This window comes from Eretmochelys imbricata, chromosome 12 (genome assembly GCF_965152235.1).
Source record: "Eretmochelys imbricata isolate rEreImb1 chromosome 12, rEreImb1.hap1, whole genome shotgun sequence".
Taxonomy (NCBI): domain Eukaryota; kingdom Metazoa; phylum Chordata; order Testudines; family Cheloniidae; genus Eretmochelys; species Eretmochelys imbricata.
Genome location: NC_135583.1, coordinates 42,963,663 through 43,035,751, shown reverse-complemented (window position 1 = coordinate 43,035,751; position 72,089 = coordinate 42,963,663). Strand labels below are relative to the sequence as shown.

The 72,089-nt window shown below is 47.2% G+C and overlaps 1 protein-coding gene across 1 annotated transcript; it reads right to left on the bottom strand.

Moving 5' to 3' along the window:
- Positions 1-15,738: 15,738 nt before the first annotated feature.
- LOC144272918 (uncharacterized) lies at positions 15,739-50,655 on the bottom strand. The gene is made up of 4 exons (XM_077831310.1): positions 50,534-50,655; positions 47,509-47,641; positions 20,869-21,015; positions 15,739-16,081 (listed from the first exon to the last, which is right to left on the bottom strand). The coding sequence occupies exons 1-4, from the start codon at positions 50,545-50,547 to the stop codon at positions 16,070-16,072; spliced, it is 306 nt and encodes a 101-aa protein (XP_077687436.1). The 5' UTR covers positions 50,548-50,655; the 3' UTR covers positions 15,739-16,069.
- Positions 50,656-72,089: the final 21,434 nt, after the last annotated feature.

Sequence of the window (72,089 nt, the reverse complement as noted above, 5' to 3'; positions counted from 1 at the left end):
GATCTAGATGAGTGGAGCACTCCCTGGAAGACCGCTGAGTATACCCAGAGGTACACGTACCCCTGGCTGAGAACCACTGATCTAGATGAGTGGAGCACTCCCTGGAAGACCGCTGAGTATACCCAGAGGTGCACGTACCCCTGGCTGAGAAACACTGATCTAGATGAGTGGAGCACTCCCTGGAAGACCGCTGAGTATACCCAGAGGTGCACGTACCCCTGGCTGAGAACCACTGATCTAGATGAGTGGAGCACTCCCTGGAAGACCGCTGAGTATACCCAGAGGTGCACGTACCCCAGGCTGAGAAACACTGATCTAGATGAGTGGAGCACTCCCTGGAAGACCGCTGAGTATACCCAGAGGTGCATGTACCCCTGGCTGAGAACCACTGATCTAGATGAGTGGAGCACTCCCTGGAAGACCGCTGAGTATACCCAGAGGTACACGTACCCCTGGCTGAGAACCACTGATCTAGATGAGTGGAGCACTCCCTGGAAGACCGCTGAGTATACCCAGAGGTGCACGTACCCCCGGCTGAGAACCACTGCCATAGAGGACACACGGGGTTAGCGGGTGCAGGCATCAGCCTCATCATGCATCCAGCATCTCAGGCATGGTCCGCCAGCCTGTGGCTTTGAACCTACTCTGTCCTTTCTTGCATGCCACAGGCCTAACGAACATCCTGCAGTTTTCTGGAGACTTGGCCAAATCACAGGGCCAAATACCAGCCATGATTAGAGGCCTAGAGAGACTTCCGTAAGGCAAGAGAATGAACAGACTGGAGGTTTTACCCAAGGTGAAGAGGAATCGGAAAGGGGATATATTCGAGGGATACATAATAAAGAAGGCTGTAGAGGAAGTAGCACATACACCTCTCTCACAAGACTAGGACAAGGGGACAGTCCACAACACTCAAAGGCATCAGACTGAACACTGTGAAAAGAATTACTTATGGACACAACACAAATGACCTGTGAAACTCACCCCCACATGATATCATTGAGGCCAAGAGCCTAGCAGGACTCTAAAAAGGAGAGGACATCTGGATGGATGATGGGACTAGCCGCAGTCACATTAAAGAGTTAAACTGCGCTGGGACTCCTGCTTCAGGGCATCTGAAGGAACATGGAGATGGAGCATCTCCCTCAGCAGGACCCACCATCTAGTGTTCACACACAGGACTGTCTTGTGCCTTGAGCTCCTGTTTTACAGTCCGAGGCTCTTTCATCCTAATGAACTGCACTGTGGAGTGAGGGGTTCAGCCGTTCTCAGACCAAGTCTCCTCTGAGGGTTAAGGGAGCCTGCATGGGAGAGGACTAGCTGCCTTTTGTGGCCTACAGGGTGGAGTTTGGTAACAGAAAGTACAGCACAGATAAACTATTCTGGGCAGGCGGGGTGCATTTCAACTAAAGCTCCAAACAAGCCTCATGGAGGTCAGGTTAGGGTGCACCAGCCAGGGGCATTGAACTTTATCTCCCAGACTTTCCCTGCTGTGCACGTCCTACTCCCTTGGCATGTGGAATAATCCACCTGTGGACTCACACGTGGATTGTGCAAGGAGAAGTGGGGTTACCATAGCAGCTCTCCCTTACCAGAGTCTGTCACAGGGGGCCACAGGGCAGGGGGCTGCAGGTACCATTTTGGTCAGAGTTAGACTAAAGAGTGCATCCTGCAGCACTGCCAGCCTGGGACAGTCTGCCCCTCTCCTGCCAGCCACAGACCTGAACAGCCACATGTTGCCCCTCTCCCCCTCGGAAACAGGAGTCCATTTGCTTGCTGCAGGAGAGTCGGCGACGTGTTTAGGGCGAACATTGCCCCCACTCCCCTTCCTCTCTCGTTTAAGTGGAATCAATTGTGCCATTTCTGCTTTGCTTTTCAAAAGCAATTACTTTCATGTCATTTCTATAGACATTCACAGAGAGCGAGCGAGCGAGGGCTTGATTATCCATCCCCACCCTCGTCCTGTGGCTTCCGCAGCGGCGAAGTATTAAATTCAATGAGGTGTCTATGGGGCTGCAATGGTTTCAGGTCAGAGATGCTATGGAAAGCTGTATGCTGCTGTATATGTAAATGGATATATTAAAACCACTGATGTCAACTTGCAACCCTCATCTCCTCTGCTCTCGGGTGATCAAAGCTGATTGCTGAGGCAATTACTGCAAAGGGAAGGAAAATCACGGCCTCCTGCTCATCCCTGAGCTGCTGGAGTTTAATTGCTTAGTGTAGCTGAAGCTGCCGCTCCATCTCCCTTGTGCGTGCGCACACACACACACACACACACACACACACACACACACACGCAAGCATTTCACACAAGGAAATACACACAGGAATGCTCAGTTTTGGTGAAGCAAGGACAATGAGAAGCACCCCAAACACACGGAGACCACAACATGAAAAATAACCATGTTTTAAAATGAATAAGCCACTACAGCAGGCAAGCAACCAGAGCAGCAATGCAGGGGGGAAACCATAGCTGCAAAACACAAGCTCACAGCAGCAGCCTCTCTCATGCTCTACCCCTTGGATCCAGAGTCACCGGAACACAGAGCCCTTTCATAAACGGTAGAAAATTAGGCCTCCCAAAACCATGTGAAGTAGGTCAGAGTCACTACCGAAGGAGAAGCGTGAGGCACGGCCAGTGTCCTACCCCCGTGAGTCCTGACTCCCAGCCCTGCTATCGAAGCACTAGATCACATTTACACTTGCTTCAGCAAAGGGTGCAGCTCAGTCAGTGCTGAGGACAGTTTAACGGCAAGCAGAGGGCACAGACCATGTTCAGCACCACTGCAGAAAGTGTGGGTAGAGCGGAGCCATGCAGCTGCAGCAGTGTGTCCACCCAGTGTCAAAAATGGGAAGCTTTCCGAAGGTCTGTCTACACTGCAGTGCGAGGTGTGACTGTGGCACGGGCAGACAGGCCTGAGCTAGCTGTGACCTAGGCAGCTTGAATGGCAGAAGCAGGGGCTGCGTAAACCTATCCAGGAACCTGGCTGTGTGCTTGTGTAACCCATGCCTGCTTGCAGGGGCGGCCGGATTGTATAGCTTTTGGTGGTGCCCATCCCCCCCACCTGCCGAAGGCTCTGGGAAGGGGTTTGGGTGCAGGAGGGATGCGGGGTGCAAGCTCGAGGAGGGAATTTGGGTGCGGGAGGGGTGAGGGGTCAGGGTCTGGGATGGCGTTTGGGTGCAGGAGGGGGTGCGAGAGGGGCTGTGGGGTGCAGGCTCTGGGAGGGAATTTGGGTGCGGGTTCTGGTCTGGGGCAGGGGGTGCTTGGGGTGCAGGAGAGGGTGAGGGGTGCGGTGCTTACCTCGGGTGGCTCCCTAAAGTGACTGGCACACCCCTCTGGTAGGGGCTCCTAGACGGGGGGAGGGGAGGGGAGTCTCTGCGGGTGGCTGCCTGTAGGCACTGCCCCTGCAGCACCCATTGGCCACAGTTCCTGGCCAATGGGAGCTGCGGAGTCGGCGCTCTGGGTGGGGGCAGCGCGCAGAGTTGCCCTCACCTCCCCTGGGGCCACTGGGATGTGCTGACCGCTTCTGGGAGCAGCATGGAGTGAGGCTGGGCAGCTCACTCCGCTGTGCTGCCGGTGGAGGCGGGGGGCCCCTGGGCCCTTTTAAATTGGCCGTGGGCGGCAGGTGGGGCCGGGGAGAGACCCGGCCCTGAACATTGGTGCAGCTGGGCACCCAGGCCCTGAATATTCCTGGAGCACAGGCACCATGGGCCCGTATAACTCGCCGCCCCTGCCTGCTTGGAGTGACCCTGTCCCCCTCTAGTGGCCCCTAGACTATCTAGAGATTGGAGAGTCTGCTACAGCCTTGGCTAAGAGACCTGTGGCTTTTAGCTCATGCAGTAGAGGCTCATATACTAAGCTTCAGCGGTCCCAGGTTCGATCCTGCCCGCCACCAACCAGGGTCTGTCGGCGTTACGCTTGAATGGCTAGGCCATGCTGCCATGGCTTCAAAGCTACTGTTATTTGAGCTCGCTAGATCAAAGTTAGCTCGAGTATGTCTGTACATGCTGCACTCACACCCCTGATTGCAGTGTAGACGTACCGAGTGCCGACCAGGCCTTCGGGCTTGTCTACAGTGTGGACTGCAGGGGTGCGAACTGCAGAAACCACAAAGTGGTGTGCTCTCACTGCCCCACGTGGACACTACTGGTGTGAAATAAAAGGCACCTAGTTTGCACTAATATAGTCCTAGCGCATGCCAGCAGCGGGTTCATGGGACACGGTGGAGCACGCTGCAGGTCACACCACGAGAGTCCACTCTCTGCCGCCATAGAGGGTTAGTCTAAGCGCTTGTCCACCCAGGGCAGGTAGCGCACAGGGGGCGAGGGGTGGACTCAAAGCAAGCAGGCTCCCCCGCAGTCACTCCCTGGGGGCACCCACACGGCGCGCAAGCGGTGCCTCCGGGGGTTTAGCTTCGTGCGTGGCCAACGTGCGCTCAGCGACTGTGCACCAAGGCCCCGTGCGCAGCAAGAGTCCACGCAGGGAACTACTGCGGAGCAGTGCGTGTGCGCCAGCTGCCGCTGGCCTCTCCCTAAGCCGCCTGGAACCCACTTCGCACGCCGAGTGCAAACTACATATAGCAGGTATCGGGCTAAAAACCGAGGACAAGAATCCAGCGCCCAGTTAAACTATGCACAGAGACGCGGTACGCAGACAGTGGCTGGTGCATGCGCATGTGCACACGCAGGCTGACACACGCACACGCACACGCACGCTGACACACACGCACGCACACGCACACGCACACGCAGGCTGACACACACGCACGCACACGCACACGCACACGCAGGCTGACCGCTGAACACACACACACACGCAGGCTGACCGCTGAACACACACGCACACACGCACACGCACACGCAGGCTGACCGCTGAACACACACACACACAGACACACACGCACACGCAGGCTGACCGCTGAACACACACACACACACGCACACGCAGGCTGACTGCTGAACACACACACACACACACACACGCACACGCAGGCTGACCGCTGAACACACACACACACAGACACACACGCACACGCAGGCTGACCGCTGAACACACACACACACACGCACACGCAGGCTGACTGCTGAACACACACACACACACACACACGCACACGCAGGCTGACCGCTGAACACACAGACACACGCACACGCACACGCAGGCTGACTGCTGAACACACAGACACACGCACACGCACACGCAGGCTGACTGCTGAACACACAGACACACGCACACGCACACGCACACGCAGGCTGACTGCTGAACACACACACACACACACACAGACACACACGCACACTGACCGCTGAACACACACACACACACACACACGCACACGCAGGCTGACTGCTGAACACACAGACACGCACACGCACACTGACCGCTGAACACACAGACACACGCACACGCACACGCACACTGACCGCTGAACACACACACACACACACACACACACATAGACACACACGCAGGCTGACCGCTGAACACACACGCACACGCAGGCTGACCGCTGAACACACGCACACACACACACAGACACACACGCAGGCTGACTGCTGAACACACACACACGCACACACACACACACACGCAGGCTGACTGCTGAACACACACACACACACACACAGACACACACGCAGGCTGACCGCTGAACACACACACACGCACACACACACACACACGCAGGCTGACTGCTGAACACACACACACGCACACACACACACACACGCAGGCTGACCGCTGAACACACACACACACACACACAGACACACACGCAGGCTGACTGCTGAACACACACACACACAGACACACACACAGACACACACGCAGGCTGACCGCTGAACACACACACACACACACACACACAGACACACACGCAGGCTGACTGCTGAACACACACACACGCACACACACACACACACGCAGGCTGACTGCTGAACACACACACACACACACACACAGACACACACGCACACTGACCGCTGAACACACACACACACAGACACACACACACACACACACGCACACGCAGGCTGACTGCTGAACACACACACACACACACACACGCACACGCAGGCTGACCGCTGAACACACACACACACAGACACACACGCACACGCAGGCTGACCGCTGAACACACACACACACACGCACACGCAGGCTGACTGCTGAACACACACACACACACACACACGCACACGCAGGCTGACCGCTGAACACACAGACACACGCACACGCACACGCAGGCTGACTGCTGAACACACAGACACACGCACACGCACACGCACACGCAGGCTGACTGCTGAACACACACACACACACACACAGACACACACGCACACTGACCGCTGAACACACACACACACACACACACGCACACGCAGGCTGACTGCTGAACACACAGACACGCACACGCACACTGACCGCTGAACACACAGACACACGCACACGCACACGCACACTGACCGCTGAACACACACACACACACACACACACACACACATAGACACACACGCAGGCTGACCGCTGAACACACACGCACACGCAGGCTGACCGCTGAACACACGCACACACACACACACACAGACACACACGCAGGCTGACTGCTGAACACACACACACGCACACACACACACACACGCAGGCTGACTGCTGAACACACACACACACACACACACACGCAGGCTGACCGCTGAACACACACACACGCACACACACACACACACGCAGGCTGACTGCTGAACACACACACACGCACACACACACACACACGCAGGCTGACCGCTGAACACACACACACACACACACAGACACACACGCAGGCTGACCGCTGAACACACACACACACACACACAGACACACACGCAGGCTGACTGCTGAACACACACACACACAGACACACACACAGACACACACGCAGGCTGACCGCTGAACACACACACACACACACACACACACAGACACACACGCAGGCTGACTGCTGAACACACACACACGCACACACACACACACATGCAGGCTGACTGCTGAACACACACACACACACACACACAGACACACACGCACACTGACCGCTGAACACACACACACACAGACACACACACAGACACACACGCAGGCTGACCGCTGAACACACAGACACACACACACACAGAGGCTGACTGCTGAACACACAGACACACACAGACACAGAGGCTGACTGCTGAACACACAGACACACACAGACACAGAGGCTGACTGCAGAGTATGAATTCCTGATTTCTAGTTCTCTGTTACACAGGAATGTATCTAATTTCTGCATGTCGATGCACGAAGCCTTGGAGAGCACTGTACCCTAAAATCCATGTGATATCCGTGTGCATTGGTTATCGAGGAGGAGTGAGCTCTGCACTGCATGTTTACACCTGGTCTGAGGAGGAGCTACCTGGTACATACTAACCAAAGGTCTATGACCAAAGTGATGTGTTAAGGTCATTAAACCAGAGAGAAAAGACACCAAAGACCCTACCTTTGTGGGTGTGGGAAGAATATGACTTTGGAAGGACGTCATTCCAAAGACAATCAACTGCCGTGTGTGGATGAAGGACTTTTGGGAGAACAGAAGATATCTGAGCTATACAAACTGGGCCAGTTCTAGTATTCCGGAGTCTGGTCTCAGACTGTGCCCTGCTGAAATGCTAATGTAAACTGGCCCTTGGGAGAGTCTGTAAGATTGTAGGTACACTCACATTTTCTTTAATATCTTCTGCTGCTGCATGGTGCGGATGCTTTACCACAGCGACATCTAACTCCGCCCAGAGAAGGTCACAATGTCAGCATGGAAAAAATGCTTGTGCCCCATCTACACCAGCACCGCTGCTGATGGAGATAATGCAAAAGTGGGGAGTTACAGAATTGAGCCCCTTTAAGGCCTTGTCCACATGAGGAAGTTGCACTAATTTAATTTGGTTTTTACTTATAGTGGAGCAAACCCTGTGTGGATCCAGTCTGAAATAAGAGTGCCCACATAGGGGTCTGTACCAGTTTAACTAAAATGATTTAAAAATCCGATTTAACTTAAAGTGGTGCAACTTTCTCATGTAGACGTGGTTAATAAAGGACTTGAGCTCAGACCTGGATGTGAGCCTCACGTGACAAACTGGGAGGAACACACAGTTGTACATGTGCGCACACACTTTCGTCTACACTGAGAAAAGGAATGGTGTCCGAGAATGTGATAGCAAATGCATTTCCAAACACTCCTTAGTGCCATCTACAGACTGTGATGGACATGGAGCTGCTGTAGAATAATTTACTAATCCTGTATGTTGGCCTGCTTATTGGGATGTTTGCTGTATGAATATATTGGGTTAAATTAACAGGACTCTTGGGAAACAAGCAGAAAGGCAACACAATGGCTCCAAATAAGATCCCAGGCAGCAAACACACAAAGGCTGTTAATGGGAAAGCCACTCCCACTGAGCCAACCAGACTGGCTTGGGCAAAGAGGGCCAACAGCTGGGAATGGAGAAGAACAAACAGCTTTGGCTGACGAAGAAGTGACACTCTCTCAAGGGCGCAGTAGCTGTTGGGGAACCGTTCAGATAGAGATTGGCACCCACTGGGTGTCTGAAGAAACTTGGCCCGCTGGGCCTGCCAGCACAGGATGGCAATAACCCTTCTGATGAGATAGACAGGTGTGCAGACTGTTTTTAAATCCTCCTCTCTAAATGCTTTGTTCCTACTGCTAAAATAATCCATGCTGTGGTTTAAGCAGGCTGGCTGGTCCCTGTCGCCCCACTGCTCCCAGACTCCCGAAGGGAAGGACTGCAGGTGTCAGACCTAAGTCAGACATGGTGGATAAGCCTGGTGGATTCACTGGATGCGTGCAAGAATGGCATGATTCCACCCCAGCAGATATAAAGGCCCGAGGCCTGACACTGGAGGAGGCATATACAGAGAGACGGTGGGAGGGTAAGCGGGGGCAGAGATGTGGCTTGCCCTGTACCATACAAACAATGGCATCAATATTTATAAGAGGCGTGACCTGGATATGTTCAGCCCTGGGGTTGGGGGGCGCCCTCATTTTCCCAAGGTAGACACATGCACAGGATCTAAAGGGTTATAGTTTCGATGGTGGGGATCAAACCAAAGGGCTTTCTGCATCGTGAGGCAATTCCTTCTGAGACGGAGCGTAGGGCCAGGGAGCCTGATGCTTCTGTCAGTTACTTGGGGGTTCATCGCAGTAACTCCTGGATGAGAATGAAGCTGCACTCGTGGGAGGCAAATCAGGCCCTACGAATTTATGTTCTGCTTCATTCTGTGATTTTCTCCAATACATTTTGCTCTATTTCAATGCCTGCACTGAGCTGAGTGACTGTCAGTGAGGACAGGCCCTGCCAGGAGCCTGGCGCAGAAGGAAAATGCACTTGGAGTAGAGATGATGGGCAGAGCAGAGGGGAAGGAGTCACAACCCCTTCCTCAAAAGCTACTCCACAGAAGCTGGTTGTGGAGAGGGGAGATGCTCCAGCTGCCCCGGTCATGTATCAGAAGCCAGCAGTCAAGCCCCAGCACTGAGTATTTGCAAAATAATAAATGGGGGACCTTTTTGTTTCCCTGCTGGCTTTGAGCCACAGCCAGGAGAGCTGGAATGGCCTTTTCCTTGCTGGTTAGGGCTGAGATTCTGCCACTGCCACGTGACTCTAGCTGGTGTGAGACTCCCTCTAAAGCCCTGGGGCTGGCACCCCTGGAGGACCATGCCCTTCTTTAGTGGCAGACATGCACAGAGCCCTCCCTGCTGCACTGGATGGGTTTGCCAGGCTCCTGCCACGCCTCCTGCTGGAGCTGGATTTGCAGTGGAATGATGTGATTCTCTTTTACAAGCTGCCTGCTCTTTTCATTTAGCTCAGAGCCCCTCCCCCACTGCTGCTGCTGGTTTTATTCAATTCAGCACTTGAGGGAACTGCAGATGAAATGGCTGAATCTAAATGGCCAGTGACAGAGCTATTCCCTCCCTGACCTGCCCAGCCAGAGTCCTTGTGCACACGGCTGCTCATGCAGCCCCGTGTCACTGGAGCAGCACTAGGATGCACACCAAGAAGATCCCAAAGGCCCCGTTATTTGCTTCTCACAGCAGCCCCCACTTGCACAGCCAGGTAAATGAGCGGCAGGTGTGTGCCTGAATGGGGGAGCGTGCCAGCGGAGAGTTTCTGCCAAGGAGGGGGCATGGACATCCCTCTGGAGCAGCACAAGGTGCGACAGCCCCTTGCCTGCCTGTGTTACACAGAGACAAGTAGGGCCCTGATTCTGCTCATAGGAGCATGCCTGACACCCCTGACAAGTGCAGAGGCGAGGTGGGGGAGGTCATCTCTGTTACTGGACCAAGTGCTGCTGGCGAGATATTCCCTCCCCCCGTTGTCTCTCTAATATCCTGGGTCCGGCACTGCATACACAGCACTGGAGTGTGCACAGAGCACAGCCCCTCCCTGACCTCCCAACCCCCAGCACACAACAATTCACAGTCAAATGTGCGGGCACAACAAGGGTCCCCCCCAGTGTTGGGCACAACTGGCAAAGCTGAAAATCCAGCCCACGTCGTGGGTGGTGGAGGGGTGGGGGAGAGCACCACTGCACTCCTCCCACCTCCTGGGCAGTGAGGGGCAGGGAAGGTTCCCACTGGCTCCATTCCCTGGCAAGGCACAAGACAAGGCTCTTCTATGTACTCAAGCCCTTCCCGAGGAGCAAATCCTGCCCCCTCATCGGTGCTTGCAGGGCTCTGCGACAGAAGCAAGGTGGGGGGGTGGCATTTCCAATCCACTTTGCACTTGTGCTGTTTTTAAACCTATCAATGCACTGAGAGCATAGGGGAAGGGCAGATTTTCAGAACCAGCAGGAAGCTGATGTGCTTCTTTGCCATGCACCTGTCACACCAAGGAGATGGCACATGCACAAACCCCATGGGCAGGGAACTAAACAGGGTACTCCAGACTGAGTGGCTGTCAGCTTTCCTTTCCCCACTCAGATCCACACTTTGTCCCCTTTGGGGTCAGAGTCTGGAAATTACACACTGGGACCTGGCTGTCACCTGAAGTGCCAGGCAACTTCTGAGAGTAGAAAACCACTGCCATAAAGAGAAAGGGGAGCTTTGCAAATTCTAATGGTCTCCTGCTACTGTCACCGAAGAGTAATGATTTGGATGCTGGGCTGCACAGACAAATAATGTTGTGTGACTGCACCCCCAGCCTGGCTTCCCCTAGATTTCATTCCCACCCTCTGCAGGAAAGAGTGACTCAGGGTGGGGAGAGGGTGCTGGAGTCAAGTTCTTTGTTAGGGAAAATGTGCAAGCCCCTCTGTTTCCATTTGAATGGCATTTCATTCTGTCCAATTCAATGTTTGCGGATCGGTTCTGCCATCTGGAAAAGCTTTGATTAAACCTCCTAATTTTCAGCTAAGCTTTTCCTTTCTGTAGGGCAAGCCCTTGACCTGAGAACATAGCAAAGTGGTCGAAAGGAATAACAAGGCAAGGAGAAGGGAGGTGCAGGGGCTGGGAGACAGAGGAATTAACTAGAGAAGACACCGTGCAGTTGTCTGGCAGCTGCCCTGCCAACTATTTGCCAACCTTAGAGCTCTGACTCCTCAAAAGATCTCCGAGCCTCCTCCAGTGCCTTCCCACCTGTCCGTCAGCAGGCTGCGGGCCAGGCCCAAAGGCCACAGCTACTCAACATTTGTTTGGAGGGCCCTGCCCTGAATCAGCTCCTTGGTACCAGAGTCCAGCTAGGGTTGGCAAAGCAGGAGCTTCTATTTCCTTACAGGAGAGATTTTAAGACCCTGAAATATAGTGTGTGTTACACCCAGCCTGTAAGGATCACAACAGATTCCACCACCGTCCTTCTAATCTCATGAATGTGCTGAACAGCAGCAATGACTTAATCCAGATTTATATCATATGACCAGGAGCAGAACCTGTCTTCTAGAGGGACAGTGACCCCCAGACCCCAGCTACTGCCCACTGATGGCATCAGTGTAGCTTCCTTAACTATATACACTCACAGCTACATCTTGCATTATGAGGGCTCTAGAGTGAAGCTCCTCTAACTGCTCTGTAGTACAGCTCAGCTCTCCACTCACTCACCTAGAAAAAAAATTATACAGATCTTCCAGGAATCAAAACACAGAACTGTTTATCAGCAGTCACTCCCGCTGTAAAGTCAATGGGTTTTTCTCCCCCCAGAAATGGGCTAAAGATGGACCACTTACAAACATGCACTCAGTTATTGAAGGCTTCACATTAGACCAAAGAAGCTGAGATCCCCTTGCATCACACAAACTGCCAATAAATCAAATTCTAGCTGGTGCTGAAGCCAGAAGGGTGCAATGCCCAGTGGCTGAAGAGGGCTGGGGCAACCCAGAGGTGTAGTGAAGTGGTATGCAGGTGATTTGGTAGCTGGGAGGTCAATGGGTACTAGAGGCAATCCGAGGTAACAATCAGATTTCTCACAGGCTTGGTAGCCGTGAGATCCAATCCAAGAGGCCACGTTGGCCTGATAGATAGGTGAGGTCGGATGAGGAGTGTAATCTGCAATGGCCTATTGCTGAGACTGCTTCTTCTTCCTGCTGGGGTCTTCATATAGGCCAAGTATCCAATGGGAATGCTGCCTGTCCAGCCAATCAGGGGCTTGGCTGTTGTGGAGCTGTAGATTCTTCGCCCGAAGGCTGCTGGTCAGGGGTCGTGGTTCAGCATTACCTCTGTGGCACGAAGGCTAGGGACCCCACAGGCCTAGGTTGGACAGTGGTGTCCTGACACAGTGGCTAGGAAGTGAGCCTGGGAACAGTCAAGGGAAGGCCTGAGCATTAGATCTGAAATGATTGCATGAATGTTGCCCTGGGAGCAGGAGAAACATCTTCTGGGGGAACTCTGTAAGGGAAATTACTCACCTTATTGTGACTGCAGTTCTTCCAGATGTGAAACACAGACAGGGACCACACATCTCAAAGAACTTCACTGCTTCTTTTACTGTGTTGTTTAGCCGTTGCACTTCTTTTGGTTCTCTATGTTTTTATGTCGGCAGCAAGGGTTTTGAGCCCTGTTGTGACAGAGTGCTAGACAACACCTGAGCCAGCACTCTGGTCACTGCGGCTCCAATTAAACACTGCAGAACAGACCTGGTTAAGCAGAGCTGGGCCTAACTGGTGGGTGGAGGAGAGCTGAAAGGCTAGTTAAGCCATTTGGCAGAGGCTACAAAGAGACATAAGAAGGACGCAGAAGGAGGAAAGCAGGCAGTGAGAAGGAGAGAGAGATTGCTCCTCCTCACCTGCTGCAGGAGCGGAGGACTGCCTAGGACCACTGGAGCAGAGCTGTGTACTGTACAAGTGTGGTGGGATCCCACGTTGTAAATCAGCTGCACAGGGTGCTTTACCAGCAATCAGGTCTGAGCGGTCTGTAGACTGAAGCAGAGGCAGGAGTGAGTGGTTTCTCCATATTTTGTCCCAAAAGTTCAGGAACTTTAGAGAAATTCAGGAAATCACATTTGGTGAGAAGGGCACGATAGCTTGAGATTCTACACGGAAGGCTGGCAGATGTAAACACCTTCTTTCCCTTAGATCTACATGCCCGGACTCCTTACCTACAGGGATGGCCCTTGGATGTTGTCTTGTTCAGGGTGGCTGAACAAGAACTCTGTTCCCTTAGCCCAGACAAAATATTGCTTTTCTGTCCTTGAGGGTAGGGGCATAGGTGGCCAGCATTTGCCATACAGCCCTTGCCAGTTCTAGTATGGCTTCATTTAATGGGAGAGGGACCCAATGGGATTCTGTAGGCTGTAGGATAGCCAGGAGCTTATGTGGAGATCTCTGGACCTGCTCTAAGGAAATCTGGAGTTCTGCTGCCACTCTGTAACATCTCTTGAAATTGGCTATGATCATCTGGGAGAGATGGTGAGGCTGGAGCAACCTCCTCATTGGATGATGAGAGTGATAATTCCTTTTGGTACTGATAGTACCAGTGGGTCCGGCTCATCTTGCTCCTCTTCCATGGGCTCACAGGGAGGTTCTGGTTGACCCCTTGAAGAAGGGGGGTGGGTAAGACTCTGTTGGATTGCATAGATTCCAAGTACTGTGCAAGTCCCCAGTAGGGCCAGTCTGAGAGTTCAAAAGCAGGTTGCAATGGTCCCCAAGGCGTGGGGTACCACCAGTCCCAAGGAGGGTCTCCATGTTTGCATGGCCTAGCCTGGTTCCAGGAGACTCCTGATCCCCTGTCTGGGCTGCTCTCTCTAGGTGGAGGTGAAGCTGGTTCCACCAGTATGTCTGACTAGCCCAGTGATGAAAAAGTCCCATATGGCTCCATCGGCAGTGCTGCTGGTTCTGCAGAGGGGACATCACGGTTAGTGGACAGGATGGGCGACAGACTTCTCTCAGGCGTTTCAATTCTCACTGGTATTAGAATCTCCCTGTGAGTATCAGTTCTGCTCTACCTCCAGAACGGGGTAAGTCACCCGCCCCTTCAGACGTCGCGTGCTGCCACAGTAGGTGTATACGGCGGCTCCTTATGGGGCTGTGACCGTACTGTCAGCGCATGTGCCTCTGATCTGGTGGTTTCGGGGGTCCCAGCAGTTCCTGGTCCTCAGGTCCCAGAGTTTCGTTTTAGTTGGTACCACAGACAGCAAAGTTGATACCGAGGCTAATACAGAAGAAGCCTCGCTCCTGTGTGCTTTCTGATCATGTCCATAAGGCTTGGGGGGCCTAAGTCCTTGTGGCTTAGGCATGAAGGCTCACCTAATCTGGACTGGGTCTGGGAGGGATCCCTCCTCTTAGAGGGTCTAGAGGGGATTGGCTTTTATGTTTGTGAGAGCGCCCTTTACTCTCATGAGAGGGCCCAAATGAAGAGTCTTTCCCTCTGCTCCTTTTCCTTCTGAAGTCCAGCATAGTATGAGGTGGCATGCACCTTGATGTAGAAGGGGGTCTGATGTAGAAGGGGGTCTCTCTGATGTAGAAGGGGGTCTCTCTGGCCTGGGTCCGACTGGGGCTTCGCTGGGCGCTCCATAGGGTGCTTCTGAAGCTGGAGTTCTTACATCTGTCAGATTTGGCTGGGAGAAGAGCAGCAGATTCCATACTTAGCAAAGATATGAGCTTCTTCAAGGCAGTAGAGGCAGTGCTGGTGGTCATCACTGACTGAGAAAGAGCGGAGTCAGGAGATGCAGTTTTTGAAGCCCTGTATCCAGGGCACAATTTAAGTCCTGTGCTGGGAGGGTTTCCAGGGGTGGGGATTCTAACACTAACTTGGGAACTATCAAAACACTAATTAACAGCAAAGAAGAATAAAATATAACTGAATATTTGTGGGAAGAGGAGAAAGGATCAGCTCCAGACACTGGAGGTTCCGACTCAGGCCATACTATGCTGAGAAGGAACTGGGGAGGTGGTCAGTCCGCCCCACCCCTTATAGCCTCAGTGAGGAGCATGAGAAGAGTACACGTGGACCAGTGGACAAGACTAACCAATTGCAAGAACTCTCCGTCTCAGGCACATGGAGCAGGTACTACCCACAATGGAATACAAAAAGGGATCAGCACTCAAAACGGCCCTGCCTAGAATTGGCAGCCTCTGCACAAGACTATATGTTACGAGCAATGCAGTGGCCATAACCTTAGAAGCGACATGTTTGCTCTAGGGCTGTCAAGAGTTTAAAAAACGTAATCGCGACTAATTGCACTGTTAAACAATAATGGAATACCATTTATTTAAATATTTTGGCTGTTTTTTACATTTTCAGATATATTGATTTCATTACAGCACACAATACAAAGTGTACAGTGCTCACTTTATATTATTTTTATTACAAATATTTGCACTGTAAAAACAAAAGAAATAGTATTTTTCAATTCACCTCATACAAGTACTGTAGTGCAATCTCTTTACCATGAAAGTGCAACTTACAAATGTAGAATTATGGCAAAAAAAATTACTGCGTTCAAAAATAAACAAATGTAAAACTTTACAGCATACAAGTCCACTCAGTCCTACTTCTTGCTTAGCCAATTGCTCAGACAAGTTTGTTTACATTTGCAGGAGATAAAGCTGTCCACTTCTTGTTTACAATGTCACCTGAAAGTGAGAACAGATGTTTGCAAGGCACTTTTGTAGCCAGCATTGCAAGGTATTTATGTGCCAGATTTCGTAAACATTCGTATGCCCCTTCATGCTTCGGCCACCATTCCAGAGGACATGCTTCCACGCTGATGGTGCTCATTAAAAAAATAGTGCGTTAACTAAATTTGTGACTGAGCTTCTTGGGGGGAGAATTGTATGTCCCTGGCTCTGTTTCACCCGCATTCTGCCATATATTTCATGTTACAGCAGTCTCGGATGATGACCCAGCACATGTTCGTTTTAAGAACACTTTGACTGCAGATTTCACAAAATGCAAAGAAGGTACCAATGTGAGATTTCTAAAGATAGCTACAGCACTCGACCCAAGGTTTAACAATCTGAAGTGCCTTCCAAACTGTGAGAGGGACGAGGTGTGGAGCATGCTTTCAGAAGTCTTAAAAGAGCAACGCTCCAATGTGGAAACTATAGAACCCGAACCACCAAAAAAGAAAATCAACTTTCTGGTGGTGGCATCTGTCAAGGCTGAATCCCCACTCTGGCACTTTGAGTGCAGAAGGTGGGGGCCCGCAAGGATTCTAAACAGTAATACTGGCCACTCCAGGCTTGTATTAAACTCCCAAGGTTCCAGCTTCTCTCTGACCTTGGCTTGGTAAACGCTGCCACTGCACAGATGCAAAAAACCCCCCTTGAACCCAGGAAGGAACACTTGGGAATTCCTCCCTGTGGGGTACCCTCAAGCCCTTTCACCCCCCGCCCCCCTCCGGAGAAGAGCTGAGAAAGAAAACAAAGGAAATCAGCTGTTGCCACCAGCTAATCAAACAGCATCTGCACAAACCTCTTAGGACATCAAAAATCCAATCCTAAAAGGTAAATTTTATTAAAAACAAAAAGGAAGAAAATACATCTGGAATTTAGGCTTTTGCTAGATTTTTAAAAAGAGCAATTCCAAAAATGAAGCACCCAAACTAGCTTTCTTGGGGGTTCAGCTTAAAGGTTACAAGCATACAAAAGCATCTGGGGTTAGCACAGAGGAGATTCACAAGCCAAAATAAAGAAATAAATCTGATCGCGTTTACCTAAACCTATCCAAATGATTCCCTCTAGGTATGGAAGATAATTTTTCATATCTGGTTCAATCTTATGCAGCATTCCTGCTTACAGCATGGCTGCTCCGTGTCCCTGCAGCCCAGAGAGAACAGACAAAGGGAAAGTTTCTTTCCCAATTTTAAAAAGTTCTCCCTTCCCATTGGCTCTTTTGGTCAGGTGCACCCTTTTTTCTTCTTTACCTGGGGGACTTTTTAAAGGTGAAGCAAGTAGAGAACAGCTACCAGGAGGGATTTTACAGCTAACTGGCTGGCTGGGTGTCCATCAAAGGGAGTTGACACCCCACCGCGCCACTTTATTTATCACAGCATCTGACTCAGATGATGAAAATGAACATGCTTTAGTCCACGCTGCTTTGGATCATTATCAAGCAGAATCCATCATCAGCATGGATGCATGTCCCCTGGAATGGTGGTTGCAGCATTAAGGGACATATGAATCTTTAGTGCATCTTTAGCGATTTTATTTGACCAAGCTTTGGAGCTACACAGAGCTCTTCTTCAGCCTCAGACCTGTAGAAGCTCCTTGTAGCTCGAAAGCGCATCCATCTCACCAACAGACGCTATTACTTTGCCCACCTTGTCTCTCCAACAACAGATCTGTGATGTACAGACAATCACAAACATAGTTAAGCCGACAGCTCTAGTAACCAGATGCCAGGGGCTCCCCCATTTCCCTCTTTCAATTTTCTGATTTTCCCCCAATTCAACAGGGATCTTCCCATTGATAACTAGAACATTTCCTAAAATTTTGGATTTGCGTAGCTTTGGCGTTCAAAAGGAATCATTTTCCAGATAGACAAGCAGAGAAATGCTGTCAAGTTGATGTCAGTCCAAGAGAAATGTTTCTAGTCTGTTGGTTGTGAGGAAACCTATAACAATGTGGGCTGAATATAAACTGAGATAGTTTCCTTTTTTGGGGTTTGCAGACAGCTGGAAACCATAGCTTCAAGAGATATGAATTGCCTCATTAATATCACTGGTTTGTTCACTTTGAAACCTAATGACAACTTTATTTCAGTATTGATGCTTTCACGAGAAACAGCAATCTAGTGTGCTTATTCCACACAACCCCAACCATCCCATCTCCAAACCATTGCCACATCTTCCTAGATATCCAAAACCCAACGGACCCCTAACCTGCTCCTCATTCCCACTTTCTCCCCCGGATAAATCTGTATAATGAACATCTATTCAATATAAAATCAACGGCAAGCTGAAAACATGATGAGAACAAAATGAAATGAATATAAAAATTGGCACTGCAAGGTGCACAACAACTGCTTAGTTAGGACCGTTGAACAAAGCCAGTCACCATGAATAATATATAGCTTTGAATATCTGCAGAAAGGAGAGAGAGGATCAGCTCCAGACACTGGACTCGGGCCATGCGGCACTAAGAAGGAATGGAAGAGGCAGTCAGTCTGCCCACAAAGATAGGGCCTCCATCAGATCACTCCAAACATGGACTGGTCTATAAACTACTAATTGTCAGCCTGGGTGGAGCCTGGTACCTTTGGCTCAGTGGACATTTCGTGGCTAACGTGCATGTCCGGAGTTCCATGGAAGTCCCAGAGCACACATGGCACATGCTTTGTAAGCTTTCTTTTCCAGGAGTGGTGGGGCTCCCTAAAATCATAGAATATCAGAGTTGGAAGGGACCTCAGGAGGTCATCTAGTCCAACCCCCTGCTCAAAGCAGGACCAATCCTCAATTTTTGCCCCAGATCCCTAAATGGCCCCCTCAAGGATTGAACTCACAACCCTGGGTTTAGCAGGCCAATGCTCAAACCACTGAGCTATCCCTCCCCCCAAACCAGTGCTCCAGGTGAGGCATGAACTCACAACCTCAGCATTGTAAGTACTGTGCGCTAACCAATTGCTTGAGCTTAGGGTTGGGAGCTGTGAACTCCTGAGGTCTAGTTCCACGCCATTGACCTTGATACTTCAAACATGTAACCATGTACCACAATATTATTAGCTCCTTTGTACAAATGAAGAAATGCAGGCTCAGAGAGGATGAGTGACTTGTTCAGGGTCATATAACAATTCAGTACCACCCCAAGCCTAATCCATTACCCTGCATGGTCTCCCACGAAAATCCTTTCACCTGTCTCTCCCCGTTGTGCCTGTCTAGTAAGACTTCTGGGTTGGGTGACTGGTGGAAAACATGTCCTGGGTGTGCTGGTCCAGGGAAGGAGGAAGATGGGCAGTGCAAGAGGTACCTTGTTTGCAATGATCCAGGGACAGGAGAGGAAGACAATGGCTGCCACAGAGACATACAAACCATCTTGGCAAATTTCTGAAGTTCCTCTCACTGGCAAATTTAAGCTTTTTGTGATAATATTAGAAACCCGAGGTTAGAGAGCGCCAACAGACGGCTGCAATCCATGTCACTTGAGGCCCAATACCATACATTAGCTCTAATTTAACTGCCTAAAGCCCAAGGTGACAGAAGCTTAAAAAAACTAGAGAGAATAAAAAAACTAAAACCCAACACTGGATTTCCCTCTGATGCGAAGGTGCATTTGTCTTCTCTGTCCCAGAACCCGTTGTGTTCTGCTGGTGTTCTTTGGGGGCAAGGGCTCTGGGCCTGATTCTTCATGCTTATACAGTCATGTATTCCTGTGCAGAATGGGTGTAAAATACCCATCTTTTGTAGAGTCCTTTTGATCTGGTAGTAAGGAGGGCAGACTCAGGCCCAGAGCTGGTCTTTGTTCTGTGAGGAGCTGTGCAGCTCTATGATTACACCTGAGTAAAAGTTAATAATGACCTGACTTAATAAATATACTGTTATGACATGCATGCACGCATGCACATATACCCCTCCTCACCATGACATGCAAACTTAAGGCTCTTGAACTCACACTCTGGCCTTTGAGGTTTGTCATTATCAGCTAGAATGGAGCCAAGTCTTTTGAAAAAGGCACTTGATGGAGCTGAAGATTTGCATGATGACTGGGCGTTCTGATCTGGTCTGCTACTGAGGAGTTGCTGTGGCTGTTGGGGAGGGGATGCTTGGTTAGCAAGTAGTTGACATATTTGGCTAATGCAGCGGGGCACCCAGGGTTTTCAGACACACATCTCTTTTTGTATAACTAAATAAGGATGGGCTGAGCAGTACTGAAACAGTCTAACTTGGTGAGGAGCATGGGGAAATTCCCTCTTGCTGCAGGAAACCAGGACGATCAGCATTACTCTCATTGTCTTCCTGGCCACTGCCAAAAGGATCACTACGGAGTGTGCCCAGGCTATTAAGCACAGCAGCCTCCAGCGTCCAGCTGGGGCATTAGACTATGTAGCATGTATATAGTCTAGGAGGGGTTTAAGCTAGAAGAGATGAGGGGTGTTCTGAAGATGACAGACACTCTGATTTTCAAAGGCGATGATGCAAAGTTGCAGATCCTATAAATTTCATCTGGAATTATGGCTGCTCGGCACCTCTGAAAATGAGACCCTAGGTTTCCAGAGAGGGAAGGCCCAAGCTGCAGAATGCTATAGCTCCTGATACTTTCTTTGCATGGAGTTAAATTCAAGCCTGTTTCTACAGGGAAAAGATGAAAGTCCAGGTAAAAGAGGTGAGAAAGTGACGGGCCATACCATGAAGGGAGTTGATTGGGGCCACACTGCAAATAAATGCAACCAAAGACAATGGAGTGCAGAGAAAGCTTTCCCTTACCATCTGCCTGAGGGATTGCACTGTAGTCTCCAGAAGGTGCTTCTCCTGCAGTTGATTGACTGCCTCCGAGTCCTTCCGGGAAATTTCGTGGTGAAGGTCTGTGATTATCTCCTGCAGCTCCTGAATCTTAGTTTCCCTCTCCAGAACCTACGAAATACAAACTGAAAGCATAATGCACCGGAATGGGAAACAGGGAGGCAAAAGGAGCATTAGTAACAGGTCTGTGTTCTGCAATTCCACGGCCACAGAATTTGCCATGAAATTCACTGCTGGCTGCAGCATTGTGCTCCAGAATCTCTAATTTTACCAGTGTTTCTAGCCCCATGGTTTTGAGGAGACTTTTAAAATGTACATCAAGTGTAAATCAATCCAGAATTGTGTCTTGATTCTATAGATAACGCAAAATGGTGTCCCGAAAAGTGTGCGCTATCCCATTTGGCATAATGGGTTGTTAATTCTGTAACCTAAAGATACCAGTTTAAAAGTCAATAGTATTAGTTATTTCACTGCTGATCATTTTAGCAGCTATATCCAGCTAATGTGTTAAGTCCACAGTGCAAAAATGCCATGAACAAGCTCTCACGTTCCAAAAGGACTAAAATGCCCCTACCCAGCAGCCAAAACTTCCAGCATTCACCACTGACAATTTCCACAAATAGGCACCGCTCCCCTAAATTGGTAATTCACAATAATAAAATGCACTAAATATGCACCAGCTAAAAACAGGATAACAAAATACATTGAAACCCCGCCCGCACCCCCTCCTTCGGAGCCTGTGAAAAAAGATGGACTTGGCAGGTTAACAAATCTGGGCTCTGGCAGCCAAGGGGGACGCAAGTTCCAAAGGGAAAGGGTCTCACACGGAGAATGCCCTGCTGGCAGCTCCCCCCCGTTATAACAAGGGAGCTCCAGCCTGAAGCGCAGCTGCTGATGGCCAGCGTGACAGTAAGTGTTCCTTTCAGTAACCAGGTCCCTCACCATTTGGAGCTTCATAGGTGAGCACCAATATCTAAAAATATAGTCGGAAATGCATTGGCAGCCAGCCTGGAGCCCAGAGCACTGGTGCAACACGGTCCTGGTCAGAAACCCTAGTTAATAAGTGGGCAGACACTTTCTGCTCCAGCTTATTTTCTGGCTGGTCCATGTAGAGTGCATTACAACCCCCTAATCTGAGTAACAAAAGCAGAAGTAACAGCAGCAAGATCCTGCATCAAAGAATAAAGGCTACATTTTCTCTTCATGCATAGATGGAAAAGTGCTCTGGTTACAGGCTGGAGAAGATGAAGGATGTATAGGAGGATTTGCTTTGAATAACTCTCCACTGTCTATCCATGGTCATGCTGAAAGGCTGGAGGGAGGTTACTAGTGAAGTTCCTCAAGGATTGTTTTTCATTTGCATTAATGACCTTGGCATAAAAAGTGGGAGTGTGCTAATAAAACCTTCAGATGACACAAAGTTGGGAGGTATTGCCAATGCGGAGGAGGACAGGAATATTACACAAGAAGATTTGGATGACCATGAAAGCTGGAGTAATAGAAATTGAATGAAATTTAACAGTGCAAACTCATGCACTTAGGGATGAACAACAAAAATTTTTGCTATAAACTGAGGACGTATCATTTGGAAGTGACAGAGGAGGAGAAACACATGGGTGTATTGGTCAATCACAGGATGCCTATGAGCTGCTAATGTGATTGCGGCTGTGAAAAAGGCTAATGCAATGCTAGGATGCACCAGGGAAGGTATTTCCAGTAGAGATAGGGAAGTGTTATTACCAATATACAAGGCACTAGTGAGACCTCACCTGGAATACTGTGTGCAATTCTGTCCCCCCATTTAAGAAAGATTAATTCAAACTGGAACAGGTGCAGAGAAAGGCAACTAGGATGATCAGCGGAATAGAGAACCTACCTTATGAGAAGAGACTTAAAGAGCCTGGCTTGTTTAACCTAACAAAACAAAGGCTGAGGGGAGGGATGATTACTCTCTATAAATATATAAGAGGCATAAACACCAGGAAGGGACAGGAGTTATTGAAATTAAGAGCCAATATTGGCACAAGAACAAATGGATATAAACTAGCCATCAATAAATTTAAGCTAGAAATTAGACAAAATTTGACCTTAAAGTTTATGAGTCTAGAGCATAAACCAGCGTTATGGGTCTGGACAGAGTTAGCTGCCCTGGCTCTCACTGCCAGCCTCAGAGAGTTCCTAGAGCTGTCCACAGTGAATGCAGTAGCTAGTGTTACTTTCCTTAGTGCTGACTTGAATTGATTTTGATTCTAGGGACTGATGTTCTCTTGGTCTAGGGGTCACCAAATGAAATATATAGTCAGCAGATTTAAACAAAAAAAAAGTACGTATTTTTTCCACACAACGCACAGTCAGTCTGTGGAACTCGGCCAGAGGATGTTGTGAAGGCCAAGACTATAACAGGGGTCAAAAAAGAACTAGATAAGTTCATGGAGGATAGGTCCGTCAATAGCTATTAGCCAGGATGGGCAGGGATGGTGTCCTTAGCTTCTGTTTGCCAGAAGCTGGGAATGGGTGACGGGGATGGATCACTTGATGATTACCTGTCCTGTTCATTCCCTCTGGGGCACCTGGCATTGGCCACTGTCAGAAGGACATAAGAATGGCCATACTGGGTCAGACCAAAGGTCTATCCAGCCCAGTATCCTGTCTGCCAACAGTGGTCAATGCCAGGTTCACTCCCTCTGGGGCACTTAACAGGTAATGATCAAGTGACCTCTCTCCTGCCATCCATCTCCACCCTCTGACAAACAGGACATCATATGATAAACAAATCATATGCAAGAGCATACTCGTATAGTGCTGCAGAAAGCAACAGATGTGCTTTATGGGTATAAGATGTTTATTCTTCCTTTTAAGCCAAATATAGAAAGATTATTCTGCGGTAATATTGCAACCCTTTCATCCAGTTTTAGTCCCTTTTCATTGCAAACTTCAGCTGGTCTCCAGAAACCACTGTCTAGCTTCTCCAGCAGATACTACTGCCTTTTCATCTTTTAGATTCAACCAGCATTAGAAGTTTGGAAACAATTGTCCAGCAGCAAATGGCTGCAAATCAGAAAGTAATACTCTCATCAGTAGAATAAAGGGAGCTTGACACATCAAACTACCACTGCAAATTCAGTCTTGGTCAAGCTCTTTGACGAAAAGGGCATCCAAATTTTTGCTGTTTTTCCCTATATTTATATATGGCCCAAGAGAGTCAGGATACACACAGGTTGTACCTTATAGAACAGCCAGGCAGCCCTGCTTCTGTATGCTCCACTGACACACTGTATGACCTTAGGCAAGTCAGTCTAATATCCTTGGGCCTCAATCATCCAGCTGAAAAACTGGGTAACACACAGGAGCTCCACTGAACTTCAAAGCAAATTGTTGCTGCATCTGTCTTGAGGTTTCCTGGGGAAATAAATTCCCCATCTCCTCTCTCCAAGGAAGCATTTCACTTAGGAGAGAAGGTGAAAGAATGCAGTATTTGACACATGGCGATATCCTCACAATTCATAGAAAAGTCCATAAAGAAGGATTGATTATGTTAACTGGAAACAGGGAAACGAATGGAAAAAACAACAAAAGCCATATCCTAAGAGTGAAGTCAGATGCCAGGGCTTGCTTTAGGGTCATGTGGAGCAGTGGTTTTCAAACGTTTTTTCTGGTGACCCTGTCGAAGAAAACTGTTGATGCCTGCGACCCAACTGAGCTGGGGATGAGGGTTTTGGGGTGTGGGAGGGGCTCAGGGCTGGGACAGAGGATTGGGGTGCGGGGGTGAGGGCTGCGAGGTGGGGCTGGAAATGAGGGATTCAGGTGTGGGAGGGGGCTCTGGGCTGGAGCAGGGGGTTGGGATGCAGCAGGCGGTCAGGGCTCTGGAGATGAGGGGTATGGGGTGCAGGAAGGGGCTCTGGGTTTGGGGAGGCTAAGGGATGGGGCAGGGGATTGGGGCATAGGCTTACCTCAGATGGCTCCCAATCAGCGGTGCAGCATGGGTGCTAAGGCAGGCTTCCTGCCTGTCCTGGCACCATGGACCGCGCTGCGCCTCGCAAGTGGCCAGCAGCAGGTCCGACTCCTAGGTGGAGGCGCGCAAGCGGCTCCGCGTGGTTCTCACCCACAGGCACCGCCCTCCAGGAGCGTGGAGCCAGTGCTCAGGGTGGGGGCAGCATGCGGAGCCCCGTGGCCCCCCCGCCTACGAGCCGGACCTCATACTGGCCACTTCTGGGGCACAGCATGGTGTCAGAACAGATAGGGACTAGCCTGCCTTAGCCGGGCAGCACCGCAGACGGGACTTTTAATGGTCCGGTGACCAATACTGGGTCACGACCTGCAGCTTGAAAACCACTGATCTGGAGGTCCTCAAGGAATCAGTTCTGAAGCACTTAGAGAAGAGGAAAGTGATCAGGAACAGTCAGCATGGATTTACCAAGGGCAAGTCATGCCTGACTAATCTAATTGCATTCTATGATGAGATAACTGGCTCTGTGGATGAGGGGAAAGCGGTGGACGTGTTGTTCCTTGACTTTAGCAAAGCTTTTGACATAGTCTCCCATAGTATTCTTGCCACCAAGTTAAAGAAGTATGGGCTGGATGAATGGACTATAAGGTGGATAGAAAGTTGGCTAGATTGTCGGGCTCAGCAGGTAGTGATCAATGGCTCCATGTCTAGTTGGCAGCCGGTGTCAAGTGGAGTGCCCCAAGGGTCGGTCCTTGGGCCGGTTTTGTTCAATATCTTCATAAATGATCTGGTGGATGGTGTGGATTGCACCCTCAGCAAGTTTGCAGATGACACGAAACTGGGAGGAGAGGTAGATACGCTGGAGGGTAGGGATAGGATACAGAGGGCCCTAGACAAATTGGAGGATTGGGCCAACAGAAATCTGATGAGGTTCAACAAGGACAAGTGCAGAGTCCTGCACTTAGGACAGAAGAATCCCATGCACCGCTACAGACTAGGGACCGAATGGCTCGGCAGCAGTTCTGCAGAAAAGGACCTAGGGGTTACAGTGGACGAGAAGCTGGATATGAGTCAACAGTTTGCCCTTGTTGCCAAGAAGGCCAATGGCATTTTGGGATGTATAGGTAGGGGCATTGCCAGCAGACCAAGGGACATGATCGTTCCCCTCTATTCGACATTGGTGAGGCCTCATCTGGAGTACTGTGTCCAGTTTTGGGCCACACACTACAAGAAGGATATGGAAAAATTGGAAAGAGTCCAGCAGAGGGCAACAAAAATGATTAGGGGACTGGAACACATGACTTATGAGGAGAGGCTGAGGGAACTGGGATTGTTTAGTCTGTGGAAGAGAAGAATGAGAGGGGATTTGATAGCTGCTTTCAACTACCTGAAAGGGGGTTCCAAAGAGGATGGATCTAGACTGTTCTCAGCGGTAGCTGATGACAGAACAAGGAGTAATGATCTCAAGTTGCAGTGGGGGAGATTTAGGTTGGATATTTGAAAAAACTTTTTTCACTCGGAGGGTGGTGAAACACTGGAATGCGTTACCTAGGGAGGTGGTGGAATCTCCTTCCTTAGAAGTTTTTAAGGTCAGGCTTGACAAAGCCCTGGCTGGGATGATTTAGTTGTGGATTGGTCCTGCTTTGAGCAGGGGGTTGGACTAGATGACCTCCTGAGGTCCCTTCCAACCCTGATATTCTATGATTCTATGATCTTCTTCCAGCCCAGAAAAACCTCACTTTTTATCTGGGCAGAGAAATATGCAGCATTTATAACCACCATATGAGCAGGTACCTTTCTCAACTTGCTCTGCAAACACAGTTTAAGCTCCCCCACTTCCTGGGCTTTGGATGTAATAAAGTAACAACAATTCACCCAAGCTTTCTCCACAGACCCCAGGTCCTCTCTTCTCAGAAGACCACTCCCATTCTCTGATATTCTGGTAAGGCAGCTCCTCACTCACCTCAGTAAACCACCAGGACCCACTGAAACCTTTTCCACCAAGGAAACACACCAGCCAATAGGGTGGCAGTGTTGCAGGCACACACTGCCAGCCTGTTATACGTGGGTTTGAAACCTGACCTTTGCCAAGAAGAAAGATTCATTATCTGGAGTAGGGCTTGGTGCTGAGATGATATGACCAAAATTAATCACACAATTGAGTTCTGGGATCTGTACACTTTAAGAATAAACCTCCAGAGCAGCAGAAGCTTCAGTGAAGTACAGTAGAGCAAACAGATAACCCAGTTTCACGGCGGGTGAAGAAATGACCTGCCAGAGTCAAAACCAAAGCTTGAACTGAGTGTTGAGGACTACTGAGGCCAACACAGTGGATATGGCAGGCACACCTCACGGCATCTGAGAGCGTGATTGCACTTCAATTGCCAAGGCCGTCAGTCTCAGAGCAGTGGCCGTGACTGTGCAGGCCTCAGATCTGGCACCCCAGGGCCTGCCCGTCTGAGCCACTGCCACGGGAAGGACTCTGCGGCTGAGCACTACTGAGCCGCTCAGGCTGCCCAGTGGCTTGAGAGCACCAGTGACGGTGGAGAGGCTCTGAGGCACACTCTGCTCCCCCAGAGCCTCGCCAGTCGTCACTGAGGGTTAGAGGGCAGATTAGAAAATATCACACAGATAAAATAAGATAGGAGGAAAACCTTAACCTCGCTCTGCAAAATGTAAGAGCTTTGTCAAAATAAAAGCCACAGCTAAACTCTTCTGCTGCACACCTCCCAGCTCTGAAACCTGTCCAAGCGGAGAGACATTTTCTCTGTCAGCTACAAACTCTGCATGCAGGAGAGAGACTCCGGCAGAATATCTGCACAACAGCACCTCCATGCAAACACTATCCCAGTAATGGGAAATCTTAATGATGTAAAGCAGCAAGGTCACACAACGTGTCCAGGCAGCTCTTGGAAAGGCACAGTCTCTGCAGATATTACAGAGAAGAGCTCAGAATTGCTCTTGGGTCATTAGGCTTTGCCGGCGGGGTTTTCTCCCACTATTAACTACAAACAAGGTTCAGGTTCTTGTTACTCAGTTTCGTGCACACAATGCAAAAAGGTGAAGGGCAAGGTTTACCAAAAGCCGTTTGTAAATATGCTAAGACAATTCACTTGTGTTTTTAGAATCCTTCATACACTCTGTACAATAAGTAATCTTAAACAGGAAAACTGAAAAAAGTCTTATAAATATTGCAACACTTTTTCAGCATAAGAACTTTGTATCTACATTGGTACAGTGACTGCATGTAAATATACATACAGTCTACCATGGTACAATTCCCTTCCCCCTCAACACTGACTACATTTCCCTACAGCCTGCCTCCTTCTCTCAGTTTTATGACCCCAGTGAGATGAGCTCTCACTGTTTTCATCCTCGTTACATTTTGATATTTCAAAGCATGGCCCGCTTCTCACTCCCATCTCCCCGCTCCACATTACTAATGAATTGGAAAGCAGACATCATTAGTTTTTGGAGACCATTTCTTTTAAAATTTACAGAACGCTTCATCTGAATCCCTAGAGCCAGTCTGCTGTTCTCATCTTAGAATCTTATTAGCATCATATCTTCTGTATCCTGCCATGCAAACTGCATTGCTATGCACTTTCTAGCACTTGACCCTTTTGCGGACAGAATTAATTTCCTCTTTGAAGATACAGCAGCATGCTGTTATGCTTGTTAAAGAAAGAAAACTCAAGCAAGAAGACAGGGAAGCAAGCAAAGAATATTCTCAGTTAAATATAAGCCATTGTCGGATTTTGTATAGGAAAACAGAGAGACAGAAAGAGCGGTCAGGAGAAATAATAGAGTGATGACTATTACCGGAAGCATGTTCCAAAAGAGCATGCAAATAATCTGACTGACAATACATACTGGGAATTTTCATTTTAATGGCGTTTCTTTTGGTCTAACTCTCCACATCCCTCACCTGGTTTCTATGTGCAAAGTGCTTCGAGACTTTTGGTTGAACAATTAATGAGAAGGTTGAAAAGAACCAGGATTTGCTTTCTGCTCAGGGCAATATACTATACTTAGTATATCTGTAGGAGAACACAAAGAAAATAGCCCTCACTGAAAAGAAAACCTTCTCTTACCATTGAATTATACTTAGGAGCCCAAAACACTTTAAGGTAATTAGAATTACCCCCTCGAAATGTAAAATATTTCTATGGGTGGAATAAAACATTTCTTGATCAGTCAGGGAGGTCTCTAGTCCTATAACTTTTTATATATTGTAGGATTTTTATGCATTTACGTTGTTTACACCATTTTGGTTCCCTAATTCAGTTTTAATAGTAAACAAACAACAGTGATCCTCCCTCTGGGAGGAATTCCTTAGAAGGTAGGCTTTTCTCCCCTCCATAGGCTGGGCAGAAAGAAATTAAAGTTCAAAAGTTGAGCTTTATAACAACTTACTGTATGATTACACAGCCTGAGAGCACAGGCCAGCAGAGCAAGAGTTAAAGTTTCTGGTTCAGAAAGGCCTGCGACAGAGACCAACAGGGGCACTGGATGGCTCAGGTGACTGGAAATGAGATATTACAGCTTTTTACCTCCAGGTTTCCAGTTCAAACCGGTAATGACTGAAAGCTGCTACCCTCTGAAGGCCGTTCAGTGGCCTTTGTGAAATGAGCTGGGAGGGGTCTCAGTCCAGCTGGACTCTCAACCCCACCAGCAGCACTCACTGGCATGCTTGCTGACACACCGAGGGCATGCCTACACAGCCTGCAGCAGTGAGCCTCCCAGCCTGGCCTGACGAACATGGGCTAATGGGGCTTACACTAGTGCTCTCAAAACAGCCATTCACACAGCACACTTGGAAACGGCAACTCTGGCTCAGACGCCTCCTCCCTCCCTAGGCACCAGAGCCCAAGCTGCAGCTTCGAGTGCTGCCTACATGGCTGTTTTTGGAGTCCTAGCACGAGTCTTGCTAACCCAAGTCTGTCGAGGTTCGCTGCTGCGGATTGTGTAGACATGCCCTAAGGCACCGAGGATGTAATGAGCCATGGAAACGCACGATGCTTTCACACTGAATATCCCTCTTCCACATCAGGTTGAGACTACACAACAGGGCAGCGTGAGGAAGCTGGAATCTCCTTGGGGGAGGAACAGAGACATACATCTCCTATGCTGTCCTCGGGAGCCTCGCTGGCATTACAATTTTTAAAAAGAAAAGAAAAGGAAACCAGACAGGGGTCAATACTCAGGAATATATTTTCTATGGGTTACTCATTTAGAACATCCAAGGTTCAAACACATAACATCTGCTTGATCCAACAAAATTCAACCCAGAAATTGAGGCAGGTTTTTCATCAGGTTTGGCTATACATATGCCACAGTTCTCTCACCGAAGAGGTATATGCTGGTGCCTGTATTTAGGCATTTCTACCAGGCTGCACTGGAGCATGTAATTAGTTGATAAGCCATCAGAGAGAGAGAAAGAGAGAGGGGCCAGTTCCTTTCTCAGAAACTATATTCAGACACACCACACATGATGTCCCTTTCCCTCAGATTTTTCTTTGTATTCTGGAACTTCATTCTCCTTGAAAAAGGAAATTTGGTGGATACAAATTTCCCACCAAATAGCGTGAATATATCCTAGAAAGAGCTGGTGGCAGGTTTATTTCCCATCCTCTACCATAGTCTCCAGAAGTGCGTGTGAGAAGAAAGTAGAAAACAGGAGGCTAAGGTGCAATGGAGCCTATCAGTCATGAGAAAACTTGGGAAATACTTTCCTGGGGTTAAGCAGGAAGACAGGTGGTGTTCAGCACAGACAGCATAAGTGCCAGACACAGACTGGCAGAGAGCTTATAAATAGCACAATGAATGATCTGTAGCAAGAGCCATGGGCAACAGCTAGCCATTAGTCTGAGGCTTGGTAATGCACTCCTCAAGTACATTACTCACCAATCCATCAGGCAACATGCTACGGAACTGAGAGATTCCAGCACTTTTAAATCTGTAACGCAATGGCTGCCAGCCTGCACTACATGCCCTAGGTTACAAGGGCATGGAGGAAGACAATTCATTTAGTGTCATAGCCAGTATTTCTTCTTCTCCTTCTTCTGTGTGTACTTAAGAAATGGGCCTATTATTATCTTCAGATTAATAGCCGAAAGAATGCTCTGGTGTCTCTATGAACATTAACTATTGAGAAAGGCTTTCAAAAAATGCGTGACCAGTGCAGTTTTCATTAACTGGAGTGAGAATGAAAACATTCATGAGAACAGAGGTAATTCCTTCATTTCAAAAAATATTACATACAACGGAGCTATTTTAAAAAAAACACTAAGGTTGCAAAGTCAAGCACACAGAAAGTTTGCAAATGCCAGCATTAAGGTTGCCCATGTGACCTTAATTTGGTCCCCTGGTGCATATGCATTATGGTACAGTCTTTAATTACATGATCATATTTTTCCACAGGACACCTGTCTATGAGTGTACAGGATCAATAATGCTCAGAGAATGGGTAACTATTCTTTTTTTTTTTTTTTTTTTTAATTCTTATCATTCAATGTGTGGCTCCAGCCTTCTTTATTACATACCAAACCCTGCACTGAATACATAGTTATTAATTTCCTCATGTGATTTTCTGTGGTGCTGTGATGGGGCGCGCTCACCTCTTAGATTCATAGATATTTAGGTCAGAAGGGACCATTATGATCATCTAGTCTGACCTCCTGCACAACGCAGGACACAGAATTTCACCCACCACTCCTGCAAAAAACCTCACACCTATACCTGTACTATTGAAGTCCTCAAATCGTAGTTTAAAGACTTCAAGGAGCAGAGAATCCTCCAGCAAGTGACCCATGCCCCATGCTACAGAGGAAGGCGAAAAACCTCCAGGGCCTCTTCCAATCTGCCCTGGAGGAAAATTCCTTCCCGACTCCAAATATGGCGATCGGCTAAACCCTGAGCATATGGGCAAGATTCATCAGCCAGATACTACAGAAAATTCTTTCCTGGGTAACTCGGATCCCACCCCATCTAATATCCCATCACAGGCCATTGGGCCTATTTACCATGAATATTTAATTACCAAAACCATGTTATTCCATCATACCATCTCCTCCATAAACTTATTGAGTTTAATCTTAAAGCCAGATAGATCTTTTGCCCCCACTGCTTCCCTTCGAAGGCTATTCCAAAACTTCACTCCTCTGATGGTTAGAAACCTTCGTCTAATTTCTAGTCTAAATTTCCTGGTGGCCAGTTTATATCCATTTGTTCTTGTGTCCACATTGGTACCGAGCTTAAATAATTCCTCTCCCTCTCCGGTATTTATCCCTCTGATATATTTATAAAGAGCAATCATATCTCCCCTCAACCTTCTTTTAGTTAGGCTAAACAAGCCAAGCTCCTCGACTCTCCTTTCATAAGACAAGTTTTCCATTCTTCGGATCATCCTAGTAGCCCTTCTCTGTACCTGTTCCAGTTTGAATTCATCCTTCTTAAACATGGGAGACCAGAACTGCACACAGTATTCCAAGTGAGGTCTCACCAGTGCCTTGTATAACGGTACTAAAACCTCCTTATACCTACTGGAAATACCTCTCCTGATGCATCCCAAGACCGCATTAGCTTTTTACACAGCCATATCACATTGGCAGCTCATAGTCATCCTATGATCAACCAATACCCCAAGGTCCTTTTCCTCCTCCGTTACTTCTAATTGATGTGTCCCTAGCTTATAACTAAAATTCTTGTTATTAATCCCTAAATGCATGACCTTACGCTTCTCACTATTAAATTTCATCCTATTACTATTACTCCAGTTTACAAGGTCATCCAGATCCTCCTGTAGGATATCCCTGTCCTTCTCTAAATTGGCAATACCTCCCAGCTTTGTATCATTCACAAACTTTATTAGCACACTCCCACTTTTTGTGCCGAGGTCAGTAATAAAAAGATTAAATAAGACTGGTCCCAAAACCGATCCTTGAGGAACTCCACTGGTAACCTCCCTCCAGTCTGACAGTTTACCTTTCAGTAGGACCCGTTGTAGTCTCCCCTTTAACCAATTCCTTATCCACGTTTCAATTTTCCTATTGATCCCCATCTTATCCAATTTAACTAATAATTCCCCATGTGGCACGGTATCAAATGCCTTACTGAAATCTAGGTAAATTAGATCCACTGCGTTTCCTTTGCCTAAAAAATCTGTTACTTTCTCAAAGAAGGAGATTAGGTTGGTTTGGCACAATCTACCTTTTGTAAAACCATGTTGTATTTTGTCCCATTTACCATTGACCTCAATGTTCTTAACTACCTTCTCCTTCAAAATTTTTTCCAAGACCTTGCATACTACAGATGTCAAACTAACAGGCCTATAATTACCCGGATCACTTTTTTCCCTTTCTTAAAAATAGGAACTATGTTAGCAATTCTCCAATCATATGGTACAACAGATTCATTAAAAATTCTTGCTAATGGGCTTGCAATTTCATGTGCCAATTCCTTTAATATTCCTGGATGAAAATTATCTGGGCCCCCCGATTTAGTACCATTAAGCTGTTTGAGTTTCGCTTCTACCTCAAATATGGTAATGTCTACCTCCATATCCTCATTCCCATTTGTCATGCTACCATTATCCCTAAGATCCTCTTTAGTCTTATTAAAGACTGAGGCAAAGTATTTGTTTAGATATTGGGCCATGCCTAGATTATCCTTAACCTCCACTCCATCCTCAGTGTTTAGCAGTCCCACTTCTTCTTTCTTTATTTTCTTCTTATTTATATGACTATAGAACCTTTTACTATTGGTTTTAATCCCCTTTGCAAGGTCCAACTCTACATGGATTTTGGCCTTTCTCCCTTTATCCCTACATGTTCTGACCTCAATAAGGTAGCTTTCCTTGCTGATCTCTCCCATCTTCCACTACTTGTAGGCTTTCTGCTTTTTCTTAATGACCTCTCTAAGATGCTTGCGCATCCAGCTTGGTCTACAACTCCTGACTATGAATTTTCTCCCCTTTCTTTGGGTGCAGGCTTCTGATAGTTTCTGCAAATTTGACTTGAAGGAATTCCAGGCCTCCTCCGCCTTTAGATCCACAAGTTCTTCAGTCCAATCCACTTCCCTAACTAATTTCCTTAATTTTTTTAAATTTGCTCTTTTGAAATCAAAAACCCTAGTCACAGATCTATTTTTGTTTATCCTTCCATTAATTTGAACTGAATTAGCTCATGATTGCTCGAACCAAGGTTGTCCCCTACAACCATTTCTTCTATGAGGTCCTCACTACTCACCAAAACCAAATCTAAAATGGCATCCCCTCTAGTCGGTTCAGCAACTACTTGCTGAAGGAATCCATCAGCTATCACATCTAGGAAAATCTGAGCCCTATTATTATTACTAGCACTCGTCCTCCAGTCTATATCTGGGAAGTTAAAGTTTCCCACGATCACACAGTTTCCATTAGTATTTACTTTACTAAAAACATTAAAAAGGACTCTATCCATATCCAAATTAGATCCCGGCGGTCTATAGCACACCCCAAGCACTATTCCAGGGGAGGCTCTAATAGTTTTCTTCCCCAATGTAATTTTTGCCCAGACAGACTCTGTCTTATCCATTTCATCGCTTCTTATTTCTTTACATTCTACCTCCTCATTGATAGACAATGCTACTCCACCACGTTTACCTTTATTTCGGTCTTTCCTAAACAGCACATACCCTTCAATACCTGTAGTCCAGTCATGACGACTATTCCACCATGTTTCTGTTATCCCTAGAATATCTGGTTTCCTGCACTTCCTGCACCAGTAACTCTAGTTCCTCCATTTTGTTACCTAGGCTCCTCGCATTGGTGTAGAAACATCTTAATTTTTGCTGTTTGGCCTCATTCACATTCTGTACCCTATTAAGCACAGTCATTTTACTACCAGTATAACCTATTAGACTGGTACCTACACTGCCCTTCCTCCTACCCATGGCTGTATCCTCTCTTACTTTGTTTTCTTTCCTCTCAATGCTAATATCCGGCGAGGAGATTACCTGGACATCTCCGAACTATCTCCCCCAAATTCCTAGTTTAAAGCTCTCTTAATCAGTTGTGCCAGCCTCCATCCTAGAAGTCTATTTCCTTCCCTACTCAGATGAAGTCCATCCCGAGAGAACTGTCCTCTGTCCATGAATGCCTCCCAGTGGCCATATATCCCAAAGCCCTCCTTATAGCACCACTGCCTAAGCTATCTGTTGATAGTCATAATCTTGTCACACCTTTGTTACCCTTCTCTAGGAACAGACAGAATCCCACTAAAGATAACCTGAGCCTCGATTTCCTTAAGCGTCTTCCCCAGCCTAGCATAGTCTCCCTTAACACTTTCCATCGAGAATCTAGCCATATCATTTGTTCCCACATGAAGGATAATTAGGGGATTCTTTCCTGCTCCCTTTAGAATCCTTTTCAACCTCAGGTCTACATCCCGTATCTTAGCACCTGGAAGACAGCATACCCTCCTTTTCTCTGGATCAGCTCTGTTTACAAGCCTATCTATTCTTCTCAGTAAAGAGTCCCCAATCACATAGATCTGCCTTTTCCTGGTGACGGTGCTATTCTCCAGTCTATCCCCTGTTCCCTCTGGCTGCAAGATCTTTCCATACCTGTTCTCCCTTGTAATCCTCTTTAACCCATCCTGTATCCTCCTGGGGCTCATATTTGGTGTAGTCTCCATTAACTCTTCCCCTTTTCCTATAGGACTAGCTGCTCTTCTCTTCTTCCTTGCCCTTCCACCTTCAGTGACTACCTGCTGAGCCCCTTCTTCATTTTCCAACTCTGCAAACCTATTCTTGAGCTCTATTTCTCCTTCACTAGCCTGTCTTTTCCTCTGCCTGGTTCTTTTAGTCACATGCTTCCACTGACCACTTTCCTTACCCAGTCTCCCCTCAGAATTCCCCAGTCCTGCTTCCATCTGCAAGTCTGAGCTTTTCCCTTCAGATACCTCATGTATTTGCTCCATAACCTCTTGTGGATGCCCCCCTTCGTTGGCTGTTGCCCGTCAGTGGCTCAGCCCTCTGGCCAAGTCACACACAGTCACATAGAATCATAGAATATCAGGGTTGGAAGAGACCTCAGGAGGTCATCTAGTCCAACCCCCTGCTCAAAGCAGGACGAACACCAACTAAATTATCCCAGCCAGGGCTTTGTCAAGCCGGGCCTTAAAAACCTCTAAGGATGGAGATTCCACCCCCTCCCTAGGTAACCCATTCCAGTGCTTCACCACTCTCCTAGTGAAATAGTTTTTCCTAATATCCAACCTAGACCTCCCGCACTGCAACTTGAGACCATTGTTTCTTGTTCTGTCATCTGCCACCACTGAACAGCCAAGCTCCATCCTCCTTGGAACCCCCCTTTCAGTAATTGAAGGCAGCTATCAAATCCCCCCTCACTCTTCTCTTCTGTAGACTAAATAACCCCAGTTCCCTCAGCCTCTCCTCGTAAGTCATGTGCCCCAGCCCCCTAATAATTTTCGTTGCTCTCCGCTGGACTCTCTTCAATTTGTCCACATCCTTCTGTAGTGGGGTGGGGGGGGATCAAAACTGGACATGATACTCCAGGTGTGGCCTCACCAGTGCCGAACAGAGGGGAATAATCACTTCCCTCGATCTGCTGGCAATGCCCCTACTCATACAGCCCAATATGCCATTCCCCTTCTTGGCAACAAGGGCACACTGCTGACTCATATCCAGCTTCTCGTCCACTGTAATTCCCAGGTCCTTTTCTGCAGAACTGCTGCTTAGCCAGTCGATCCCCAGCCTGTAGCAGTGCATGGGATTCTTCCTTCCCAAGTGCAGAACTCTGCACTTGTCCTTGTTGAATCTTATTAGATTTCTTTTGGCCCAATCCTCCAATTTGTCTAAGTCACTCTGGACCCTATCCCTACCCTCCATCGTATCTACCCCCCCCCCAGCTCAGTGTCACATACATGAAAGAACCCCTTCTGGGGTAACACAGTCCAACAAATGGTTGGTGCTCTCTCTGTCTGTAGGTCTGTTTAAATTCTAGCTCTTTTCTTGCGCTTTTAGTGCTGAGTCTTATCACCTTCTTGGGGCTTAGGTCACTTCCCCAGTAGCAAGTAGGGGGACTCGAGCCCGCCCACTACTCTGGGTCCCAACCTAGGGACCCTGCAAATAGCAGCCATGGGCTGCTTTCTTTCATAGCTGCTGCTACTGCATTACCTGGACCTAGGGTGACCAGATGTCCCAATTTTATAGGGACAGTCCCAATATTTGGGGCTGTCTTATATAGGTACCTATTACCCCCCACCTGTCCCTATTTTTCACAGTTGCCATCTGGTCACTCCACCTGGGCTGCTTCCCACCCTGTCCCATCACCTGCTTGGCTACTCTGTCTGTTCTCTGTTTGAGCAGGGCCTCTCCCAGGCCTCCTTGCCTGAAGAGTTGCTCCATCCCTGTCCTGACTTCTCAGGGTCTTTGCCCAGGCCTCTTTGCCTGGAGAGCTTGTAACAGTCTCTGCCCCCTTTTTAATTTCTTAAGTCTCTGTGCCTGGAGAGCTTCCCAGACCTGTCCCTGCTTGAGCAGGGTTTCTCTTCCATTACCCGTGGCATTTTACAGCCTTCCACTCCTTCCTTACCCTTCTGGTCACAGCCAGCAACTAATCAGCTCAGGCCCTGCAGCTCCTTTTAACTGAGTCCGCTGTGCTCTAATTGGCTGCTTCCCTGAAGCCTTTCTAGGCAGGACTGGAGGACCCACTTTCACTGCTCCTTTTTTGGGGCAGAGTATGATAGGACCATGAGGCCTCCAGCAGGGGGCCTCAAAGACCCCAGTACAATTAGGGTTATAACCCAGCTGGTTATAACCCAGCTGACTGGCCTTGTCAGTTTTTTTATGGATTTGCTAGTTGCCAGAAAAATAATTTAATCTGCTGGGGTTTTTTACGTGGCTCTAAAGATTTGCATCATCATCACAATACACAGGGATAGCGAATGGTAAAAGTTTCTGTGTCCAGCTAAAAATGCTGCAGTGTTCCAACTTCCCAGTTTAAGCAATGACAGATCAAAACTGTTGAAAATACAGCAGCTGTCTGCCCACCATTGTGTGTGCATGTGAGAGAGGGTTTGAGGCATGTGAGAGTGAGGAAACACCTGAGGTGTATTAAATAATCAAAGATCAGGGCGATGGTGCGAGTGATCCTACTACATTCCTGAAAAAAAAAAAAATACTCGCATCAAAAACTGCACATTCAATGGAAACTGGCTAAACAAAACACTACAAAGATTGGCTGGCAAACATGCTGATAAGGTATGTTAGCAACAAGAAGAAAGTCAAGGGAAGTGTGGGCCCCTTACTGAATGAGGGAGGCAACCTAGTGACAGAGGATGTGGAAAAAGCTAATATACTCAATGCTTTTTTTGCCTCTGTCTTCACGAACAAGGTCAGCTCCCAGACTCCTGCACTGGGCAGTACAGCATGGGGAGTAGGTGGAAAGAAGTGGTTCGGGACTATTTAGAAAAGCTGGACGTGCACAAGTCCATGGGGCCGGATGCGTTGCATCCGAGAGTGCTAAAGGAGTTAGCGGATGTGATTGCAGAGCCATTGGCCATTATCTTTGAAAACTCATGGCGATCAGGGGAAGTCCCGGACGACTGGAAAAAAGGCTAATGTAGTGCCCATCTTTAAAAAAGGGGGAGGATCCTGGGAACTACAGGCCAGTCAGCCTCAGTCCCTGGAAAAATCATGGAGCAGGTCCTCAAGGAATCAATTCTGAAGCACTTGAGGAGAGGAAAGTGATCAGGAACAGTCAGCATGGATTCACCAAGGGCAAGTCATGCCTGACTAATCTAATTGCCTTCGATGACGAGCTAACTGGCTCTGTGGATGAGGGGAAAGCAGTGGACGTGTTGTTCCTTGACTTTAGCAAAGCTTTTGACACAGTCTCCCACAGTATTCTTGCCAGCAAGTTAAAGAAGCATGGGCTGGATGAATGGACTATAAGGTGGATAGAAAGCTGGCTAGATTGTCGGGCTCAACGGATAGTGATCAATGGCTCCATGTCTAGCTGGCAGCCAGTATCAAGTGGAGTGCCCCAAGGGTTGGTCCTTGGGCTGGTTTTGTTCAATATCTTCATAAATGATCTGGAGGATGGTGTGGATTGCACCCTCAGCAAGTTTGCAGATGACACGAAACTGGGAGGAGAGGTAGATACGCTGGAGGGTAGGGATAGGATACAGAGGGACCTAGACAAATTAGAGGATTGGGCCAAAAGAAATCTGATGAGGTTCAACAAGGACAAGTGCAGAGTCCTGCACTTAGGACGGAAGAATCCCATGCACCGCTACAGACTAGGGACCAAATGGCTAGGAAGCAGTTCTGCAGAAAAGGACCTGGGGTGACAGTGGACAAGAAGCTGGATATGAGTCAACAGTTTGCCCTTGTTGCCAAGAAGGCCAATGGCATTTTGGGATGTATAGGTAGGGGCATTGCCAGCAGACCAAGGGACATGATCGTTCCCCTCTTTTCGACATTGGTGAGGCCTCATCTGGAGTAGTGTGTCCAGTTTTGGGCCACACACTACAAGAAGGATGTGGAAAAATTGGAGAGAGTCCAGCGGAGGGCAACAAAAATGATTAGGAGTCTGGAACACATGACTTATGAGGAGAGGCTGAGGGAACTGGGATTGTTTAGTCTGCGGAAGAGAAGAATGAGGGGGGATTTGCTAGCTGCTTTCAACTACCTGAAAGGGGGTTCCAAAGAAGATGGATCTAGACTGTTCTCAGTGGTAGCTGATGACAGAACAAGGAGTAATGGTCTCAAGTTGCAGTGGGGAAGGTTTAGGTTGGATATTAGGAAAAACTTTTTCACTAGGAGAGTGGTGAAGCACTGGAACGCGTTACCTAGGGAAGTGGTGGAATCTCCTTCCTTAGAGGTTTTTAAGGTCAGGCTTGACAAAGCCCTGGCTGGGATGATTTAGTTGTGGATTGGTCCTGCTTTGAGCAGGGGGTTGGACTAGATGACCTCCTGAGGTCCCTTCCAACCCTGATATTCTATGATTCTATAATACAAAAGTCCGTTTATCATCAATTATATTATCAATCTTATCTATATGTGTTATCTCTCTAGATACTATAGGTGGCTGTTGAAAGTGGGGAGTTGCAGAGTTACCTTGTGGTTGGGTTGGGGTGGGCTTGCCTTGTCGGGCTTGCCTTGTTGAGAGTGCTGGGTTTTTTGCATTTCAAAGGTGGTAACCCTAAGTACATCCCATCACAAGTGCTCACTGCTATAATATCTGAGTGTTTCACAAACATTAATCAATCAATTTATCTTCACCACGCCCCTGTGAGGGAAAAGGGGTATAATTATTCCCATTTTATAGATGGGGAATAGAGGCAGAGAGAAATTAAGACCAAAATTGTCATAAACTTCCACTAATTATAGGTGTTCAATTTGAGACATTAGTGCCTAATATTTCACTTTATAGCACTTTTTATGTTCAAAGCACAGCGCCCATTGACTTCAGTTGCAGTGTGAGTGCTCAGTATTTTTGCAAATCAGATTTCAGGTGTTTCAGGTTGGGCAGTGTAGAAAATGAGGAACACACAATTAGAGGGCAACTGTGAAAAATGTGATTTAAGTGACTTGCCCAGAATCATACAGGTACCATATGGCAGAGGCTGACATTCAACTGCCTGAACCATGAGACCCTCCTGCAGTCTCTTCCCTCATTCACTCCACACCTTACAAGTTCTGCAACAAACAAGGCAGAATCCTACAGACATCAGCGTCATTAACTGTACTACCCTGATTCTTTCCCAGATCACCGTCTATCCTTTGCACTGACTGGAGCAGGGATCCTGTGGAAAAAATAGTACATGATGGTGTAATTAAAGACTATTGTGATTCATACACACAACGGGGACAAAGTAAAGTTGCACAAACATCGTAGTTTAAAAAAAAAAAGCAAATGAAAACCCCAAAATTCCAACACATGAAAACATATTGGCCCCATAAGGGTCATCAACAAGACTGGAAAATGGAGGTTACTTGTACCTGGAGTAGTTCTTCAAGTGCCCTCTGCATATTCCCACCCTTGGGATGCACCAGCCTGGTGCAGCTAGGACAGTGGAACCTTCTAGAGCAGTGCCCTCTGCATCCTCCCATTCTTGGGACGTTTGGTGAGCAGTACCTCAATACGGAAGTGAGACAAAGAGGCCTTGCAAATGTCAATAATGGGAACGTGCTTGAAAACTGCTGGAGATGCAGCCATTCCCCGATACTCTGAGCTCTAACGGGACCGGGAGGGGAAAGCAAAGCTGCCCTATAGCACTCCCTTATACAAAGTCTGACCCATCTAGACAATGATTGCGTTGAAATGGTCCTACCCTTTGAATAGGAGGTATAAGAGATAAACAACTTAAAGTCCTGAGTTCTATCCAGGTAACATGACTGCATTCTTTTTGCATTTAAATAATGTAATCTAGCATCTCCCTTACTTATATGAAATTTGGAAAAAATACAGGTAAATTTATATATTGATTTACATGGAAATCGGAAACAATTTTTGGAATGAATTTAGGATATAGCCTAAGGACCACCTTGTCCCGATGGAAAATAGAATAGGGGGGAATCTGCCATGAGTGCATGCAGATCACTAATTTGTATAGCAGAAGTGATTGCTCCCTATTTTACCTTTCTTTAAAATCAGCTTTTATAATAGCAATTTCATAATAGCTCAAAAGGCCTCATTTGAGTCCATACTAAATTCAAATTCCAAGGGGACAAGGTCTCTGGTGAATGGATAAAGGTTCAGCAGACCCTTCAAAAATCTCTTCACTATGTCATGTGAGAAAATGGGTTTGTCCCTAATACGTGTATGTATGATGAAATAGCCACTAAGTGTACTCTAACAGGTGATAATGATAGACCCTCTGTTTCTAAATGTAACAGTTATTCTAAGACCATCTGAATGGGGGCTGAAACTGGATCTACACTTCTATTTTCTGCCCATATCATGAATCTTTTCCATTTGAAGTCATCACACTTTCTAGCAGAGCGTTTCCTAGCATTAATAAAATTCACTGAACCTCAGTGGATCATGAGCGCTCTATTCCCATCCACATCCTTTCACCCAAGCTGTTAGAGGTAACAATTTGAGGTCTGGGTGGAGCACTTTCCCCTGTGGCTGTGAAAATAGGTCCATCAATAATAGCAGAGTCCTGTAATTGCCTTGGGATAAGTGGAGTAGGTCGACGTACCACTGTTGTCTCAGCCATGCTAGAGTGATTACAGTCATCCTGGCAGAATCTTGCTTTACTTTGTTTAGAACTTTGGGAATTAAAGGGAATGGGGGAAATGCATACATAAGATCCATTCCCCAATTTAGGAGAAATGGGTCTGTCAAACATAGCCTGTCCACTCCTGTTTGTAAGCAGAAAAGAGGGCATTTTGCATTGAGTGTGCTGGCAAACAGGTCTGCAGTTAATAATCACCAATGTTTGAAGATATCCTGAATTAATGAATTGTTTGGGGACCATCTGTGCATTTGTGACAATTCTCTGCTGAGGCAATCTGCTAACCTGTTGTGTTCTTTTACAATATGTAAGGCAATCAGGTAAATGTTGTACTATATACACCAATCCCATAGCTCTATCGCTTTGTTGAATAGGTGGGTCAAATAAGTCCTTCCTTGTTTGTTCACGTAATAAACTGCAGCCATGTTGTCTGTGGCAAGCTGGATAACTGTGTTGTGTATCTGCAGGAGAAACATTTTGTGGGCCAGAGGGATTGCCCGTAGCTCCAATACATTTGTGTGTAACAATGTTTCCTTAGCTCTTGTCCCTTAACGTCCCTACTCTACTTGTGCTACATTGATGACATCATCATCATCTGGACCCATGGAAAAGAAGCCCTTGAGGAATTCCACCATGATTTCAACAATTTCCATCCCACCATCAACCTCAGCCTAGACCAATCCACACAAGCGGTCCATTTCCTGGACGCTACTGTGCTAATAAGCAATTAGGGAGGGATAGCTCAGTGAGGGGAGAGATAGCTCATTGGCCTGCTAAACCCAGGGTTGTGAGTTCAATCCTTGAGGGGGTCATTTAGGGATCTGGGGAAAAAATTGGGGATTGGTCCTGCTTTGAGCGGGGAGTTGGACTAGATGACCTCCTAAGGTCCCTTCCAAACCGCATATTCTATAATTCTATGATGGTCACATAAACACCACCCTATACTGGAAACCTACTGACCGCTATACTTACCTACATGCCTCCAGCTCCCATCCAGGACACACCACACGATCCATTGTCTACAGCCAAGCTCTAAGACACAACCGCATTTGCTCCAATCCCTCAGGCAAAGACAAACATCTACAAGATCTCTATCAAGCATTCTTAAAACTATTATACGCACCAGCTGAAGTGAAAAAACAGATTGACAGAGCCAGAAGAATACCCAGAAGTCACCTACTACAGGACAGGCCCAAAAAGAAAATAACAGAATACCACTAGCCATCACCTTCAGCCCCCAACTAAAACCTCTCCAACGCATCATCAAGGATCTACAACCTATCCTGAAGGACGATCCATCACTCTCACAGATCTTGAGAGACAGACCAGTCCTCGCTTACAGACAGCCCCCAACCTGAAGCAAATACTCTCCAGCAACCACACACCACCCAGGAACCTCTCCTTGCAACAAAGCCCGATGCCAACTCTGTCCACATATTTATTAAAGTGACACCATCATAGGACCTAATCACATTAGGCATGCCATCAGGGGCTCGTTCACCTGCACATCTACCAATGTGATCTATGCTACCATGTGCCAGCAATGCCCCTCTGCCATGTACATTGGCCAAACCAGACAGTCGCTACGCAAAAGAATAAATGGACACAAATCTGAAATTAGGAATCATAACATTCAAAAACCGGTAGGAGAACACTTCAACCTCTCTGGCCACTCAGTAAAAGATTTAAGGGTGGCAATTTTGCAACAGAAAAGCTTCAAAAACAGACTCCAACGAGAAACTGCTGAGCTTGAATTAATATGCAAACTAAATACCATTAACTTGGGTTTGAATAGAGACTGGGAGCGGCTGGGTCATTATACATATTGAATCTATTTCCCTAAGTTAAGTATCCTCACACCTTCTTGTCAACTGTTTAAACGGGCTATCTTGATTATCACTACAAAAGTTTTTTTCTCCTGCTGATAATAGCTCATCTTAACTAATTAGCCTCTTACAGTTTGTATGGCAACTTCCACCTTCTCTGTATATATATCTTCTTACTATATGTTCCATTCTATGCATCTGATGAAGTGGGCTGTAGCCCACGAAAGCTTGTGCTCTAATAAATTTGTTAGTCTCTAAGGTGCCACAAGTACTCCTGTTCTTTTTGCGGATACAGACTAACACGGCTGCTACTCTGAGACCTGGGATTCTTTGAGGCTCTAAAGACCCTTTACTACCTGAGTGTAAAGATGTGCCTACCTTGGATGCATCCGTGGTTACTATTAACTGTGGCTGACATGGGCTGAATACTTCCTTGGACACAGTCTGCGGATGTAGCTACTGTGCTGGAGAACGAAAAGTCTTGGGCGGTTCTATAAACCTCTTCAGCCTCCTGACAATGTTGGGGTAGGAATTCTTCAGGACCAAGACTGAAGAGGCCTCATTCTGAGTCTGGCATAGGTGCTACAAATGTCATCGATGCCACTAGTCTCAGTGGCTTCAGAAAAAGCTCTGCCATGTGAACTGGGAGTCTTCAGTGAAGGTATGGAATCTGTTATTTTAGGACCCCTCTCCTCCAGCAGAAAGGCCCTTCCTTTGACAGAGTCGAAGGTCTCCCCTATGAAGGGAATGAGAAGTAATTTTTGTTTGTTTTTGATGAGACCCAGGGTTCCAAACAGAGAATAAGTGTTCTGAATGGCTGCCTCTAATTCTTCTTTGCATTGGTCCTTTAGCAACCAATCATCTAAATACGGGAATACAGAAGAAACTTGCTTTCTCACTACTGGAGCTAAACATTGTAAACACTCCGGGTGAAGTGGAGAGACTGAAAGGTGGGACTGCATTGAAAGTGGTATAAATGAAGGACAAAGCATAAGTACTTTTGGTGGGATGATCTAATGGGAATGTGGAAATATGCCTCTGAGTTCAAGAGCAGCAAACCAATCTAGAGCAGAATAATTAGATCCCAGGAAAGCATCCTGAATGGAAACTTCCTGATGTATTTGTTTAGATCCCAGAGACCTAAAATCAGTCTGAGGTCTCCCTTCTTTCTGGGAATTGGAAAGGAATGGGAGTGGAATCTTTTGTTTCTGGAAGCCAAGGGAACTTGTTTTATAGCAACCATGCTCAGAAGAGCTTGTACTTCTATTCATAACACATTCCTGTGGGAGGGGTCCCTGAAGAGGAAGAGAGGGAGGGATTTGTACAGAGGGAGTGATCTGAATGGGATAGTATAACCTTCTTTTACTATATCTAAAACCCATTAAGTCCAAGATGATAGCTGTCCAAGCATTGTAAAATTTGGACAGAAGGCTCCCAAATTGATTTATTAAAATTGGTTTGAAGCTGTCAACTAACAGGTCAGACCTGAGGGTTGGCATGTGGCAAAGCAGATGCGGCTGAGGGATTCTTTGTGCTCATATGAGGTTTGAAGGGTTTCTTCCTGTCACGCATCTGAGAATGTTTGTGGCTGATGGTGCTGCTGATGGTACAGTTGCCTCTTCTGATAAGAGGTGGATGAAGAAGTTGGCACATGCTGTCTGTGATATCTGAACACTGGGGTAGAAGTTCTTCTGTAAGGTGGCATGAGTTCTTGAGACCTAGCTGTAACAGAGCGTCCTTCAGCTTACCAATGTATCATCAATCTTAACACTAAATAAGCCTTCTCTGTTGAAGGCTAAATCTTCTGTTTTGGGCCTGGTATCTGGTGGGAGAGGAGAGGAATATAGCCAAGCATGTCTACATAGAGTTATTGCTGTTGCCAATGATCTAGAGACAGCATCAGACATGGCAAATGATGCCCTAAGGGCATGTCTGGCTATATTTTGGCCTTCATTAATAATGGATGATGTCAACTTCCTTTAGTCCTCTGGTAGATGCTTGTGCAAAGAGCCATCTTCTCCCACAATTCAAAATGACACCTGGCCATCACTGCTTGGTAGTTAGCTATATGCTTATGTAAGCATGCAGAAGAAAATAAGAACATAAGAATGGCCATACTGGGTCAGACCAATGGTCCACCTGGCCCACTATACTGTTTTTCAACAGTGGCTGGTGCCAGATGCTTCAGAGGGAGAGAACAGAACAGAGCAAGTGATCCATCCTCTGTCATCCAGTCCCATCTTCTAGCAGTTCGAGGTTTAGGGACACCCAGAGCATGGGGCTACATGCCTGATCATCTTAGCTAATACATTCTCTCACAAATGAGGGCAGTGTACCTATTGCAGATAAGAACGGCCATACTGAGTCAGACCAAAGGTCCATCTAGCCCTGTATCCTGTCTGCCGACAGTGGCCACTGCCAGGTGCCCCAGAGGGAATGAACAGAACAGGTAATCATCAAGTGATCCATCCTCTGTCACCCATTCCCAGCTTCTGGCAGTAACAGGCTAGGGACACCATCCCTGCCCATCCTGGCTAATAGCCACTGATGGATCTATCCCCCATGAGCTTATCTAATTCCTTTTTGAACCCAGTTACACTTTTATCTCTCATAACATCCCCTGGCAACGAGTTCCACAGGTTGACCATACACTAAGTGAAGAACTTGTGTTTGTTTTAAACCTGCTGCCTATTAATTTCATTGGGTAACCCCTGGTTCTTGAGTTTTGGGAAATAACACTTCCTTATTCACTTTCTCCACACTATTCATGATTTTATAGACCTCTATCATGGTCTCCCTCACCCTTAGTTGTCTCTTTTCTAAGCTGAACAGTCTCGGTCTTTTTAATCTCTCCTCATATGGAAGTTGCTCCACATTCCTAATCATTTTTGTTGCCCTTCTCTACACCTTTTCTAATTCTAATCAATCTTTTTTGAGAGAGGGTGACCAGAGCTGCATGCAATATTCAATGTGTGGGTGTACCATGGATTTATATAGTGGCATTATGATATCTTCTATCTTATCTATCCCTTTCCTAATGGTTCCTAACATTGTTAGCCTTTTTGACTGCCACTCCGCACTGAGCAGATGTTTTCATGTTCCCTCCAAGGAAGATCTATCAAAATGACCAGCTTGATTTCGCAATGGGAATTGTGAGGGTCTGTTTCAATCGCAGCGCTAGTGTCTATGTGGTTATGACTCCTCTTAACTTGCCTCTGGAGATACTTTCCTTTCCTTACCTGTGATCAGATTCAGTGATCACCCCCCATCAACCCAGTCACCACTAGCCACAATCTATGGTCACTCAGTCTCTTGGGGAATCCTTTCAGCACAGTGTCATCTTGTCTCACTGTAAATCAGTGGCCTGGAATCTGAATCTTTCACCTCCACCAGCTACTCCTTTCCCAATGCAAATTGTAAGTGGCCATCATCTGTGATGGGCTGGACTCTTTTAGGATTCACAAAGCTAGGCTTTCCAGCAGTGCTACAAGCAGTTGAGTTGCAAGAAACAGCTATGCAGACACCTTCCTGCATGGTTCATTCAGAGCAGACACATGGTACATGCAAGCAAGGCAGAACCTACCTCTGCTTTTGACTTTTCCTGGCTGTGATTTGCCTCCATCAGATGGACATTTAACTGACGAATAAGCTGCTCTTTAGATGCCAGCTGAACCCTCAGTTCTTCTTGCTCCATTATTTGCTGTGGTGGAGTGACACTGAAACAAATTAAAATACCAGTAAAAAAGGACTCCCGGCAGAGGAAAGATGGAAATCAGAGACATGTCCTTGTGACATGAGTCTTAGCAGCCAGAGAGAACGTGCACAGGTGGCCCAGGTTAAACAATAAGACATCCTCTCTAAAAGCTACTGCTAATTTACAGGATTCAACTGACAAAATATAAAGTCTCAGGCCACCTTTCCTTCCTGCAGCTGAACAGTCTAAACTCTGGCAAACAATAAAAAACCCCACCATAAACAGAGTAGCTCTTACATCTCAGAGCTCCTGCTTCTGGTCAGCAAACCCCAGGGTTGGCCTCTCATGACAACAGCCCTTTCGAAGCTTATGTTCAGCTGCTCCTGATTGCATAGGTCAGGAAGAATCCCAGCTGGGATTTAGCCCCAATCCCTACCCCCCCATGCCACTGTCTGGCTTGGCAGAGCCTCTTCCTAAGGACACTAGTGAGGCAGGGTGCAGAAAGGATGTAGGACCCTGTGCAGGGGACACCAAAAGCCCTATACACACAGGCACTGTCTTCAGTATGTAGGGCATGGTAAAGAGACACCAGCTACATGGCTGTGACGGTCCACACAGGAATCCAGATGCTCCCATCCAATGCATGGTGCAAAGGGGAGCAAAATCAAAAAATCTACAAGACTAGGTTGGGGGAGGGGGAAGACAGCTACGTGGTAGCATTCTGCACCACCACCTAGTCACCCCATCTTTTTGGCTGCTATGTGGGTGCTCAGAAGACAGTGTGCCCAGGAGAAAGGAAGGCTTAATGGTCCCCTTTCAGGGCACAGTAGCTTATGGTGCAAAATAGGATATCACTGAGGGGTGATGGGCTGTCAAGGGCATATCAATGGCTGTACAGTAGGATGGTGTGCCAGGTGACTGGAGATGGAGTGGTGGGGACTTGAGGTAGCATGGAGGGAATATCTCTTGTGGGACAGGGATCTGTAGGGTGTTTTCCTACAGATCTCAGCCCAATAAAGCATTTGGCAAGCCATGCGCCTTGTACTGTCTGCAGAGCTGCCAGCCCCTCCTCTCCAAGGTGAAGATTCAGCAGACTGTCAATCTAACACACCCCTTGAGATTTACAGGTGAGTTTTCCTCTCCCACAGACTTTACACAGGAGGGGAATATGTGGTACTCGATTCACCTCTGTTAAGACAGGCTGGGTATGCAATTTGCATCCCCTAAGCCAGTGGAGGAAGCTGCTCTTCATAGAGCTATTCACAGGGATTCTGCAGGAAAGAGCTTTAACTTACATTCTAGGTTCCACAGACACCTTGCTGGTGGATAATGCCTAGGGGATATGCAGATCTGATGTGTTTCCTGGGCTCCTGGCTGGTGCTGCCCACTTTTGGGACAGCACTGGCTGGCTCTGGGTCCCTAAGCAAAATAATGGGGGTTGCAGGTGCCTTGTGCTATTGCAACCCTCTTCCAGGCAGACTTTCTGCTGCCAGTGCATTGTAGCTGGGTTCTGCCATTAGTTAGCCAGGAGAGAATCCAGCATGCAGGCTATGGCTAGGAAGCATAAGACACACCAGCATCCATTTCCTCTAATTGTAATAAGGTTGTCCGTGCAGTGAGCAAGTCACAATCAGAGATGCAAATTCCACGTTTGCATTTCCTCCACTTCTCTCTCCTTGTCTCTTGCTCCCACCGCCTGTTCCCAACCCAGGAGTCAAAAATTGGGCAGGACAGTAGTAGGAACTAATCACAGACTTTAAGGTCAGAAGGGACCATTAGGATCGTCTAGTCTGACCTACTGCAGGCCATGAAGTCTCACCCATGCACTCCTGTAACAAACCTCTAACCTATGTCTGAGCTATTGAAGTCCTCAAATCATTATTTAAAGACTTCGAGGTGCAGAGAATCCTTCAGCAAGTGACCTGTGCCCCACGCTGCAGAGGAAGGCGAAAAACCCCCAGGGCCTTTCTGCCCTGGAGGAAAATTCCTTCCTGACCCCAAATATGGCGATCAGCTAAACCCTGAGCATGTGGGCAAGACTCACCAGCCAGACACCCAGGAAAGAATTCCCTGTAGTAACCCAGATCCCACCCCATCTAACATCCCATCACAGGCCATCGGGCATATCTACCACTAATAGTTGAAGATCTATTAATTGCCAAAATTAGGCTATCCCATGATATCATCCCTTCCATAAACTTATCAAGCTTAGTCTTTTGCTCCCACTGCTTCCCTTGGAAGACTGTTCCAGAACTTCACTCGTCTGATGGTTAGAAACCTTCATCTAATTTTAAGTCTAAACTTCCTGATGGGCAGTTTATATCCATTTGTTCTTGTGTCCACATTGGTACTGAGCTTAAATAATACTTCTCTCTCCGTGGTATTTATCCCTCTGATATATTTATAGAGAGCAATCATATCTCCTCTCAGCCTTCTTCTGGTTAGGCTAAACAAGCCAAGCTCTTTGAGTCTCCTTTCATAAGACAGGTTTTCCATTCCTCAGATCATCCTAGTAGCCCTTCTCTGTACCTGTTCCAGTTTGAATTCATCTTTCTTAAACATGGGAGACCAGAATATTCCAGAAGAATATACCAGTGCCTTGTATAACAGTACTAACACCTCCTTGTCTCTACTGGAAATACCTCGCCTGATGCATCCCAAGACCGCATTAGCTTTTTTCACGGCCATATCACACTGGCGGCTGATAGTCATCCTATGATCGACCAATACCCCAAGGTCCTTCTCCTCCTCTGTTACTTCCAAGTGATGCATCCCCAGTTTATAACAAAAATTCTTGTTATTAATCCCTAAATGCATGACCTTGCACTTTTCACTATTAAATTTTACCCTATTACTGGCACCTTAGAGACTAACAAATTTATTTGAGCATAAGCTTTCGTGAGCTACAGCTCACTTCATCTGATGCATTCAGTGGCTTCTTTTCCATGGGTCCAGATGATGAAGATGTCATCAATGTAGCGCAAGTAGAGTAGGGGCATTAGGGGATGAGAGCTGTACCCACCTGCTGAAGTGAAGAAACAGACTGACAGAGCCAGAAGAGTACCCAGAAGTCACCTACTACAGGACAGGCCCAAAAAGAAAATAACAGAATGCCACTAGCCATCACCTTCAGCCCCCAACTAAAACCTCTCCAATGCATCATCAAGGATTTACAACCTATCCGGAAGGACGACCCATCACTCTCACAGATCTTGGGAGACAGGCCAGTCCTTGCTTACAGACAGCCCCCAACCTGAAGCAAATCCTCACCAGCAACCACACACCTCACAACAGAACCACTAACCCAGGAACCTATCCTTGCAACAAAACCCGTTGCCAACTGTGTCCACATATCTATTCAGGGACACCATCATAGGGCCTAATCACATCAGCCACACTATCAGAGGCTCGTTCATCTGCACATCTACCAATGTGATATATGCCATCATGTGCCAGCAATGCCCCTCTGCCATGTACATTGGCCAAACTGGACAGTCTCTACGTAAAAAAATAAATGGACACAAATCAGACGTCAAGAATTATAACATTCAAAAACCAGTCGGAGAACACTTCAATCTCTCTGGTCACTCGATTAGAGACCTAAAAGTGGCAATTCTTCAACAAAAAAACTTCAAAAACAGACTCCAATGAGAGACTTCTGAATTGGAATTAATTTGCAAACTGGATATAATTAACTTAGTCTTGAATAGAGACCGGGAGTGGATGGGTCATTACACAAAGTAAAACTATTTCCTCATGTTTATCCCCACCCCCCACTGTTCCTCAGACGTTCCTGTCAACTGCTAGAAATGGCCCACCTTGATTATCACTACAAAAGGTTCCCCCCCCCGCCCCGCGCTCTCCTGCTGGTAATAGCTCACCTTACCTGATCACTCTGGTTACAGTGTGTATGGTAACAGCCATTGTTTCATGTTCTCTATGTATATAAATCTACCCACTGTATTTTTCACTGAATGCATCCGATGATGTGAGCTGTAGCTCACGAAAGCTTACGCTCAAATAAATTGGTTAGTCTCTAAGGTGCCACAAGTCCGCCTTTTCTTTTTGCAAATACAGACTGACATGGCTGCTACTCTGAAACCATCCTATTACTATTACTCCAGTTTATAAGGTCATCCAGATCTTCCTGTATGATATCCCATCCTTCTCTGTATTGGCAATACCTCCCAGCTTTGTGCCATCTGCAAACTTTATTAGCACTCCCCCACTTTTTGTGCCAAGGTCAGTAATAAAAAGATAAAATAAGATCGGTCCCAAAACCGATCCCTGAGGAACTCCATTGATAACCTCCTTCCAGCCTGACAGTTCACCTTTTAGTGTGACCCATTGTAGTCTCCCCTTTAACCAGTTCCTTATCCACCTTTCAATTTTCATATTGATCCCCATCTTTTCCAATTTAGCTAATAATTCCCCATGTGGAACCGTATCAAATGCCTTACTGAAATGGAGGTAAATTAGATCCACTGCATTTCCTTTGTCTAAAAAACCTGTTACCTTCTCAAAGAAGGAGATCAGGTTGGTTTGACACACTCTACCTTTTGTAAAGCCATGTTGTATTTTGTCCCAATTACCATTGACCTCAATGTCCTTAACTACTTTCTCCTTCAAAATTTTTTCCAAGACCTTGCCTACTACAGATGTCAAACTATCAGACCTGTAGTTACCCGGATCACTTTTTTTTCCCTTTCTTAAAAATAGGAACTATGTTAGCGATTCTCCAATCATACGGTACAACCCCAGAGTTTACAGATTCATTAAAATTTTTTGCTAATGGGCTTGCAATTTCATGTGCCAATTCCTTTAATATTCCTGGATGAAAATTATCTGGGCCTCCCGATTTAGTACCATTAAGCTGTTTGAGTTTCGCTTCTATCTCGGATGTGGTAATATCTACTTCCGTACCCTCATTCCCATTTGTCATCCTAATATTATCCCTAAGCTCCTCATTTGCCTCACTAAAGACTGAGACAAAGTAATTGTTTAGATATTAGGCCATGCCTAGATTATCCTTAACCTCCACTCCATCCTCAGTGTTTAGCAGTTCCACCTCTTCTTTCTTTGTTTTCTTCTAATATATATGGCTATCGAACCTTTTACTGTTGGTTTTAATTCCCTTTGCAAGGTCCAACTCTACATGGATTTTGGCCTTTCTCCCTTTATCCCTACATGTTCTGACCTCAATAAGGTAGCTTTCCTTGCTGATCTCTCCCATCTTCCACTACATGTAGGCTTTCTGCTTTTTCTTAATAACCTCTCTAAGATGCTTGCTCATCCAGCTTGGTGTACAACTCCTGTCTGTGAATTTACCCCCTTTCTTCGGGTGCAGGCTTCTGATAGTTTCTGCAAGTTTGACTTGAAGGAATTCCAGGCCTCCTCCGCCTTTAGATCCACAAGTTCTTCAGTCCAATCCACTTCCCTAACTAATTTCTTTAATTTTTTTAAGTTTGCTCTTTTGAAATCAAAAACCCTAGTCACAGATCTATTTTTGTTTATCCTTCCATTTAGTTTGAACTGAATTAGCTCATGATCGCTCGAACCAAGGTTGTCCCCTACAACCATTACTTCTATGAGGTCCTCACTACTCACCAAAACCAAATCTAAAATGGCATCCCCTCTTGTCAGTTCAGCAGCTCCTTGGTGAAGGAATCCATCAGCTATCGCATCCAGGAAAATCTGAGCCCTTTTATTATTACTAGCACTTGTCCTCCAGTCTATATCTGGGAAGTTAAAATCTCCCATGATCATGCAATTCCCGTTAGTATTTACTTCATTAAAAACATTAAAGAGGGCTCTATCCATTCCAAATCAGATCCCAGCGGTATAGCATACCCCAAGCACTATCCCAGGGCAGGCTCTAGGAGCTTTCTTCCCCAATGTGATTTTTGCCCAGATGGACTCTGTCATATCCATTCCATCGCTTCTTATTTCTTTACAGTCTACCTCATCATTGATCTACAATGCTACTCTACCACCTTTGCCTTTATTTCTGTCTTCCCTAAACAGCACATACCCTTCAATACTTATAGTCTAGTCATGACTACTACTCCACCATGTTTCTATTATCCCTAGAATATCTGGTTTCACTTCCTGCACCAGTAGCTCTAGTTCCTCCATTTTGTTACCTAGGCTCCTGGGATTGGTGTACAAACAGTGAACATAGAGGAGATACAAAAAGCAAACTGCAGCAAAAATCAACGATTTAATAATCAGCAAGCCTTTGTGTGTGCGGGGGGGAGAGGGGGGAAGGGAGCCTGTTTGTAACAAACATCGCTGTCACCACTGCTGCGGTAAAAATGACAAGGGAACAACATACAACAACAAAATGGGAGCAAATGAAAATCACCTTGCAGGCTTATATGTGCATGAGCTCACACACACAAAAACACCACAAACAGAACTCAGCTCTGCCTACTGGGAATGCCAACCCTCAGGCTAACCCTAAAGCAAGTATTAACCTACTTATTGCACCCTTAGGCAATTTGCAGGGCCAGGAAACTGAGCATTTGGGGAACAGACTGGTCAGATCTCAGCATTTAACTACAATATCCTGTGATCATCTGAGGAAAATGACAAGAGCTATTTACCGTATTAGGAACATTTTTCAGCCATTTTCTTGATGTGGCTGGAGAAAAGGTCATTTTGTTTAACAAGAAGTGTCAGTGTTTTTAACAGAACAATTGCTATTGCAGGATTAGAACCTTCAACGAGCTTCTCTTCCTCCAACATATAGGAAATAAATGTGCAGCAAATCAAGAGCTTAGTTGTATCATCCACATTCAGATCATTGTTCTGGCCCATCTCAGAGCATATGGTACAAAACAGAACCACTACCATTGGCCCCGCTGACTGAACACTATCAACCAGAGTGGTGCAGACCCATGAGATTGTGAACTAAGGCAGTTTACGCTAAAGACTCTGCATTCTTGGGAACAGAGAAGGTGAGCAGCAGAAGAGAGGATTGCAGGAGCCTACAATTTCTACAAAGCTGGGCTCAGTTGTGGGTATGGTCACGCAGAAATGAGTCTGATGCATTCAACCTAGTCAGTCAGTCAACATTGCTTCTTCAAATTCCAGTGACATCCCACAAACAGTCTCCTGATCTCCCTTTCTTCTCACTTAGCTCAGTAAACCTGCTAGTTCCCTTGCTTGTCACCTTTAATCCTGAGGAGCAATCTTCATTGTTTGTGTTCAGCCACATGACACTCCGTGGTATCAGACCTCAACCCAGAATTCTCATTGCCAACAGTCATGGTGGTTTCTTTGAAATCCCGGGGCTAAGGACTCTGGGCAGATTTAAGATATATAAGTGCCAGCATTCACAGTTCTAGTTCTCCCACTAAGGGAGAAGAACCAGCAAACATACAGTGTGAGAAAGGGCAGGGACACATAGACAGACAGGTGAAAAAAGAGGGAGAGAAAGGGGTCGCTGAAGGACAACATGCCCAAAACTACACAGATGGATTCTAAAACATGAGCCATGAGGGGGTTTCCCCCCTGAATTTATTAAATGTAAAAATAAAAATGTTTAGAGAATTTACATTCAGAATTTCTTCTTAAAAAGCTGTAATAAACAGTCTAAACTTAGAAAAGGAACAGAAGGTTGTAATGAATAAATCCACCACTTCAGTTATAATTGAAACAAATCCTACTGGGAGTTTGATCCCACAAAATCTCAGCTTGATTTTCAATTACAGAAGCAATTTCCTTAGCTGGGTGCATTTTACAGTCCTTAGGTATTTAACTACCCATTGCACTCACCAATCAGAAAGTAGCCCGAGCACTGGGAACATCCTGCTCTGTTCCTCCTTAGGTACTACTTGCATGAAAACTGCTCACTTCCTGGTATTTGTAAGCCAAGCTGTTTTTACTGTTTTTCCACCATTTATATTTTCAGTGCCCTACAACTGAGCAGCTTGCTTCTATTAAAGCCTGCAGTAGGTTTTAATCTATTTAGCTGGGATTAATGAGAGATTTGTTAAAGATTTAAAGATTTTACACACTTTGCCTGATATCTGTAGAGAACAACAGTTGTAAGCAATCAGTGTCAGGCAGACAAGCCATTTCTAACTGCAGGCACCTTTGTCAGGTGTGGCCCACAGTGTTCCCTTGAATTTTTCCCCACATCACCTCCATATTGGTGCACATAACAAAATTAATGTGGCAGAGCAGGGCTGAGGGATTTGAAGTGCAGGACGGGGCTCAGGGCTGGGGCAAAGGGTTGGGGTGCAGGGGGGTGAGGGCTCTGGTGTGGGGCCAGGGATGAGGGGCTCAGGGCTAGAGAAGAGGGATTCAGGTGCATAGGGGTGAGGACTCCAGCTGCGGGCTCAGGGCCGGGAGAGGGGTGCCTGTCCCCTAGCCGCTGCAGGTCTGGGGTTGGGCTGGGTTAGGGCCCTGGGGCTGGTCTGGGGCTGTCTGGGGCCTGCGCGGCGCTTAATAGGCAGCTGTGCGGCTGCGCAGCTTAGAGGGAACTTAGGGGATTTGCTGCTGAGGAACCCAAGAAGGAGTTCCAAGCAATCCTAGAGGACGGCAAAGCGGTATCCAGAGCGGCCCTCCAGGCGGCCTCAGACGCAGCAGACTCTGCGGCCAGAACCATGGCTTCGGCCATCTCGATGAGGAGGGCTGCAGTGGCTGGGCCTGTCGATGGAAGTCCAACAGTCAATACAGGACCTCCCATTCGATGGCTAAGGTCTATTTGCTGAACAAACAGACACAAAACTGCACGGGCTCAAGGATTCCTGGGCGACCTTATGGACCCTGGGCCTCTGCATCTTGAGTCCAGCGAGAAAGCCGGCAAGGTCACCAGACAGCGCCCTCTGCCCAGTCGAGCTCCATCCACAACCAACAGGATGGTAAGCAGGCATTTTGAGGGTGTGCCCGAGGGTGACCTACCAGCCTGTTCCCCGGATCCTGCTTCCCTGTGTTTCTCCTACAGCCTGTCTCCTTTCCTCCCTGCATGGGCCTCTATAACTTTGGACGGCTGGGTCCTCAACACCGTGACGCAGGGTTATACTCTTCAGTTTCTTTCTGTTCCCCCCCTTCTACCTCCCTTCCCTGTCCCTCTTTAGGGACCCTTCTCACGAGTAACTGCTCGCTCAGGAGGTTCAGAGCCTTCTGCAAGTGGGGGCCGTGGAGGAAGTCCCTCAGGAGTACAGGGGCAAGGATTTTACTCCGGGTACTTTCTGATCCCCAAAGCCAAGGGGTGTCTGAGACCCATTCTGGACCTGTGAGACCTCAACAAGTATCTCAAGAAGTTGAAGCTCTGCATGGTCTCCCTGCCCTCCATCATTCCCACCCTGGATCCGGCCTGGTGGTTGGCCACCCACAGCTGGAGGCTTGAGGACAAATAAATCTTTCTTCGGAACAAACTGAGCCTCCTCGAGCCTTTATTTTTCGGGGTGGTGCCTGGCTGGCCTTGCCTTTCCCATTCATTAATGGCCAAGACCACCAGGGAGCTCGGGCAGAGTGCGTGTAAAGGTACTCATAACCTTTAGCAGGCACAAGGTACTTGCGTTCTGCCCTTTCTTAGCAGCTTCTGATGGGCCTTAGCATCATCCTGTGGGACTGGATGAGGGGCCTTGTAATCGCTTCGTCAGGTGAGGATGAGGAGGAAGCCGGCACCGGAGGATCTGCCGCCTCTGAAGGCTGCTCGGCTGGTTCCTCCATGGGAGCAGGGTGGAGCTGAGGGGTCTTTTCCACAGAGCTCTCTGTGTCAGGGGGGCGGGTGGGAGACCGTGGCTGATGGTTTATCTGAGGCCCCTGAGGCTGACCTGGGCCCTTGCGAGGGCTGTGGGAACCCCCAAGGGTTCCAAAGGTTCCAGGGGGTAGGCCACTGGCCCGGCGGACACAATGCAAAGGGCAGTGCCGCTGGCAGAGTGGGTACCTCCAGTGCAGGACCCTGGCATGCAGGAATAGACTCCTGCTCAGTGCTGGAGTCCCAAGAGGAGGGATCGTGTTTCAGAGACCAGGATGGTGCTGACCATTCGCGATGATGCCAATCCCGGCTTTGCGACAGGAATCTGTCAGAGGGCGATGAATCCCCATGCCAAGCTCCCGGAGACCAATGGCGTTCGGCGGAATTGCGACAGCAGCCCAGCGATCGACGCCTCACGCTTCTTGAGCGGTGCCAGTCCATCGAGCGGGAATGGGAGCAAGTCAACCAGTGAGGCATGGAGCGTTGACTCAACCGTGGCAACCTGTACCAGGGCTCTGGCGACCGGCGGCAAGGCTCTTGGGACCGTTGGCCTGTGTCCCTGGAGTGGTGCCGCACACCAGGGGAGCAGGTAGGCCAGTCCTGATATCGGGACTGCAGGGACAGGTGCACCTCCATGGGCCTGCACCAAATCACCTGCAGTTTGCACCTCAAGCCCAGCGAGCGATGCCCTGAATCCGGTGCCCTCTGGGCCGGCCTCCTTACGTCTGAGGCCTGGCAGCTCCGTGCGGGCGAGTGCTGGCAGGACACTCCCTGAGGTGGGGAGTGGTGCTGCACAGATGGGGACTGCTGGAAAGGTCACCGGGCGGGTCTGCCCTTAGAATGGGGCACCACCATGGCTGGCACCTGCAGGGCCTCAGGTGTCAATGGCACGTCCAGGTGCCGGAGGCCCGTGCTGTCCATAGGCTGAGTCCTGTCCAGGACTAACTAACGAACTGCACTAAGGGAAACTAATAACTTAACTATATACAGGCAAAAGTTCGTATCAACGGACTAAGAGCGAGAAAGCTTGCCGAAGCAAGATGTTCCAGCACCGTCACTGGTGGTAAGAAGGAACTGAGGGTGGGGGAGCCGGCGGCGCCCCTTATACTCTGCCATACAGAGCCACTTCAGAGGGCACCGGAGCCGACCCCCTACGAGCACTGCTGAGGGAAAATCTTGGGGCACTGGTGCATGTGGCAAGCGCGCACACCTACAATGGCATGGACATGAGCAAGCAGTCAGAAAAGAATGAATATTGTTTGCTTCTCCCGGTTTACTACGTGATCCAGATCACTCTGCATCTGTGACTGGTCTTCGACATTATTTACACACATCCAATTTTTGTGTCATCTGTAAAGTTTATCAGTGATGATTTTGTTTTCTTTCAGGTCATTGATAAAAACATTAAATAGCATAGGGCAAGAACCAATCCCTGCAGGACCCCACTGTAAACACACCCTCTCAATGACAATTCCTTGTATACAATTACATTTTGAGACTTATCAGTTAGCCAGTTTTTAATCCATTTAATGTGTGCCATGTAATTTTATATTTTTCTAGTTTTATAATCAAAATGTTGTGCAGTACCAAGAGAAGTCTAAGCATATTCCTCGACGCTATTACCTTTATTCATGAAACTTGTAATCTCATTAAAAAAAGATATCAAGTTAGTTTGACAAGATTTATTTTCCATAAACTCATGTTGGTTTGCATTTATTATATTACCCTCTTAATTCTTTATTAATTGAGTCCTGCATCAGCCTGGGATCAATATCAGGCTGACAGGCCTATAATTATTCAGGTTGTCCCATCCACCCTTTTAAAAAATTGGCATAACATTAGCTTTCTTCCAGTCTTCTGGAGTTCTTCCCATGGATCCACTATCCCACCCACGGGTTGTAGAGACAATTGCCGCAGGCCTGCCACCAGCCCCGAATAGGCCATACACCATGCCTCCTGTGGGCCCACTCTCCCCCTGGCAGCCTGTAGCAATGCCTCTCATAGGTCGGCCATCCCCCCAACAGGCTGCAGTGCTGAAGCCTCTCATGGGCCCCAGCCCTCCACCACAACTTAGTGATGCCTCCCACAGATCTGCTGTCCCCCTCTTCCCCGACAGTTCTCAGTGATGTCTCCCATGGGCCTCCATACTGCCGCAATACCTCCCACAGATGTTTTGCTCTTGGACAACAGGACAAGGGAACTCTTCCATTATCATCAGTAATTCTGTAAGAACCCACCTGTCCTACGGACACCTGGTGAGTTCCATCCAAGGCTACAGATAGTTCTGCCTGGTAACTTCTTTAAAAGGGTCAGTCTAGCTCTTCAAATGTAAGAGCATCACCTCCACAACCACCTGTGCTTACTATTAGAGCAGATGTCCTGTTAGTCCAATCCCAGTTTCACACACCAGCATCTACCACCTGGTTTGTTTGTCATGGTACAGCATGACAAAAGTATTTTAAAATTAGTAATACTCATAAAGAGAGAGAGACCAGAGTAGTGTCTCAGCTCAGAAAGGCAGGGCTTTGAATCGTTGCATGACATAGTGACTGAGAGCATGACAACGACTCCAAGTGGCTGCCTGGGAGAGCTCAGGAAGCTGGAGTGACCTCAGGCTGGCTCCCGTGAATGCCAGGATTCTGACTGAATGCCTTTTATTTGCCTCTCCAGTCAGAGTCATGCCATGGATCACCAAAGAGGAATACTCCACAGGTCTGTATCACTCACAGGGACCCAAACTGCTAGCCGGGTTTGGGCAGTGAATGAAAAAGAGAAGCAGGGTTTGCTTTTGTTACAGAAATTGCACAATTATTTTTGGAGCAGGCACACTGGCAACACCTTTGCCTGGGCCCACGCCCATGCTGCTACAACCCTGTGCTACTGGCAAAGCTGGACATTTCTGCTAAGCCTCCCTTCTTCTAAAACACCCTCGTTTTCAAAATGTGAAATGTTTCAAGCCTGTTGTCTCCAGTGTGTCCTTTGATGTAGGCTGGGCCTTAGAGGTGAGGTTTAAATCTGAGGCAGCTGGGCAATGTGGGGATAGTGGCAAATTTCAAAATGCAGGTTGGTATGGGCAGTTCATTTAGAGTAGACAGACAGACTTGCTGATCCTGCTGCATTTATCAGTGACTTTCAGCACAGGCCCAACTACACAATGCGGCAGGGATCATGGGAGGTGCACTGAGCTGGTATCAGGAATTCCCTGGGGCAGATACCAGAGTTATCATGAGAAATTATTCTTCCTCCCCAAAAGCTTCAGTGTGCCAAGTCCCACCAGGCTCAGTTTTATTCCCCCTCCTATTCAACAGCTCTGCCAGGCTGCTCAGGGAGAACATATAACGCCAAGTTTCAGAGTAACAGCCGTGTTAGTCTGTATTCACAAAAAGAAAAGGAGTACTTGTGGCACCTTAGAGACTAACCAATTTATTTGAGCATAAGCTTTCGTGAGCTACAGCTCACTTCATCAGATGCATACTGTGGAAACTGCAGAAGACATTATATACACAGAGACCATGAAACAATACTTCCTCCCACCCCACTCTCCTGCTGGTAATAGCTTATCTAAAGTGATCACTCTCCTTACAATGTGTATGATAATCAAGTTGGGCCATTTCCAGCACAAATCCAGGTTTTCTCACCCTCCGCCCTCCCCCCCCCCCCCCCCAACAAATTCACTCTCCTGCTGGTAATAGCCCATCCAAAGTGACCACTCTCTTTACAATCAAGGTGGGCCATTTCCAGGTGGATTATCATACACATTGTAAAGAGAGTGGTCACTTTGGATGGGCTATTACCAGCACGAGAGTGAGTTTGTGTGTGGGGGGCGGAGGGTGAGAAAACCTGGATTTGTGCTGGAAATGGCCCAACTTGATTATCATACACATTGTAAGGAGAGTGATCACTTTAGATAAGCTATTACCAGCAGGAGAGTGGGGTGGGAGGAGGTATTGTTTCATGGTCTCTGTGTATATAATGTCTTCTGCAGTTTCCGCAGTATGCATCCGATGAAGTGAGCTGTAGCTCACGAAAGCTCATGCTCAAATAAATTGGTTAGTCTCTAAGGTGCCACAAGTACTCCTTTTTTTTTTTGCATATAACGCCATGTGCTCAAACATTCACTGTATGACATCCTGCTGCACAATTCCTTGTATGGAGTGGATGGTACTGTCAGCAAGGCCACCCAGTGACCTCAGGAAGCAAACTGCTGACTCAAGAGTAACTTGGTGAGATCAAGGCAATGCTAGTTGGAAGGCGGAAGCTCTTCCATGAACTGAAACAAGCAGAAAACTCCCCCCGCCCCACAGTTGTCAAATGCATTGCCTCAGGGTCCTGAAAAAAGACACACTCGAATGTCATCAGTAGGCAGAAATGCATTTTCCACCTATGCCAAGCAGGCTACTTGAAGACTGTACCCCTTTGCCAAATCGACCCACCTCAGGGGAGAGATGCCTTTGCCATCTCCAGGCCAGACTACCACCACTCTGTTTACCCACCCCTGAATGCCGAAGGCTGAAAAAGCTCCTGCTGGCCCAGTGTGCGCAAGCTGGTCTCCCCCCATAGACCAAGCCAACAGAGCACGTCACTGAGCTCTCCACTTTCTGTGCTACCTCCACCTTCAAGGTCCTCGTCCTAATCTTCACAGCTCTCAGCCAGCAGGAGACGACTCGACCACCGCAGGGACCACCTGTCTTTGCACACACCACCTACAATACTATAATGCACAAGACATTATGGCTGTGAGACTCCAGGGAGATACTCTTGTGATCCAAACACAGAGCCTTTCCACTGAGGGTCCCCAGCTGCAGAATGCTCTGTCAACAAAGGTTAGAGCACAATACAAGACATATTCTTTGCACATGTCTTGCCTCTGTAAACAAGGCTACAACATGGCCAGTGAGGTTCCCTCTCTCTGTGGCAATGTCCTCCAAAACAACCCACAGAACCACAGCCCAACCAAGAGAAGAGTGAAGACAACAGTCACTAGGTGACAGCAATGTGCTGCTCTTTAATTATTGTATTTGGTGCGCAAATAATACAGTGGGCATTTTAGAAATGCATAGTTATACCTACCTAAACCCATCTCATCGAATGTTAGGACTTACTTGGCTTGTCCTTAAGATATAACTCTTCCATGATGCCCAAGAAATGAGCCAACAGTAATCAGTATCTTAAAAAATAAGTTTTAATTGAACCCCAGGATGTGTACATGGCTAACCTGAGTAACTGCATGAACTTACTGCTTTAACTTGTCCTTCAGCCCTGCCCCTACCTACCATTTGTTAACCCCATCGTGTATCATAGCTCATTTTGATTATGCTCTATACTTCCAGGCAAGGCAGAGCACATATTTGTGTGCTATAAAAACAACAATGATAAATAACTGGCAGAGTGAACCAAGGTCTTACACTCAGCTCCACAACACTTCTCTGCTTGTCTGTCTAACGGCAGCCATTGACAGCACAATACCCTACATCTCTGTTCTGCCCATCCGCCCAATACAGTTTCAATGATTGAGACCCTGAATGACTTGCCTCCCAGACAGAAAGGAAATAAGAATGGTGGCGTAAAGGTGAAAATGAAGGGCCACACAGAGCTCTTGGCTGGGGGGAGAGGGAGGAATTGGGGTCACTGAGGATGAAGGAGCACGCAGAACCCCCATATGAGAGAGGGAGTGGGGGACTCAGCAAGTCTGAAATGGAGGACAGCAACACAGAGCTTGTGGTGGGCATGGATCCCCTGGTGTGTGCAATGTACTCGGCCTACAAAGTGCCTTGCTACAGAAGTAACATAATGCGATGATAGATTAGCTAGTGTGCAAGATGACTCCTCCATTTTAAGGTCTTATATTCTCTTCACTGCTAGCATCGGAAACACAACGCTAAAACCCTACCGTTGTGCTACCACTCCACACCCTGCTAAGGAAGCCTTTCTTCCCTCACTGTTCCTCAGGAGAACAGCTTTTCCCCCGCTTTCAAGTGCTACAGCATCATTGTTCTCCATTCCCTTCTCATCCTCTCTGGCCAGCTGCTGCTTCTCCACTCCTGACTCCCAACGGTGCTGGTGCCCTGCCACTTGCTAGGATGCCCCCATTCTCTTTGTCCAAGTGCTCATGGTGTAAGGTCACATATCCTCACTATACATAGACTTAGTCCTTTCCTGTCGGAACACTCTAAGTTAGCCTGAGCTCTACCCAGTGAGGAACTGTGTGGTCTGATGCACTGCAGGGGCTGCTCATCAGATGCCTCTCTTCTCAGAACAGGAAGAAGGCAGCAAACTTCCAGGTACTTGGGTGGAAAAAAACAAAACAAAAAAAACCTTCTGAAGTCTAGATGTGTAAGGTTGTCACTGCTTTCTCACGGTTTCCTCAAAAACTCTCACCTTCCCTTCCAAGATTCAAAACACACTGTGACAAAGCTCTGTCCTTGCCTCCGTGGGTCCCGCATTTCCTGGTGGATTTCGCTAGCCTCAGAGGCTCACTGTGACCCTCCACATAACCCTTCTTTCTCTAGAGACAAGGGTCACAGTCTACTGAGCCATTTTCATCATAAGCCAGTGAGGGAGGTGAGGAGAAATTATCGTTCCCTGCACAGTCTCTGTTGTCTCCCAGTCTCAGTGATTAATCAGGGGGCAAAGGTGCGGGGGGGAGGGGGGAGTCCGGGCCCACCCTCTACTCTGGGCTCCAGCCCAGGGACCCTAATAGTATCAGCTATGGTAGCTGACCTTTTAGAAACATGACATACAATTCCCTGGGCTACTTTCCCCACAGCAGCCCTCACTTCCTCAAGCTCCACTTTACCCTTACCTCAGGGCCTCCTTCCTTGTGCCTGATATGGTGTGTACTACTCAAGCCTCTCCAACAGCACAACTTCCTCCCGCAGCTCCTGACGTGCACCCCCACCTAACTGACTGGGAGGCTTTTAACTAGTTTCAGCCAGCCCGATTGGCTTCAGGTGTCCCAATCAACCTAGCATTCTCCCTGCCTTCTGGAAAGTTCCTAATTGGTCCCAGGTGTCTTAATGACCTGGAGCAGCTGCCATTTCACTTAACCTGGTACCAGGGATTTGTTTAGCCTGGAGCTAACGTATCTATCTCCCACTGCTTTTCTATGGCCATCCGGCCTTGCCCCGTCACAACACCTACTTTTTCTTCTTGTGACCTCACACCTCAAATTCATGTTGTGCGCATGTCCTGAAATCCATTGTGCTGTTTTAGCCACACACAAAAACATGGTAACACATAATAAGTTGTTAATATTTTAAAAGCTCATTATGCCACATATGGCCAAAGCCAACACTTACAGTGCATATAAATATGGTAACTTTACATTCACAATTCATAAAAGTATGAATTTATGTTTTCATATGAAAGCTGTCATTAATTACACGTTCATCAATTAAGGCAGCTTCATTCACATTCAGAAACTTTTCTTTGAAACCAGAAAGATTAGAAACTTGCTTCATTTTTAAATGAAAATTGAGACTCCTGTGAAAATTTTTTGACCCTTCTCTCCCACACAGAAAACAGCTTCATAACCGAACGGGGCCTTTTCAACTCAAAACTGACAACCACTGCCATACACTTAGGCCAAGTGTAACACCCACTCCCAGAATGCCACTACTATGAGTTCAATGACATCCACAGGCTGTAACATGTTTAGAGACAACTCCAAACCACTGAGTTCACTTTGGCATCAAAACAACTTCCCCATATCTGTACAGCAGAGTCAAAATTTAAAATCAGCCTTCCCAAATATCGTTAGCAATAATTACTTACTATTATTCTAGGTCTTTCTCAGGCAGACATCCACGTAGCATCTGGGTGCCATTATACCACTGAAAAGTACCTGGGTGCGCCTTTATTTACTGTAATCCCAAGCTCTGCAGCCACTCTAGGCTCAAACAGGACTCTCACAAGTGCTGGGTAAAAAATAAAGGGCATAAAGAGCCTTGATACCAGTCCTGCATTTTCAGAGCATTTCAAAGACTTTCTTATGGTTGGAACTGGAGATTGCCAGCTCCAGCCATGAACTCGCTCTCGCTGGATAGTGCCATCACTAGATCGACCTTCATAGCTCTTCAAGAAGTCGGACACAGATCCCTTACTGAAATAATGAGTTAGACACAACGCATTTCAAACATTGAGCAATCTCACTGACACATGCCACAATGCCTGCCATGTACAGAAACTTTAAATGTTATTCCCTGATACACACTGCGTCTTCAAAGCCAGTCTGTCTCAAAGACAGCTGGAAGGAGTAGACTCTTCTTCTCATCCACTGTCTCAGAGTCATCCTGATTCAAACAAACAAACAAGGAAGCAAGCAAACAGCAAGCTTGCCCAAAACTGTCTCTCTTTTCCAACGAGTCGTGAAATCCTATGTATTAGTCATGTGGTTTGTGGAGAAGTTAGAAGTGGGGGTGGGTGGACTGGGAGGGAGGGACAGAAAATAAAGGGTGGGGAGAGACAGAGAGTGAAAGGGGTCTTTGCCTCTGATGAGTTAATGAGCATTTGGAAGTTTAATTTCTGCTGCTGCTGGCAGGGAGCACGTTGAGGAGAAAGCTCAGAGCTTCCCTGGTAGGGCAGCAAGCCAAGCCGCCTTCCCCATGTCTCACAGGCTCACTTTTTTTAAATTATGGGAAACACTTTTAGACAGACACTGGCACTCATAAATTATACAGCCCATTTGCATATTCCAGTCATGAGACATTATGCAAATGTGACATGATTTGCATAATGGATTCCTCTTGTCGCTTCACTTGCTTCATGCTTTTAAAAAACAAAATGAAATCAAATGAAAGCATAAAAAAGTGAAAGCAGCAAGTTCCCAGGATTGCCATGTCTCCTCCCATCTGCACTGTAATTTGCCCTCATTTGCAGCAGAGATTTAGGGTGAAGGAGAGAGAAATCAAAAAACAAAGCTCTCACATGGTAAATTTTGTTCTTAATTACAAGGAGCCAACTTTCCCCCGGTTGAGATTCTTCACCACTAGCAACACATCTGAGCCAATTAGGGAGACAAAAAATACGGGGATACAGGACAAATGTATAAAAGGCAGCAATATTCAAACTGCCTACCCCATCGCTTCAGTGTGCTTGGGGTGGCGAGCCCTCTCCTTCGTAACTACTTAATTAAATAAAGCAAAGATGGTTTTTTTGTTTATTATAATAAGCCATTTTTTTCCTACTAAAACTTCCGCAGCACTTTCATTTTTAAAAGGGGGCGGGTGATGGAGGGAGGGGAGGAGGAGTTGCTTTGATTACTTATAAGAAAATATAATGGCAACATATTGCAAAGGATGAGACCATAGCTTGTCGGCTTCCATCAGCTGTACTTCAATAAGCAGACAATGTTCCCTCAGCAGAGGCTAGTTTTGCCGAGGGCTTTTCTCTGCCCCCCTGCACCAGTGTGAAAGGCAGAATTGTGCCAAGCGGCTGGCGTCTGTACCCTGTGGGAAAAGTTAACTGTAATTCTTCAGCTTTTAAAATCAATTAACCCGTGTGTTAATTAACGTCAAGTCGATGGGGGGAGGAGGAGGAGGAGGGGGGAAGGGAGGGAGGGAGGGAGGGAGGGAGGAAAGAAGCTGCAAGGGCGGATGGCAGAAGAGTTGGCACAGTGCCATCCATTCAGTGGCAACGCCACGGTTTCGTGTGATAACAGCAGCGGGTATGTGTTACAGGGGCCCTGTATGCGGGCCAGACAGTGCGGTAAAGCTAAGGGAGATTATCCAGACCCCCAGGAGCAGCAAGCAGCAACCGAAGGCGCAAGTGCCAGGATTACAGACGAGGTTCTTCCACGGACAGCCCGTCCTCGGACACAGGGACTCAGCTACTTGGGATCCGGGGGACTCCCCCGCCGACGAGGCACAAATCTGACTTGCAGCCCGTTCCCCCGTTCACGTCATTCTGCCGCAGTGGATCCAGCACAAGGGATGCTTTCGCACCCTGGGAAACAAAGGCCGTCGTTTCCGCCATGACACCGCGGCGTTCCACGCCGAGGCCGGCATCCTGGAGTTTTAAAATAAACGGAACAACAAAAACAGCAAAAGAGAAACCACAACAACAAACCCCTTGTGCCCATCCTCCGTGCCAGGGGCAATCTGGGCATCTGTCGCAGCAGAAGGCGCTTGTGCGGGGCTTTTTTTTTTTTTTTTTTTTTGCGCAAGCTGTTGGTTTGTTTGACATTCGGGTTCGTTTATAAATTAACTAAAGAAAAAAACAAAACAATAAAACCAAAACCCCCAGCCCAGTCATCAACAAACAAAAGGGAGTAGCCGACATCGAGAGAGAAATGCCACAGGAAGCTGCAAGAATGCAGGCTACAGTCGATGCCACTTGCCATTCGGAGAACCTCAGGGAAAGATGCCAATTCTGCAGCTCGGAAGAGACAGAGAAGGGAGCATAAAGGTCTCCAAACAGAATTCCGAAGGAAGCCTGGAATACAGCTCTTATAGGGCAGGAGCATAGATGCACACAGCCTCTGCTGGGAGGAGGGGGAATGTTTATCTAGATATAGCTAGAGATGCTTATCTGTGTATATATACACACATACTCATATGCACACACTGCCTCAGACATTTTCAAGCACATGTGTATGTATGTGAGGTATGTGTATGTTTATGTATGCACACCTGTGTGTGTGTATTTATTTCTCTCTATATACATACACACGTGTGTATATGACACACACCCACACACGAGTGTGCGTGTGCATGTACATCCCATTTTCTGACCCAGGTATACACAGAAGACAAAATAAAAATCATACTCCAGCAGCAAGCAGGCAGGCAGAGATTTATCTACATTCACTGCTATCACCAGGGAGATGAATGGGGCCGATCTGAAGCCCTTTACAAGATCCACTATGGGAGTGAAGGAGGAGGAGGGATGCCACACAGACATGCACAAACTTGAAGACGGCGAGATTTGGAAGGTGCTACTTGTGAAGCCCGGGTGGCATACTGGAGGGGTGAGAAAGAGAAAATCCATACACACGCTTTGTGGGGTTTGGGAAGCGGGTTTCAGGGACAGCTGGCTACTTACATTATCTGCGCTGCTGTGGATCCTGAAAGGTGTTCTGTTGGCACCGGGCGCTGAGCCAGGGACGGGCGCTGGAATCAAAAGGGAGAGACAAAAATAAAGTCATACAATGGGAATTCTGATGGCCTCTCTTGCGGATTTTACAAAACACACAAACTGTTTTCTTTTCCTTTTTTAAAAAAATGTGGACTGGCGCGCGTCCCTTTTGCATGGAAAATACTAGCACGGAATTTACAGCCCAGCTACAGGGCTCAGGATGAACCGCGCTGGCATCTTTTGGGCACATTTTCCCTTTTAATGAATGAGCTTTTGCTGTTAATGAGGAATAATCGTTTGGCTAATGAGCTTTGAAACATTAAGAGAAAAGGTTTTTTTCCCGCTAATCGCCCTGATGCGACCGCATGGGTGGATTACAAAAGACAGCACTAGGAATGCAGTACAAAGGGGGAACGTCTCCTGGAGTGGGATAAACGCAGAGATGGGTGATGCGTCCCTGCATCTCTCCTTCCTTCGCTCTCTCTCTGCCAACTGCTATGGGTTTCCATAACTCCGCAATCAAAGTGGATGTTCAGGAAAGATTATTACAGTCAAACAGTGAAGCGTCGGCTGTTAATGTCTCCAGTGTTTAATCATCATACAGTAGAATGGTTTTATGCATATTTCATTTGCATATCATTAAACCGCGTTAGCGTGGGACATTCAGAGCCAGGAGAGGTACAAAGTTGTGGGAGGAGGGAGAGAAAGGTCCCTCTGATGCCTATCTTCAAAAGCCGGGGACTCATTCCATGAGCTGTCTTCACTTTTACTAAAATCATGACGACTGGGGAACCTTTGATGTTGGATATAACCTTGGATTCTTCTAATTCCAGCAGAGTGGTGTATTAAAAAGAGGGAAATGGTGCTGCGCTAGACATTTAAAGGAATATAAACTCCAGTGGTACGGAAATAGCATCTCTTTGGGGAATGCACTGGCAGAGCCAGCCACAGCTTTGACAAACACCACCACCCTATCTCGTTAATATTAATAAAGGATATACATAGTAAAAGTAAAACAATGAAGGCAACATACACATTAACATGGGAATTATATTTCTCTCTCTCCCTCTCTTTTTTTTTATTAAGATAAAGAGAGGGCTGGAACCAGCGGTAATTTATACCCTAATTAGTGAACAGTTGCCTCTTTATGTTTGTTTTTTCTTTCTTGCTTTTTGGAGAGGAGTGTTGTCACTGGTGAAGTGATTAATCAATTATTTGGTAGCTAAGATCAATCTCCACTGGCACTGGCCAGGGAAGGAAGGTGGTGGTTGGGGGGAGAGAGGAATACAGTTGGCTCTTTGTAGATCTTATACATGCACAACATATTAATTGGGGTCTTTCTAAAGCTCCCTCAGTGGACTATTTCATTCCTGGTAAAACAGCAGCTGGTTAGCCACTGTTGGTGACTCTTCAAATATCACTTCTACCGGGGGCTTTTCTGTAACTATTTGTTGTTTTGTTTTATTTTTCCTCTGGAATGGAGAGGGTATGTGTGCAATGCTACCCTACTGCCCCCAGATTTTGAATGGTGCAGACAGACAATTTGGATTTCAAATGAATTCCTTGTGCAGAATGCACACCTTCTTTTGGAAATGCAATGCTGTTTTATATTTAAATTCTCCCCCTTCAACTTCCCCTTTCCCCATAATTCTTCTCCTCCAAAGCTTTGTCTCGGCTATGAATATTCAGATGAGCCATGATGTGATTACACTGTACAATTACTCATGTATGTGGTGGTGGCGAAGGAAGCTGAGGAAAGAGAGCCGACATGCTCAGAGCTCATTCGGGGCTTTTTTTCTGTATTTTCCCCCAACTCTGTGGCGCTGTGGCACATGCAGATGTCGCTGTTGTTCTTTATAAAGCCCTAATGATATGCAAAAGCATAATGACCTCATTTGTGCGCAAAGCATCAGCGAAATATTAAAGGGGGGGAAAGAGAAAATCCTGACTGAAGGAATGTCCACATAAATTATTTTTATTTAAATGAGTGGGAAGGAGGAGGTGGCAAGTCAGAAGAAGTCACATGGAATACATGCATAATATTAATATGCAGAAAGGTTATCACCAAGGAGAAGAGGCTCCTCAGCACAGTGCTTGGGACAAACAGGCTCATTAGGGAATGGCACAGCCCACTGCATGATTTACTTATTTACCTTTACCCTTATTTCAGCTGCAGCACCAGGTACACATGCTGCCTGGAGCCTCTTTTAGGTCTGGAAGCTGGTTGCCCAGATAATTCCCAGTTTTAATTCAGAAATTGCATCAAGAATGCTTGGCAGAAGGGAGGGGAGAAGAGGAACCAGAGAAGGGCTGCTTCATACCACAAATCTGTAGCACCGGAGCATGCCAATGAAACAGCCTCAAGGAGGGGGTGAAAACACAGCAGTGTGCAGCTGGTGCAGGGCTCCACCAGCCCAGGCTGGCCACCGCTAATACCAGCCTCAAATGTGTTCTTCAAGGACAGGAGCCCTGGGGCAACAGCAGATAGGTCTCTGCCCTACTGGCTTTGTCTCACTACCACTGAAAACCAAAAGCAGGGTCAAGTGTAGCTCCTTCCGGCTCAGGTAGCTGTGGAACAGGGGTATTCATTGCTGTCACTATCACAGGCTCTGCTGAAGAGCAGATAGAACAGTCATGGCACAGCACAGGCCAAATCCTCCTGCCAGTTAAGCTCATGACTTCAGGGCATTTGTTCCTGTATCAATTTCAGTTACTGCTCAATATTACAAGTGCAAAAAATAAAGGTATATATAGGATAGGGATTACTGGATATTTTGCAAGTATGTTTAGCTAGGAATATTCCTCTGGATCAGTTGGGTTGACCTACAGATGAGAACAAGGGGTTAATAAGAAGTATAGGGGGCACAAACAACCAATGGCAAACAGAAATGTGGTCATTTCAGCTGTGGTCGACTGTGCTTGATAGCTACGTCAGAAAAACCCATGTCTAGACATGTCTAGCCACACACCGAGTGCAAACAGTTCCAGCCAAGACAAAGTCCTCAGCAGCACTCTGGCCCATTGGCACAGCTCAAGCTGCAGCCAGAGCTCATCTCCAGAGAGAGAGGGGCTATTGGTCTCTTCCCTGCCTACAAGGTGGTACTATGAGACAAGAGCAGTTCAGGTGGGCTCTACCATGAAAAGAATTCCTTTCTCATCTCACACTGCAGACACAGATGAGGAGAGACTTAGTCGGTCTTTCAGGAAACTAAGGGCCAGATCTTCAGCTGGTGTACGCCAGCATAGTTTCATTGGCCGCAGTGCAGTTACCCTCATAGCAGCGGAGGATCAGACATAATTGTACGTTTGAAAGAAGTTCCATAGCGCTCTACTGAAGCGTTCTTAAGGCCACCGTAACTGGGGTATGAAGTCAAGCCAGGTCTCCTCCAAGCAGAGAGCAGGTGCTGAGGTGATCCAGACAGAAGAAAAGCAGGATGGACAGGCTAGTGCTCTCTTCTCCTACAACTATTCCAAGGGGGGACACTGGGGTACAGGTTGGTGCTGTGGCAAAGAGGAGAACTCCCAGATGCTGCTGCTTGTATGTACTCAGGCTCATGGACTCATCTATCTTTCTTTGCTGCCACTTTCATCATGCATGAGAAATGGATGTATCAGCCAAACACACACACACCCTATCTTCCTAGAAGCTGAAAAGGGTGATGGGCAGAACCCCTATAAAGTCCAC

Bases quoted from the DNA above. Each gene is read 5' to 3' on its own strand.
- LOC144272918 (XM_077831310.1), bottom strand. The intron at 21,016-47,508 runs GTAGGTTCTGCC...TGTATTTCGTAG, and splicing joins AGGAAAAGTCAAAAGCAGAG to GTTCTGGAGAGGGAAACTAA.